Source organism: Theobroma cacao, chromosome 5 (genome assembly GCF_053813885.1).
Source record: "Theobroma cacao isolate CCN51 chromosome 5, ASM5381388v1, whole genome shotgun sequence".
In the NCBI taxonomy this organism is placed as follows: domain Eukaryota; kingdom Viridiplantae; phylum Streptophyta; class Magnoliopsida; order Malvales; family Malvaceae; genus Theobroma; species Theobroma cacao.
Genome location: NC_142643.1, coordinates 26543849 through 26615937, shown reverse-complemented (window position 1 = coordinate 26615937; position 72089 = coordinate 26543849). Strand labels below are relative to the sequence as shown.

General features: G+C 33.1%; 3 protein-coding genes and 1 long non-coding RNA gene across 5 annotated transcripts; 2 read left to right on the top strand and 2 right to left on the bottom strand.

Moving 5' to 3' along the window:
• Positions 1-23258: 23258 nt before the first annotated feature.
• Positions 23259-27614, bottom strand: LOC18598613 (Single-stranded nucleic acid binding R3H protein). 2 transcript variants are annotated; one of them, XM_007028201.3, is made up of 4 exons: positions 27284-27614; positions 24822-25444; positions 24244-24529; positions 23259-23508 (listed from the first exon to the last, which is right to left on the bottom strand). In XM_007028201.3, exons 2-4 carry the CDS (start codon positions 25430-25432, stop codon positions 23458-23460), a joined length of 948 nt encoding a protein of 315 aa, XP_007028263.1. In that variant the 5' UTR covers positions 25433-25444; positions 27284-27614; the 3' UTR covers positions 23259-23457. The 2 variants fall into 2 exon arrangements, with proteins under 2 accessions (XP_007028263.1, XP_007028262.1); XM_007028200.3 differs by having other exon boundaries at positions 24822-25440.
• A 7735-nt stretch (positions 27615-35349) lies between these two features.
• Positions 35350-38619, top strand: LOC18598612 (bZIP transcription factor 17-like). Its single transcript, XM_007028199.3, has 2 exons — positions 35350-37112; positions 37960-38619. Exons 1-2 carry the CDS (start codon positions 35477-35479, stop codon positions 38388-38390), a joined length of 2067 nt encoding a protein of 688 aa, XP_007028261.3. The 5' UTR covers positions 35350-35476; the 3' UTR covers positions 38391-38619.
• A 1810-nt stretch (positions 38620-40429) lies between these two features.
• On the top strand, positions 40430-42436 carry PPD6 (thylakoid lumenal protein (Mog1/PsbP/DUF1795-like photosystem II reaction center PsbP family protein)). Its single transcript, XM_007028198.3, has 3 exons — positions 40430-40824; positions 40932-41248; positions 42097-42436. The coding sequence occupies exons 1-3, from the start codon at positions 40506-40508 to the stop codon at positions 42265-42267; spliced, it is 807 nt and encodes a 268-aa protein (XP_007028260.3). The 5' UTR covers positions 40430-40505; the 3' UTR covers positions 42268-42436.
• A 701-nt stretch (positions 42437-43137) lies between these two features.
• On the bottom strand, positions 43138-44809 carry LOC148762515 (uncharacterized). The gene is made up of 3 exons (XR_016026280.1): positions 44753-44809; positions 44013-44098; positions 43138-43174 (listed from the first exon to the last, which is right to left on the bottom strand). It is a non-coding gene; the product is annotated as an uncharacterized LOC148762515 (long non-coding RNA).
• Between the last annotated feature and the right edge of the window lie 27280 nt (positions 44810-72089).

Genomic DNA, 72089 nt, shown 5'->3' with positions numbered 1-72089 from the left:
TATATGGGTATATGTATAACATAGAACTTAGTCTAGAAAACTATTCTTGGAGGAAACCGAATAACTTGAAAAGAGCTTAAGATGACTACTATGTGATTCTTAGTTGAATGTTAATTATTGTGATTGCTGCATGTTTAGGAACAGGTGGAACCCTAAGGAATTTGCTAAAGTAGAGTTGGGTTTATTAGTAGAAGTCGACTTTTCGAAGGTGAGTGAGTGCACCTTTTTAAGTATGTTATACAATAAAGTTAGCATCATTTATCGATTAGTGTTCATTGCATAATTTGAATGCTATGATGAAATTGATAAATTTGATTGGTTGTGCCCAAATGATTTTGACAAGGTTTTCAAATCTATTATGTAAGTAAATGTCTCTATTACATATTAATTTTCAACAAGGGGGACAAGCCCTTTTAAATGATTGTGTTCAAAAGTTCCATGATTACTCTGGTCTAAAGGCTAGTGTGGGCAACAAGACATCTCTGTAGAAAGTGAATGTGGATGATATGATGCCCATAAAATGTGAGAAATGTGAATATGGATGAGTAGGTCTCCATTATTTAAAGATTAATGTGAATGTCATGCTTTGCTCTTTGATGCTTGACCTTGATAGATCTTTTATGAATATTTAATTGTGTGATATGTTGATTAAAGCTCGATGTGGGGATAAGAATACCATAAGGTCAAGTTTGGTAAACGTACGATCTGCTTCCCTTGTAAAAGTCCAATGTAAGGGTAAGAATACCATAGTGTCAAGGTTGGTGAACATGCCATCATTTTCCCTTATGAATCCTGGTGTAGGGGAAGAATACCATAGGGTCAAGTTAGGTGAATGTACCACTTTTTCCTTCCTTAAGCCTGGTGTAGGGGTAAGAATATGTGACACCCGGTACCCTCGTATAGAAATCAATATGACCTTATCAATGAGACAAAGGGTCAATGGATGCTGATTTAAGTGCCAAAGGATGGAGATGGGTGAAAAGAGTATTTTAAGATAAAATATTTCGCACTCGAAGAAATAATAATATTTTTATCAAGAAAAAATTTGCAAGATAAAGGTGATTTGGATGTGAATCAGGGCAAAGTAAGATGTTTTGGAGCCCTAGAAGGCTAGTGGAAAATTTTAGAATAAAATAATATTTTATTAATAAAATAATATTAAAATATTAATATTTTATTCGATATCGAAATTTTTCATGAAGGAGAAATCTATGGTCAACCTAAGTGGGGGAGAAGAAGAATGAGGAAATTTTGGAGAAAAATAATGTTAATGGGGCCCGCATGTCTTTATTAAATAAAGATAATGTGGGTAAATAAATATTTAAATATTATGGAGATACCGCATTGAAGTGCAAACTTTATATTTTTCTTACACACATGTAAAGGAAGATAAATAGAAGAAAATTGAAATTAAAAGATTGTGGGAGGATGCAATTAAAAATGGTGAAAACCGTAGAGGGTAAAATAGTAATTTTACCATTAGTTTAGTCAAAGCTTCCAAAGGAAGCTTTGACTCTTATCTTCTTCTTCCATGATTGTTTTTATCCTCCCAAAAAGGTATCTTCTTCTTCTTTCATGCTTCCAATGCCATTTTCATGGTGGAGTGAAAAATTAAATTTTTCTCCATTTTCTTTTCCTTATTTTCTTTTTGTCCTTTTCTTTTCTTGCTCATTCCATCTCCTAACTTGTTGGACATCGAACTTGCTATCACGACCCAAATTTCGGGTCATGATCGGTGTATGGGCTCAATGGACATAGCCCACTCAGCCCAAGTAAGCCTATCTATATGACCTATTCATCATTCCATCAAAAGTTGCTAAAGTTATATTTCATAATTCCAATTCAAAATAATGCTAACCATTGCCATCTCGTAGTGGCATTTCCAATCAAATATACATATATTGTCTAAAATATATATCTTAATAATTTACATCGGGTTTGTCTATACACAACAAAAGGGGTACTCGACTTCCAACAGAGAGACTCGGGTGAAAGTTCAACTATTGGATGCCGAGATACCTACCAAGGAAACGAATCTACAAGGATACCTCAACCTAGTTACCGGCTGTCTCCTGATCTGAAAACATGAAGTTGAAAAAGGTGAATATAAACCCAGTGAGTGAACAAAGGAAGGGAACAAGCAATCAATAAGCGAAGTTAAGAAATCATAATGTACTTATTTTCAAAAACAATGCAATTTAGTTTAATTCTTATTAAAACCCCTTATTAAACCCTCAATTGGTTAATCGCTTGATGATGAAGGATCCATACATATCAAAGAATTTGGAGAGTGAAAGCTTTAATATCATTTAAGCAAGTCAAGTGAAACGACGGGTCCTCGTTGCAGCGGAAAGGCATTCTCACTGCAACGTAATTTGGGCTCAAATTATCAACTGGTCGAGGGTTTCTCAGCTGGCCGAGGGTTTCTCACTAAAACCCTTCATTTCAAACTTAATTAATTAATTCCTTGATGTTGGAAGTCTATGATCAACTATGGTGCTAAAGAAGTGGAAAATAGGGCAGCAACCAAACAAGGAAGCAAGCAAGACAGAATGTTTCTCACTGCAGCGAGAAGCTTCAGCAACTTTCTCACTGCAACGAGAATCGGGCCATTGTAACCCTCCAAACTTGAGAGTTTTTTGTTGCAGCAAGAATGAATCTTGCTGCAGCTAGAAATAGGACACCAACAATAATTTTCTATTCTCTCAGGAAAAGGCCATTTTTGCTGCAAAGACAAAATCAACTTGAAAATGCTTAGAAATTTCCAAGGTTAAACATGCAAGATTTCACATGTTTTGCAACCATATACCATACTCATGAAATTTCTATACCACACATATTTATATATATACATACATCATCAAGCATACCATCCCGTCACACTCAGCTCAATGTAATATCATCACCATGTGTGCACTCCCTACTCGCACACTTCAACATCATCACACAACATTATTCATCAATGCACAACACATATTCATATATATACATACCAACATAATATAAGAGCACATGGATTCATCCTTTTTACACATTTCACATTTTCACAACATCAAAACATTTTATCAAGGGCTTGTTCCCCGGCACACATTTTTAAGGAAAAGTTGGATAAAATCATTCAAATGTTTCACCCAAATACATCTACATTTCCCAAAGAAATTTTGAAATGCAAGTTCACTCACCGGTATTCGTTAAATCTTTACTTAACTCCAACTTCCTCTAATGGTCCAAATGGGGTGGTGGGGCTTCGTTGGAACCTATCATCACATTAGCATCACAATTAACTCAATTCACATAACTATAAATTCTAAAAGCTATCTCCTAACTAGCTTTCAATTGCCATTAAGTGGCTATTTATTTTCACTATCCCAATCACTCTAAAACGAATCAACAACCTCAACTACAAAACACTCACAAGTCTAATCACTAGCCATTCTCAACACTTAAAAATAAATTTTAATTCACTACTCACCTTGGTAGCTTTGTAAATTTGAAATTCTTTTCAGTAATTTTCAAGCTATTATAGAAGCTCCCTCTTTCTCTCTCTAAAACACCTAGCTAGTGAGAAAGATGATGGAAGTAAGACTTTTTAAGGGTTTTAAAGTGAGAAAGTGAAAGAGCACAAAGGTTCTATGAAATGGTGCACAAAAGCATGAAAATTGGAGCTAGTTTGAGAGAAGTTATAGAGGTTTCAAAACAAGCTTCCATGGGGGATGAAAGCAATGTGAGATGGGAGGGAGAAGAAGAAGAAGAAGCTGCTGGAAATTTGAGAAAAAGTTGCTGGAATATGATATTTATAGCTCAAGCTTATCCAATTCCACTTAAATTATGAAAATGCCCTTAACAAGTTGGCTTGCTCTAACCCAATCCTTTATGCAATTTTTTTACTCTTTTGACACTGGGACAAGATCCATAATAGTCTAAAAATACTCGAGTTCACGAAAACTTAAAAATTTTGACCCGAGATGAAAAATGACCATTTTGCCCCTACCTTGGAAATCATCATTATTTTTATTTCCTTCATCATTTTACCCTTATTTTCATCATTCATTTATGCCTTAGGCCTACTTAGGCCTTAATATTGTTTGAAAGCATACCTCTAGGGGCTCACTAAGGAAATGACGAAATTACCCCTAGTAGGTGATATCGCGTCTACTTCTTGCTAGAGTATATAAAGATCAAGGTCTCACACTTGTAACTTCTAACCCCAATTTTCAGCACATCTGAACCCTAGGAAAAAGAAAGAAAAATCTCTCTTCCTTTCTTTTGTTTTCTATTTCTACGCCACTTTCAACAATACTTGGATTTTTGGCTTCAAAGCTTCATTTTAAGGCTAAAAGGTATATATTTTCAACCCTTGAATTTTTGAATTTATGGGTTTGTAATTTTTAGACTTTGTTTTCTATGTTTCTTCAAATTTTCTTTCCTTGAAATTTGCTAAGTTTGGTTGATCTTTATACCTTCAAGCACCAACGTAACGAAACGTCAAACTTGAACAATTAGTTTAAAGGGTTTGTGAATTAGACTAGAATTCTAGGTTAAAAGTTGGGTTAGAGTGTAGATTGTATAGTGTATATTTATTAGAATTATTAAATTCAAATTATGACTTGATAGAGGTTGTTATGGCTTATTGGTACATAATGTTTTAACGGTATTTCGAGACTACTTGAATTGAGACTTTGTGGGCACTAGTTTTGTAAGGTGGCATTAAGGTTAGTAAACTTGCATTAAAATGTTTTGGAATAAATGATTATATGTTTGATTGAACCACTTGAAATATTTTACTGGTTTTTCTTTAAAATTTGCATGGGAACAAACCCTTGATAAAACGTTGTATGTTATGAATGTGTAATATGATGAATCCTTGTGCTCCTATATTATGTTGATATATATATATATATATATATATATGTTGTGTATTGATAGTTAATATTGTGCGATAATTATAACCGCGCATGTGCGATGTGGGGGTACACATACCGGTGACGATGGGGTGCAAGAGTGTGAATGATGATATTGCCTGTGCGCGATGTGAGGGTGCACACGATGGCATTAGTTGTGCGCAATGTGGGGGTGCACACAATGGTATTAGTTGTGCGCAATGTAGGGGTGCACACGATGACTCCAACTATGTGCGGTGTGGGAGTGCACATGAGCTGGGTAAGGCAGTGGTGGCATACGTGTATACATATATATATTTACTATATAGAGAGGTTGGAATTAATATGTGATTACATTGACTGTTGAAACTTGATTATTGTCAAATGTGTTTAATCTGACTTTCGTTGCAACAGGATTGGATTTTTATAACAGTGGAAATTCCCTTAATTTCATCTACCCAAAAATTTTGCTACAATGAAAATGCCTTCTCTCTACAACGAGAAACTCTAGGGTGGATGGCCTTAACCCTTGCTCTGGATTTCGCTGCAATGAAAATGCATTCTTGCTACAGAGAGAAACCCTCAGGTGGTTGGGTATAATGCCTGCCCGAATTTTTGCTACAATGAAAATGCATTCCCTCTGCAGCGAGAAACTCTCAGGTAGTTGGTTCAAAATTTTGCCCTGAAGTTCGCTGCAGCGAAAAGGCATTCTCGCTGCAACTTCCTATATGTTTTAAAATGAGTTGAAAAATAGCACCGCATCAGGTTTTGTTCATAATATACAAAATTGCATTGTTTTAGTTTTCAGGTTCGTAGATAATTGGATCTCAGGTAGAGGCGCTTCTTCCTATTCATCTTATGGTAGGTTTATCAAAACACTCCATGATAGTATCCACGCCAGAGTCACTCTACTGATAGTCAAGGTCTTTTGTATATGTATATGGTTATTTAAATGTAATTCATGAGATTTTTTGTAAACATTGTATGTTGGTTTGCATGATAATGTCGCCACAAGTTGGCATATGGTAATATTATTCTGTGAATGGTATTGTTCAGTTGCCATGATTTATCTTTGAAAGGAAATTAATTTTGAAAACAATGAATTAAGAACCTTAGAGGTAAAAGAGGGAGAGGTGGTATAATAAACAAGTTTCATAGAAAGGCTTGCTTGGGCCTAATGGGCCATGCCTATTGGGTCCTTGAGCCGATCATGGCCCAAGAATTGGGTTGTGACAAAATACCATAGGGATGAATAGGGCGAAGGTACCCATTCTCCCTTTGTCTTTGTTGATAGTATGTGTTGATATCTTAATCAAATAATGGATATTATGACACCTTTGATTGGTGACTCGATGATTATTTTTCTTATGTGGAAATGATGGTACGAATCATGATTGGATGATACATTCATGTTATGAATGAATGATGTTGAATACGTGAGTCCGAGAACTCCTTTCCGATTTCTCCTTACAAATGATTTGTAAGTTGAGCTTTATATATTATTGTCTCTTTATGCGATTGAGTTCCAAATGCATTTATGAAAATATTAAAATGAAATTATTTTCATTGAAAGGATTTATATGATTATCATGTGTTTTCCAAAGTATGGTTTATTACAAAAACTTTCCATTTTAGCTTGTCCCCTTCCTTGTATCCACTTACGGAGTCTTTATGAGTCACCTGTTATTTTCCCCTATTTTATTTTTCAGATCAGTAGCTTGCTTGGCTAGGCAACTTGTGGAGTAGTAGTCTAGTTCATTCATGGTAAGTGTGGTAGAGCCTTCTTTCCAACCTTTCAGTGTCATTACACTCCACAGTGTGCTAAGTTAAGTCTTTGAACTGTTATGTTGATAATGAAATGGTTATGTAAATAAATGTCAATATTTTCATACTTGTTTATGTTTCGGATATTATGTTGAGCCTCAAATATGGGTGTATATAGGTGATAAGACTATACTGAGCAAACCATAGCAATATAGGCATGGGACGCATGTTGGACTACGATTATTATAACTTTGTGAATATTTATATGAAATGTGATAAAAACCTCACTTTATGTTGAAAAGTTCCATAATTTGGTAATCTTGATGAAATATTTGCATATCCTTAAATGTGAATGGAAATTTATGTGAATGCGATGGATGACTAGCCCATGCATTAATGGTTTAGGCTTGCTTAGGCCTAGGTTCATACACCTGTCACAATACCTCCATAAAATAAGATGTGACAAGTAATATGATTGGACGATGATTTAAAGTTAAAGGAATTCTCTAAGTCACTTACTGAAAAGGCTTACACCTAGTATGTCAATCTCACTCTTGGTTTTATGCAATCATGCATTCAAATGTACAAGATGTTCGAGGAGAAGTTCTTATCTATCCAAGAAAAAGTTACTCTTATTGATTTGGGAAGAAAGCATCAAAATTTAAGGGAAGATCTCATGGAATACATCCCGTGCTTCACAGAAATGATGCTAGACATACGAGATTCCCATGGTGAGAAAAAGTTAGTGAAAGTTTGCATCCAAGGTATGTTCAATGAGTATAAGGTACATTTGGAAAATTTACCTCTTCCTACGTTTACAAGTTTGGTATAAGCAACATGCATGACCAATAATACGATTCTTAGACAAAAGGGAGCTAGTCGTTTTGAGAGGAAATTATTATAGTTTTGATTATGAAAAAATAATTAAATTTGCTTGAACATTTTTGAGTGATCCTTGACAAGTTCTTGATATTAGTTAACTCCTATACATATGTTTGTACATAGTTACAAGCTTAACTCTTAAAGTTATTGAACTATATCTATAAGCTTGTATGACTTAGGTGTATGAATGCTTATGATTCCAATTCATTAAAGTCTTATTTAAAGATTAAAGGAAAATCTAGATGCACTCATTAAAAGGGAGTTTTGAATATCTTTTTTAATGATGACAAAAAAGGAAATAAGGAAGACTAAGTCAATTAAAGTTTGACAGGTTTTCATGTTTAATTTATATGTGTGATGCTTAGTTATGGTTTTGTTAAATATTATGTGCTAGTTATTATGGATATTCAATATATCTTGCTTAGCTACTGTGGATATTGTATATCTTATTTAGCTATTGTGGATGTTATAAATATTTTATTGCAAATCTTTGAAGAAAACTAGATGCATTAACTAAAGGGGAGCAACACATTATGCATAAAGATTTTACGCATTCATATAGAGCATAGACATTTGACTCTTGATCTAGGAGTGTTTTGTCATCATTAAAAATAAGAGAGAGAAAATATTAACTCCATATGTTTTTGATGATAACAAAATATTCCCATTCATTGGTGTCAATTATACTATTTAAGTGTGTAGGAGAATGCTTAAATTCATTAATATATTTGGTATTTGAAAGCAGGTTAAGATGCTTGTTCAGTTGCAAGATTGGTTAATTGGTTAAACAAGCAAAGAATAGAGAGCTTTAATGAAGACAAATTAGTCTTAACCGATTAACACAAATCCTTAATCAATTAAAGCAATTATGGGCATTACATTAAGAACAAACAGAAAGGTCTTATCAGGTTAAGCGGGTGCGAGATGCAAAACAGAAGCCTTTTTATTGATTAAAGGAAAGGAGTCAACTAGTTTAAGGTCAAAGTTAAAGTGTCAAGAAGTGTCAAAATTCAAATTCAAAATATTGATGACCGTCCAAGGCACTAAACCAAGAGATTTAAAGTTGAAGAATTCTTAATTAGTTAGAGCCCATTTTAATTAGTTAAGGATGGATAGAGAAAAGCTTCAATCAGTTAAAAGGAGTATTAATATGGTGAAAGAAGGATGGTCAAAAGCAGTGCTTAAAGGTGCTTAAAAATAGAATGTTATTAATCAGTTAAAACTGTCGTTAATTGGTTAATACAGAGAAGCAGTGTGCAAGTTAGATAAGACTTAATCGGTTAAAGCTTGCCTTCAACCGGTTAATGAAGCACTCTCTGAACATTTGAATTTAAGCACAAAAAGACAAAATAATGGCCAAGGATGACTAGTTTCTGTCTCCAACGGCTAGAAGTGATTTTTCAAGTATTTAAAGTCTCTCCAACAGTCAAAAATGATATAGAGAAGCCACCTAAAGTGATTTTGAGCTTAGAAGACCAAAAACCTTCTCTTTACACTTGTATTTCACTCCTATCCTTTGAAAAAGTTTTTGAGCTTAACTTTGTACATCTTAGATCAACTAAGTGATCAATTGTACTTCATCTTTTCTATATTTCTTGTTTACTTAGAGTATGAGAGACACTATAAAGGGTAGATCAAGCTAGGGTCAGCTTGGTTGTTGTTGTAAGTTCTAACTTAACCTTAGAAAAGTTAGTTTTGGGTTTTGGTTGATTCCGTGAAAAACTATTGTTAAAGGTTGTGGCTAAGCTTGTGAAAAGCCATTGTAAATGCTTGGTGGAAGCTTGGGAATTCCACTGATTTTAGTGAATTGGTTTGAAAATCCTTGATTGGGAGATCAAGGTAGTGGATGTAGGTCAAAGGGATAGAACCACTATAAATCATTGTGTTTTGTCCACTTTTTTTTATTTTCTTCTTACTCTTAACACTTAAATCATTCCTTCAGCAAGTTTTAAACTTCCATTTTCAAATTCCCTTAATCAACTCTTTACTTGGAAAAAATTTTTGTGTCATTCCAAAAGTGCTATTCACCCCCTCTAATACACTCTTTGGGACCAATAAGGAGAAATACCCCAACAATAAACGAAATTCAAGGAGGAGACAGAGAAAGAAGAGACCATCGACCTCATCTATGTCCTAGAAGAGGCAACTTGAGGAGAAGACAAGAAGATGAGATTGATTCTTCACCACAATTCTCAATCCCACTAGACAGAGTGAAAGCACTTCTCCACGAATGGACAAGGGATGGACAAGTGAACTTATCCTACGTTTCATGACCACTAACAACAGGAGAAAAGTCCAATCTAAGGTATTGTGACTATCACCGTACAATTGGTCATTCACTTGTTGAATGTAGAAACCTATGCAAAATACTTTATAAAAAGGTGCAAGCATGAAGAATAATGGTTGGAAACAACAAGATCTAAAACAACCCATTTCCCACTCATCCATGAGATGTCTATGATTTTTTATTATTGATAATTTCATGCATTCAAATTTTGACATTTGCGCACTTGAGCATTTGACTCATTGGTTGGTGCATTATCCCCCTGCTTAAAGAGGGTTCGAATCCCCCCTCCCTCAATTAAAAAAAATTGACATTTGGAAAAACAAAAATTCATATTTCAGCTTCAAGCTTTATAAATCTTACTTTGGTTGTAATGTTCTTGTTGCACTTGGTTGCAAGCTTTATCACTCATTCTTTGACCATATAATTCATCACTCATATTTCAACTGCAAGCTTTAACGCTCAAACTGGGTTGTAATGATATTATGTTATTAGTTGCTAGCTTTATAGCTCACTTCTTGGCCATAGCTTGCTATTCTCAAATTTGCCGTAACTTTTATGCTTACTTATTTAAAGGGTTGAACTAATCTCTTTCACATCAAATTGAGATGTAACCTCCGCAATGTGAAGTTAAGTGTTCTTTTTTAGCCATGGATAGTAATACATGTGAAACATACATATATTTGCAAATAGTGAAATATGGAACCAAGTATTATACCAAAAAGCTAATCTTAGTTTACCAGTGGAGGAATAAAACCACAAAGAAAACAAAGCATTTACTACGGAAAACAAGTCTACAATGTCAGCAAAAGAAAAACAAGAACAATCTTGTTAAAAATGAAGTTATGTGGGCTAGATGATTTATTATTCTTAAAATTGAAAAAGTTGTCTAATCTTCTTTGCAACTCCATCTTCCAATCTCTCAATGAAGCCATTTGTGAATCGATCTCTTTTATCTTAGCCTCTATGCCAAGTTTGTCAACCCTTGTCATAATGTATTCTTAGGCCTTGGCTATACAAGAGTTAAGACATTTAATTTAGTAACTGGATTTGAGGACATCTTTCCATGCGGTGCACCATTTGCTTCAATTCCTCCAAAGAAATGTCTACCTATAGGGAGGAAGCAACCTCTAGAGCATTGCCCAATCCATCCATAATAGCTCTATCCAAGATTCTACTATGAAAAGGCCAAAATTTGCCTTTTATGTTGTGGATACATTCCAAAAGCTCCAACTGTTGCGGCAAGACTAGAATGCCATGAAAGTCTTCTAAATGAGTGCTAGAAGCATTGCAAGTTGTATTCAGAACACCTCCAAAAGAAGAAAAAGCATTGTGAGTTGTATTCAAAACACCCCAAAGAAAAGAAAAAGCATTGCAAGTTGATTCAAAACACCTCCAAGAAATGGTAAAGTATTGTGAGTAGTGTTTAGACCACCTCCAAGAGAAAAAGAAAAATTGCAAGTTGTATTTGGAACACCTACAAGAGAAGAAGAAGCATTGCGAGGAGTATTCTAGCTACCTTTAGGAGAAAAAGAAATGTTGTGAGTAACACTAAGGGTAACACCAACTCCAAAGTTGTTCTGAATGCTTTGAGTAACTCCCAAGGTTCCACCAAAAAGTACTTGCATTGTTATGTTGAATCATTCCAAAGCCAAAATCAAAATTCATGTTACCTCAAATGGCCTAAAGAACACTCCGATCAACTCTAATAGTGAGTCCCTATTAGCACCTAAACTCTCCTTTTCTCTAGAAAGTATGATGGTACGAAAGTCGTCTCACCCAACACAAAGAAATTTCAAAAGAATGCACACATCTTCAAGTGTAAAAGTAAACACTCCATAAGCAATAATCATAATATGCAAAAAGTTATAGGAGGAACTTCACCAGTTCTCCCTATTTGCATTTTCTTAAAAAAGAAGCTGTTGCAATACTCTTCCTCTTCTTTTTAAGAGTAGCCCTACCAGGCTCACCATAGTGGACTTTTGGTGTAAAACGAGTATTGGCGGTGAGATGAAAAAGCAAAATTCCTACAAGCACGAACGATAGACAACCAGATAAGTATTCATGCATTATCATTACTCACGCATTATCATTCCTAGTTGCACATTACGACTGTAATGTTTTGTCAAGCCAGACTCTACAATATGTTTATTATGCCATTCTTACATAAGAATGCATGTTTGCTTGCTTGGGTACCTTAAAAATCGTTAAAGGACGGTATTGTACCAAATGGTACAATTAAGTTGAATTAATCCTCGAACTAGTATAAATAGAGATTTTAAGATGAAATTGAGAATTTTAAAACCTCAGAATGACTTAAAATGGTGATTCGGAGTTCAAGGACCGATTTCGAGTCAAATTAGAATTTTCATGACCTAGGGGTAAAATGATCATTTTTGCCACCCGAGGTTAAAAATTGGAATGTTGGAAGACGTTTTTGATCAAGATTGACTATTTAGAACATAATTTGAGCTTGAGAAGTGAAGAATTTTAATTTCGGCATTTTTTCGAGCATAGGGGTAAAATGGTCATTTTGTCACCCAAGGGCAAAATTGTAATTTTACACCACCCAACACTTGTCCAGCACATCGATTTTACCCAATATTATCATGAATAATTGATAAAATTTAAGTGGTGGAGAGAGATTGCTTAACGGCTAAGTATGACACATGGACCAATGGAATGGTGACATGTGTCAAAATCTCATCCATTCATTATTTTGGCTTAAAAATCAGCATAAATCAGCCCATTTCTCATTCATATGGCTGGCCAAAGAAGAACAAAGGAATAAAAGAAAGAACAAGAACCCTAGGTGGAGGATTTCAAGAGAAAAAGTGTGGAAAATCAAGGAAAACAAGTGAAAAAGGTAGGATTTCTCAATTTAAACTTGAAATCTACTTTCCTTAAGCATTTCTCCTTATTTTTCATGGTTAAATTTCATGTTTTCATGGTGAATTCATGGCTAGCTGAATGGGTATGGAGAGAGAATGATGTTGGATTGATTTGATTTCAAGTTATGTTAGTGTTTTTAGTTAGTTTACCATGTCTAGAAGCAAAACAACAAGAAAAGAATTCATTTTCCCCATCACCCATCAATGGTCGAACCTACCTAGTATTGAGTGAGGATGAATTTAATTTTTTATTTTAAGATAATTGATTAGAAAATGATGAATTATGGTGTGGAAAAGTAGTAGGAAAAATCACAGTGTTAATGCACCATTATTGACCGAAAATTCTAAGAAGAAAAGTGAAGATTGTTTTGCCAAATTTTAGGTTATTTGACTTGTGTTTGGTGAATTAAGGTATTGAAAAAGAAATGGAGCAATTTGGAGCTAAATTGGACGCGTTGGCCAATTAATCGGGTGATAAGACGAATTAGGCCAATATTGGGTTTAGATGGTTACCCGTGCATTTTGCATTCCATATCATGCATTAGTAGTCTAAATTAGTTTAATTTCGATTTAGTACCAATGTAGTAAGTTTCTCAATTTTGTACTATGTTAAGGTGGTGAGTCCTCCGATAAAGGCAAGAAAATTGCATCCTAGGACCAGTAGTCAGAGTACTTCGAAACTCCGCACTCTAGACATTGTGAGTAACCTTACTATTGTCTTAATTATCTAAAGTGGTTTTTATCCGATTTTGTGAATTTCATGGAAAATGAATTAAATGATTAATTTTGGTTTTATAAACCAAATGTGATTTAATGAAATGATTTCATAAAATTGTTTTAAAATTGAATAATAGCTTTGAAAATAGGGTAATTAGAGACCATTTGATGTATTGTGAATTCATGGTTCTAATTGATTGGCTTATGACAATATTGGCATGAATGGCTGAATTGGTATTTGTGTTGAAATGTATAAACTGTTGTTTGCCTTGATAGGCTGGATAATGATAAATTGTCATGTCATGCTATTGAAATTTTATTGAATTGGTGGGATATTGATTAGCTTACTGCAGTGGGCGGGTTTTCGTGGACCAGCCTATTAGAGGGGCACGGTAAACCCCGTTATATCTTACCTCAGTATGAGAGGCGTAGGTGGATAACTCCTGAGGTTAACACTTTAGAGTTCACTTCATGCTAAACCACCACGTGACGGTGAACTCAATCAACGCCAAGGAACGATTATGTTTTCAAAATAAAAACATGATTTATGCGTACATAACTTTTTAACAGCCTTGGCGGACTCGGTTGGGATAGCCCTCGATCAAGGCATCCTTGATAACTGGGTATGAGAATGATATTGGCACGAGCCAAAGTTTTAAGAAATTCATAAGCCATGTTGATTACTCGATTTATATGAATTGATTTTATTTGGTTGAAACAAGTTGAAAGGTGATGAATTTCAGTATGTTAAACTATTTTATCTGTCTCCATTTACTTGGCTTTAGATATTTTAAATGGTATTTGTTTACTCACTAGGATTATATAATCTCACCACCCTTCTTTCCACCCCTTTCAGACTCAGGATAGTCGGTAGATAGCTCACTTTATTGCGGGCTACAGTTGAACTTGCATCCTCAAAAACTGTAAGTTTACTGCTTTTAATACTTTTGGTCGTTCGTGGGCCCACTTGTTACTGTAAATTAAATTAAATACTCTGACTTACTGTATTACAATATATATGAATTTATTTTGCTTTTACGCTGTAAAAATTATTTATGCAGTGTTCTAAAAATATTGTTTTATGAGAAAATTGAATATTTTATTCAATATTTTTATTTTATTCTAATAATCATATTTCATTTTAAATGAAGGTTTTAGATGTTTAAACTTATTTTTTATTATGAATTATGTGTTTTGTACTCGCATACTACATTTTTAGCAGATTTCGATATTTTTGAGGAAAAATGACCAAAATGCCCTTGTGAGAAAAAAAATTTTTTTATTGTTTTGATTTGGATATAGTTTAAAATCTTTTAGAACGTGATATTTGGCAACGGTTACTCACAGGGGAAATGACAAGCTAATATTAAAGCCTTGCGGGGTTCCGATTGACATTTCGGGTAATGAGTGTCGATCGAGACATCGCGGCGGTTCTCACGGGCTCGAAGGGAGTTCCGGGTCGTGACATGTTCCATGTTTATTTGTTTATCTTTATCTTTATGCCAAACAAAATAGTTAAGAAAATATAAATATCATTAAACATATACATAAAAAAACTGATGCTGCACAAAAAAAAAAAAACTACGCTAATATGGACATTTCAAGTGCATAATGCCCAAGTACGTTCCAAGTATGTAATACCCAAAGACATTCCCAAGTGCATAATCATCACGACCCAAATTCTGAGCCATGCCCAGTGCATGGGCGTAATGGACATAGCCCACTAAGCCTCAGCAAGCCTATCTATATGACCTGTTCAACATTCCATCAAAAGTTGCTAAAGTTATATCTCATAATTCCAATTCAAAATAATGCTAACCATTACCATCTCATAATGGCATTACCAATCAAAATATACATATATTGTCTAAAACATATATCTTAATAATTTACATCGAGTTTGTCTATACACAACAAAAGGGATACTCGACTTCCAACGGAGAGACTCGGGCGAAAGTTCAGCTATTGAATGCTGAGATACCTACCAAGGAAACGAATCTATGAGAACACCTCGACCTAGTTACCGGCTACCTCCTGATCTAAAAACATTAAGTTGAAAACGGTGAGTATAAACCCAGTGAGTGAACAAAGGAAGGGAACAAGCAAACGATAAGGAAAGTTTAAAGAAATCATGATGCATTTATTTTCAAAATAATGCAATTTAGTTTAGCTCTTATTTAAACCCCTCATTTAAACCCTTAATTAGTTAATCACTTGACGATAAAAGATCCATGCACAACAAAAGATTTGAAGAGTGAAAACTTTAATAGCATTCAAGCAAGTCAAGTGAAATGAGGGGTCCCACATTGCAGCGAGAATGAATTTTCGCTATAGCAAAATTTGGGTTCAAATTATCAATTGATCGAGGGTTTTTCAACTAGCCGAGGGTTTCTCACTAAAACCCCTCATTTCAAACTTGATTAAACAAATTCCTCAATGTTGAGAGTCCATGATCAACTATGGTGCTAAAGAAATGGAAAATGGGGCAGCAACCAAACAAGGTAGCAAGCAAAACAGAATGTTTCTCGCTGCAATGACAAAATCAACTTGAAAATACTTAACAATTTCCAAGGTTCAACATGCAAGATTTCACATACATTACAACCATATACCATATTCATGAACTTCCTATTACATAAACATATATATATATACATACATAACCACCAATACCACCACCACCTCACCCAACTCATGTGCAACCCCCACATCGCGCACATAGCTGGAGTCATCGTGTGCATCCCCCACATCGTGCACAACTAATACCACCATGTGCATCCCCCACATTGCGCATAGGCAATATCATCATCCACACTCCCACAACCATCATCACCAGCATGTGCTCCCCCACATCACGCACATGCTAGGTTATAATTACAACAATATTACTATTAATACATATCATATATATTTAGATATATATATATATATATCAACATAATGCAAGGCACATGGATTCATCACAGTCACATTCCACAATGCAAAACGTTTCATTCAAAAGCTTGTTCCCATACATATTTTAGAGAAAACAGATGAAATATTTTAGTGGATTTAATCAAACACATATATCCTAATCCCAAAATTTTTTAATGCAAGTTCACTCACCGGTATTTTTTAAATCTTTACTCAATTCTAACTTCCTTTAATGGTCCAAATAGGGCAGTGGAGCTTCGTTGGAACCTATCATCATAATAGCATCACAATTAACTCAATTCACATAAATATAGTTCTAGAAGCTATCTCCTAAATCATGTTTTGCTAGTTATTCCTAACTAGTTTCCAACTACCATTAAGTGGTTATCTATTTTCACTATTCTAATCACACTAAAATGAATAAATCACCTTAACTACAAAACACTCACAGATCTAACCACCAGTCATTCTCAACAACTAAAAATATCAAATCAATTTCAATACTCACCTTACTAGATTTGTAATTGGATTCCTCCTCAAGAATTCCCAAACTATTATAGAGAGTCTTTTGTTCTCTCTCTAAAACACCTAGCTAGTGAGAGAAAGTATTCGTTTAAGATTTTGGATGGTTTTTAAGGTGAAAGAGCAAAAGAGCATAAAAGGCTTGTGAAAAGGTGCACAAAAGCATGAAATTTGAGACTAACTTGAGAAAGTTATGGAAGCTTGAAAAGAACTCCCATGGAGGATGAAGAAACGTGATATGAAGAGAAAGATGGGAAGAATAAGCTGTTGGAAAAAAATGAAGAAGGCTGCTGGAGAGTAGATATTTATAGTTAAAGCTTATCTAATTTTTCATGCAATTACAATAATACCCTTAACAAGGCCACTTGTCTTCCTTTTTTTCTTGTGCAATCTTTTTACTCTTTTGACACTGGAAAAAGGTCCAAAATCTTTTAAAAAAGGTCTTTTAAGTAGCCCCCAATAGCCCTAGCTTCAAAAATCCCCTAAGCTTGTTATTTTTGGAAATTATGATAAGGGCCGCGACTCTAAATTTCCAACACCGCGGTGCTCAAATGTTCTGTCCAAATTTGTTCTTTTGGTGCAGTACTTTCACTTCGACAAAGATTTTGACCATCTTCCCATCAGAACTAGCAAAGTGGTAAACATCAAAGTTGTAGCCCTACCTCTTATCTTTCTAATGGTCTAAAAATCACATTATTTGGACTTTTGTAGTGGGAGATATGCTTGAAAAACCAAAACATATGTAAATAGAGCAACAGCCCATTATGCACTTTTCTTCACCAATTGAAATCATTTTTTAATCCTACTCCTATAACAACATAAAATAATTATAAGTAACATAAAAATAGCATCATTAGCTCAAATTAAACATTTAAACATAAGTTCTACCTCTAGTTACACATCTATGAAGGTTGAGGTTTCACAATAATGCATAGGGACATTCCAAGTGCATAACACCCAAAAACGTTTCAAGTGTGCAACGCCCAAGGATATTCCCAACTGCGTAAAACATAGGGAAATTCCCAAGTATGTAACACCTAAGAACGTTCCATGTATGTAACGCATAAGGGCGTTCCAAATGTGTAACACCCAGGGATGTTCCAAGTGTGCAACACCTAAGGCAGTCCTAAGTGCATAAAGCATAGGGACATTCCTAAGCGTGTAACTCCTAAGGACATTCCCAAGTGCATAACGCATAAGAACGTTCCAAGTGCGTAACGCCTAGGGACATTCCCAATGCGTGACACCTAGGGACATTCCTAAGTGCATAATGCATAGTGACGTTTCAAGTGCGTAATGTCTAAGGATGTTCCCAAGTGCGTAACACATAGGCACAAAACAATGTGTTCTAACATTGCTTCATTAGCTATTCTTTCTTTTAAAGAATATATATATATATATATATATATATATATATATATATATATATTCTTTAAAAGAAAGAATAGCTAATGAAGCAATGTTAGAACACATTGTTTTGTGCCAATTTTATATCTATATAAGTGTTGCCTTGCATTACTTATTCTATGTGCATGACTCAAACTATATCTTCTTATTTATGCATAAAAATTTCTTATAAAAATTCTTATGAAGGTTGCAAAATGTAAATGCCTAATTTTGGCTAACCATTATTTCTTTAAGTATTGTTTTACAATATAAGAACAATGTGGAACAACTATGTCACATAGGAAAGTGAAAGTAACTCAGAATAAGTGATAGGGTTCACTAAGTTATCTTCATATTTAGGATGTTTTAAAGAGTTTAGCTTGATGGCTCAGATATAGAGGTAGTTAAAAGAACTTCTTTTAACCTTTTTATTAAAGTTCATGTGCTTTACTCTTTCCTTCTTTCTTAAAAGTACATGTGACACACTATTAAGTGTCACTACTCCACTATCAAAAACTTATGGCCACTACCCAACTACATGCTCAATCTTTTAACATCCAATAAGTTGTTTTTTAACGTGTTCTTTTCATAAGACGTTTTTCTCATAGTGAATGTGTTCTTCCCATAACATGCATGTACTTCCATGATTGAACGTATTCTCCTAAAAGTACTCTCCTTTCACCAATTGCCACTCCTATTTAGCATGAATATGAGAGTTCAGAAAGGTGGGAGGTAATGAGAAGATAATAAAAAACTCAAGAGAGATTATGCTCAAAACTCTAGCAAAGCTCTCTCAAATATTTTCTCTATGTAGCCCTTTCCATCCATCATGTTTTGTCGCATTTTCTACCTTTTCTTATTCTTCAACACCTAACACGAAAGCACTTATACTTCAAGGACTACTCCATTCTTCCTCTCTATCACCTTTAGTGCATTCTGTTTTACTTATTGCAATGTGTCCTCTCTCTCTACCAAAAGAACCCCCTACAAGAAGAAAACTAAGAGCTCCCTAGCTAGCACTAGTTAATCAACATAGACTCTCCCCTTTATCCCTTGGAGATTTTCCCACCAATTATCATTGGAGGCTAAAGGCTTGAATAGCTTTTAGAGGTTTTGACAACCAAGGTTTTGAACTATGAGATTTTGAAATCCAAGGTTTGAGTAAATACCAATCTTATTACTTTTAGTTAGGTTATGTATGTTAAACAAACCAAAGTTGGATCTTGCTATGGGTAAAGATTTTTAAATTCTGTTGCATTTATGTCAATATGATTGCATGATTTTCCAACACCTGATTTATTCAAGTACTCGTGTCTCCACATTTTATCGATTTTCCCTAACTTTGCTAAACTTGGACCAAACAACCCTCATGTTCAAGCTCCTTATGCTCTTGTTTAAGTATTTTAATGGATATTTCCTGGTAATGCAAACTCAATTCAAAGCTATTAATGTGGGCATTAAGTGTGTCATTTTCTTTCCTAAACTAGCAATACTTGTCCTTCTCATCATGTAAATCAACTTGCAAGTACTCTTTGTCGTTTTCAAGTTCTTTGAGCTTAGTGGTCATTCATGAGATTGTCTAGCCTAACCACTCATACATTCTTTCCATTTATCACATTCTTCATCTAGCTTCAAAATCTTACTTTCTTGCCTATTTGTTTTATCTTTCAATTTCCCAATTTATTTACAAGGTCTACCATTTTCTTGCCTCAATTTAGCTTTCTCAACTTTGAGTTTCTTCCTCCAAATCTCCATTTCTAAAAGGAAATCTCTTGTTTTTAAGTCAACTGGGTAATCGGGTTTGCCTTCTTGTGGAAGCACAATGTCTTCGATCCCTCGTGCACACCACACAAGATACTCAAAGTGAGATGCACTTCCTTAGCTAACTCTGCGGGCTTGTTTCCATGCCTTAGCTATCTCTGCCACCATTTTTGATGTTCCAAGCTTGCCATAAGAAAACCCTAGTTCGTTACACTTGTGGTTCATTGGAATGAACTACTTGGATCTAAATTCCCTTCACATCATAATTGACGCATAACTAATGGCTTGCAAGGCCCCTAAAACCTATAGAGCAATAAAACTACAATCCATGGCTCATCTCCCCAACTATACAATAAAGATTCACAAGTCGTTCTCGACACTCTCCATACTACATGCTAACTCATAAGGTTTCATAAGGTTTCATAAGACTCCACACCCATTTTCCCTTTGGATTTCTGCTCAGGCCACTCACTTTTACAAAACTCCTTGATAGGGATGAAAGTAAAGGTATATGGTGCATGGAATGCACTTTTTCTACTTTCAAAGTGACTTTTGATCCAAATATACAACAATTGTGCACATCCGCAAATCATACCTCTCTATTCCATCGACAGTAATTTAGTGGTCTCAAGGTTGATTTTGTTCTCAACTTGCTCAAAGAATCAATAAAGACTACTTCAACATGCCCTAAGACTTCAAAAAATGACCATCCTGTAAATTACGAAGGCCATAACAGTTATCGCTTGTTCATCATTTAGGTGCTTTATAATAAACTCATGCAAGAAATTTCAAGGGATCACGTGCCCCCTTTCGTTTCACACATGGACCAACAACCTGAACATTCATCCCCATCATCTGACCGAGCTTCTTAAGATATCTTGTCTTTTCCCTCTGCAACAGATTTGAATCCAAGTCAGGGATGCATAATCAAGGCAGGGTTGAGTATTCTTTGATGGTTGGCACAATGTACACCCCTTTAAAAATGAAGGAGGTATAGGATGGTTTCCAAAATATAACTCTGATCAACTAGTTGTTTAAGTGTACTTGGAGGAGTAATGCTATATAAAAGTAAAGAAAATACATTTGATATTTTGTTATCTTCTTAATTACTCATAGATATTCTACGTTTTTATTGATTATTTTTACTTAAATAATATTTGAATGGTGAACATCGAAGAGATTTTATATTCTTATTATCTCTTAAAATTGCTTCGGTACGTTTTGATATTTGAAGGTGGGAGTGCTTTGGCTTGGGTGGTTATGCTGTTGTGATGGGGATCCGTTTCAGGTGCTTGGTGATGCTTCTTTACAAGTGCATTTCTGGTTTTAAGTGATGCACCAGAAAGCTTGAGTCGAATAGGTAGCTGTTGTACAGGGGAGTTTTTCTATCCCTGTGTCTTTGGATTCTTGATTAATGATGTGAATGAGTTGTGCAGGCTGTACAGGGACTTTCACTTTTGGCTGTGCATGGCTACATCATCTGACGGATTGTAAATGATGTTTTCGGGGGTTAGGTGGATGGGGCGTCTTTGTCCTCATTTCTGGGTGTCTTTTGGCTAAGTTAAAAGAAATGAAATGTTTTCAGCCATTCGAAACAAAATTATTATTTGTTGTATATATAAAATTACCGATGATGAGAAAAATTTTTCATTTGTTCATTATATTTCTAAATTATCATTTTAGATTTGTTATTATTATTAGTGATGTTAATGACATTTATCTAATTTGTGCATATATTAATTCTAATTGCATTGAACGGTTTTCATTAGAAATATTGTTTTATTATAATATTAAGAAGATTTAATCAATTTGGAATTCTTCTAATTATATCGAATGACTTGTATTAAAATATGTTAATATTATATATATATATATATATAAAAGTGCGGATGTTGAAAAACATTTTGATTGATTGATAAAAATATCCAATTTTCTCATTATATATTTAAAGTGTCATTTTAAAAATGTGTATTAATATTAATAAGATTTATCTAATTTGTAAATATATAAGAACTTTAACTGCATCAAATGACTTTCTTATATAAGTATTTTTATTATAAATACTAATAAGATTTATTTAATTTATAAATAAGATTTCTCATCTAGTGAATGACTTTCATTAAATTTGTTTTATTTGAATAGTATTGAGTAATTTATAAATTAATATTACAAAATTTCAGTTGCATGTGATTGAAACATTAATTGTTTTTTATATATAATTTTCTTTCAATTATAATTATATTCTATAGATAGACAATTAACTTTACACATTAGAAATATAAATGTTATTTAAAAATAAAACAAAAAAAAATAAGTATTCACGTGTGACACACATGACAATAAATAATAATAGTACCAAATTTAACTTCAAGTCAATCTTATGGATGCGGTTCAGGGCAATTTGGAATTGTGTTATTTAAGGTTCGATCATTTTAGTGGCAATAAATTCACACTTAATATGTGGAATTACTAAGGCATTAATCGTTAATGAAGTACGATTTGTAAATTTGATTGAATTCACAATGTTTAAAGCCCCAACTAATGACAATGTTAAATGAACTTGTAATTTTAAGTATTGCCAGAGACTAAATCTTTCGTGATATGATTATTGCTTAAAAGCTAAACTAAATTAAATTTTAGAAGTATTTTATTTCCTTAATTTCTGGAATTAGTGTTTTTAACAAATACATATCAGGTAATACCCGCATGAGTGGCTGCGGGGAAAATCACGCAAAAATGGTGAGCAGTCTTTGAAGGATTTTTCATTTTTTCGCCAAGCAGGTAGTTGATTATTATTATTCTCCAACCACGTAAAGTATACATTTGAATTTGATCCTCTACTCATCAAAATAATACATTCTGATCTTCCCTACCCTTTTTGTTATATGCTGCTGTTGATTTTATCCCTCCATCCATAATCACCATTAAATTGATGCTGTAGCTATTTTTGGTTCACATGGCGAGTTCTGCACCATTTTGGGGCTCACTGTAAAAAACTCACTTGATAGTTGACTGGCAGATTTTAAACCTCAAGTCAAGGGGGCAAATTTATTAAGCCTCAACATTTTCCCCTTTTTCTTTTTATTATTGTTTTTTATTAAACAAAACAAAGACAGACAAACAAAAGATATCCTCTAATTTAAGTTTAATAACATTCTAATCTTTTGTCATGCAAGCAGCGTAGGTCTAGTAAAAAGGCGAGAATGTTTTCCTCACAATATGACATCCACCAGTCGAGCAAGGAAAATAATAAACAAGTTGGCAAACAGAGTAAAAGCATCCTTGTTACACTCCTTAACTAAGATTGTAGTCCATTATAAAAAACCAAAGAAGCTAAATGAACGGGATACATGGTCTACGAGTGTCTTTAAACAATGAACCTAGAAATTCATCAACACTAAAACCCTAGCAGGTAGAGAAATTTGCATAATATAACTCAGTTAAGCACTGGTACCATTTAACGATTCTGCGAGTAATCAAAGCTCAGAGGTTGGTGACAAAATGGAGCCTGCCAAGAAGACAAAGAAAGCAATTCCCATATAATGTCAAAAATACACAAGTACAACAGAGTCTTCTAAAAATTATATACATCACTGTCACACTTACGAAAAGCACAACAACATTCCAGCAAAGGGTAAAACAGCAATACAGGCCAGACACATGGAAGAAATAGAAAACTATGGTTCCCTTGAGCCAACTGTAACAAGCAAAAGTCAAATTCACAAAGTTTGACTACCAAATCAGTTGACTTCCCTTTAGGACAAACAACGAAGCCAAAAACGAAAATCATGCAAAATGGAAGATAACACATACATACAGCCCCTCCAGAAAGAAAGCCTTGATCAACAATTCATTTAAAGACCAAAGCTGAACAACTTGACAATTCACCTTAAATTTTCAGGCCAATATCCATATTTACAAAGAAAACTACAAGTTGCTACTTGCCACAAAGAAGCAAATATGCAAATGGTCCATAGATTTTTATATATCAAATAAAAAGCAGATAGAGAGTTGAAAACAAGTCAGATTACAAAACCAATATATACCATCAAATGCTAAAGCTGAAAGCCTACAAATGCAACTTCTCATGACCATCTCATGCCAACTAATTGGAAAAAAGACGCAAAACCCAGCAGCATAGAAATCATGGTACAAGACAATCTAATATTTACTGAGGTATAACAGTAAACATATATGATTATCTTAATACTGGCATAATATAAAATAAGACATTGCAGCCTACCTGAAATACAGCATGTCTAAACTGATCATATGAATTTGAATACATCATTGTAGCACTTGGCCACTGCATATAAGCACCATCTCTAGAAGTTTGATTCAATCCCACAGCAGAAAAAGGGCTCACAGCTGGGCTTGCAGGAATGCCATAGCTGAGGGAAGCTTGAGTACTTGGAATCTGACCCAACTGAGGAAAAGCAGAATCATACTGAAGGAATGGAAGCTGAATCTTCTGCATATTGTAAGGAGCCAAGCCAAAGCTCTGGTTACATGGAATGCTTCTAACATACCTACATCAGCTCAGAGTAACTTAGTTTAGAATTAAGAATAAACCACCTTATGAGGACCAAATTATACTCTGTATTCCATGCCACTAAATATCATTCTTATTTCATTCCTTAAGTAGCATGTCCTTTATCACTATGATCATCATCAGTGATCTTAGATTTGCTCTTACAGGATAGGAGCCATTACAAACTTTTGGTTAATTAAAGAATTAGCAGAAATAACATTGTCCATGACACACAACAATCAACAACCTAGATAGCTCCAAATTCCTAAAATAATAGGTAGAAGACCTACCTTTGATAACTCCGGTCATAATCTGGGTCGGTACGATCCTTCTCTCTGTCTCTGAAAATGGCTACTCGACATGTACCATCACGGACAGTAATATTTTTCTCTGGATCAACAACAGAGTTCCGGCAATTTTCATTCTCATCTCTGATCAGAGATTCATTTTTTCCATCAACAGAAATCTGAGGTGAAGAATCATCAGAATCAGAACTGCTAGGGCTACTGAAAATACGTGCTCGAGCCCTGTCATACTCTTCCTTCCTCTCTTCCACACTTCTCACAGGACTTCTCTTGATACCAATTTGATTAGCTTCATTTAAAGATCCACTATTTGGCCTGGGCCTAATAGCAATTTTAATCTGCTCAGGTTTATCATTTTCTGAGTGTTTGGCTGGAACTTCAGACAAGCGGACAGCAGGGCATCTGATTTCACCTGTTCTCGTCACCATGATTCTGCTTCCCAGGCCATCTAAACCATTATCTTGAACCATAGTTATCAACCCATAGTGTTGAGCAACACGATGTGCTGCAAGCCTCAGGTAGGAAGTGGGAAAATGTTGGAACTCAAACTGATGCTGGTCAGATTGTTGCAAGAACCTCTGGATATCAAGTTCCATCCGCAGAACTAACTCCCAGAATGACCACAAAAGAGAGATAAAGAAAGTAAATATTCATGAAGAAAAGGTAAATTAAAGAAACATTAAATACAAACATTAGCACCACTGGAAAATAAGTATATGTCATGATACACCATTGTAGACACAAATGTGGTCCTTTTGTCTTTTCTTTGGTTCTTCTTTTCACATTCCATAAATATGGTTGATTTGACAAAGATAAAGGCACCATTTGTAAGATATAAATAAGAGGAAATTAAACCCTAAAACCCTCAAACTGAAAATTTCTTAGGCATTGTAATTTGAATTAAGTAGTTTCCGCCAGAAAAAGCAAAAAAAAAAAAAAAAGTAAATATCAATGTAAATACACTGATATGCATACAATGCCTATCCTTTATTGTGCATGCAATATCAGATTATTAATTTTACATCACTATATACTTAAATCACAAAAAATTAGCTACTTCAATTAATAGGCCTTAATTATATTTCCTAATAAGAAAATCTTACACGCTAAATACCAATGCTTAAATTACCAAATTAATACTCATAGTAATTAAGGGTACTCATGTTCAACATTTGCACCCAGGTCCACACAGCATACACCGCCACTAACATCCTTACAAGCTTAAATCTTGAGATATTTTCTAGCAGTAACCACAAGTATGTTAATCACAAAGAAATCCAACATTTTGAAACCTATTTCAAAGCTTGAAGGCAACCATTACACTGAAAGCCCCCAAAATTCTTCCAAAGATAATAAAAATTGAACTGTCATGAGAATCATGCAAAAATGCTACCTACCTCAAGCTGAAAAGCATGAGTGACAAATTTTTCTGCATATTTGATAACTTTATCAAATAGTAAATTGTGTTAAAAAATTATGCATATGCTTGTTCCAACAAATGCAAGGTTCTAAAACTTAACAATTATAAAGCCATAAAAATCAAGAATCATCTTATATAATCATGCTTTCTTGAGCTTGGTACACCCTCTGATGTCATTTCCAACAACCAGAACCGAATTTTCAAATCTCTCATGTCATATCTGAAAACTAGAGGGTTCATCAAGTTAAAATTGATTATTTTCAGCTGAATTATACCAACAAACACTACATAATACTACCATATTACAACATACAACACATCCTAGACCTCAGGAAGAATCTCTCAAGGCCCACATACAGACATTGAAAAAATCAGAGAGTACCTAACCAGAAACAATAGAACCCTTCCACATCAACAATCTCAGATCAAAGAATTATTTCAAACTAAAAGACACCATAAATCTTAATAATAAAAACAGCAAAACTGCAAACATTTTGGACAGTTAAAAAATACAAATAGCCATCATTTTAGTTAAACTGTATAAAGTGGATACATATGTGATGTTGGTCAAATTACAGGTACTATCAATGATTCAAGCGGATAATGTAAGAGAAATAAAAGATTTCACTAAAAATTTTTATAATTTAGAGAAACCAATTAAAAGCAAAAGCATTCATCCAACTTTGATTTAACTAAATACGGTTATGCATTTCCTCAAATTTTAAGCCCTCAGGGTTAAACAAAATAAAAAAGAAAATCTAACTTGTTTTTTGTTCTCCTCAATTTCTCAACACCCAACTAAACAATCATTGGAAAGAAAAACTCAGATCTGACAAAAAATCTAAACTGTTCACCAAAACCCTAACCCTAATTGACCCCAACCAAACCAAATCGAATCTGGAACCAATGCACATGAAAACCCTAAATTCAAAAAAAGATATATAAAAAAAAAACACTTCCGAAAACCCAATAATACAGAGATCCGACAAGAACACAAAATTGAGATTCAAGGCAAAAGAAAAATTACTAGTTAGACGATGACGAGGATTCTGAAGAGCCTCAACCAAGAAGGGATCAACGGCTGACTCTATGTCGTTGACAGCCATGGCGGCGGCTGTTATGGTCGTAGTCGGAGTCAAGTCCATGGTGATAAATTTTTCCCCTTTTATCCCTGGAGCAGAAACTTCTTTTTCTCTCCTCTCTCCCTTTTTGTTGCTTTTCTTCTTCTTCTTCTTCTTCTTGATGACGAACGAGTCGATCAATCAAGAAGAAGAGATTTCCTTCTAAGCATCTAGGAAAAGAGAGAGAGAAAGCTTTGGTCGTATTTCTCTCCAAAGAAGAAAGGAAGGCACACAAGCAAAATTTTCAGATTATATACCTAACTCAACCTCAACCCAACGCGAACCCCAACACGTGCAAATTGCAATGCATGGACAAGGAATATAATATTTTCGTTTTGCAATAAAAATTAAATTTTTAAGACCAAAATATCATGGCAGCAGCCAGCAGGCAGCAGGGAACGCAAGTTGTCAAACGGGCTGAATTGCAAGGGCTGGGCCCAGCCCCGACAAAGAGCCTCATTCTTGGGCTTGGCTCATGTCACAGCAACGAATCAATCATGCCTAGAGTTAATTTAAGGGTTGTGCTGGGCCAAGGTCTTCTAACTATTCCATTTCATGTGTCAAGATTTTAATTTAATTTCGTACGATTTTAAATTCTGAATTACATTATTCATTAAACTCAAATCAACTTCAAAACCAACAAAACTAATCAAAAACACAAGGTTTAAAAGCAACACAAAAACAATGAAAAAAAGAGAGAAAGAAGGGACAAGAACTTGAGAAAAATGAGTTTTTATTCTCAACTTAATGTGCTTTACAAATGAACATAATACAATATTTGTCGGCACAGTTACCCCAAATCTAGCTTACCTACAATTCAAATTTAAGAAAAATGGTTAAAATATTCAAATTTGAATGCTAATCCTATTTATTTTTAAATTTAAATTATATTAATATATCTATACTTTCAAAATGATGTTCAACTATTTCTACCCATTAGTGCACAAATGAGTTAGGCCTCTTGTTTGTTAAGCCCATCAACTAGCCTGTCTAGGTTGTTGGTCTTACTAGGTTGCTGGCCTGTTTGGGCCATTGGTTTGCTTGGATTACTAACCACTTAACTTGTGACATCCTCCTCTACTCAATCCAACAACATCCTCGTAGTCAAGACATGAACACATTTGTATTGTGAACTATCACATTGTGTGTCGTCTTCTCACCTGTTTTTGTTTCAAACGATCTCGCATGTCAGTTAAAATTTTACTATGCATATATAAGTATCGAATAAATAATATATAAGTAAGCAGAGTATCGATCCCATAAAGAATTGATCTAAAATTTTACTAAGTATTAAAATTAGAACAAATTAATCTTATCCAAATACTCAAAATTAATTGATTAACTAAAACTAATTAACTAAAATTTAGACTAACAAGAAAAATCAAAATAATAATAACTTGAGTAAATATCAAATCAAACAAGCTTAGGATTACAATATATCTCACTCTTCATCTAAATCTTACCTCTTTTCCTTAACTTATTTCAATGGGTTGAATTGCTAACCTAAAGTCCTAAATTATTTATGAGGGTCTCTTGACTCATCTTATAAAAATATATTTTTTAACCAAAATACTATATCCCTATGTGAATTGAAATTAAAACAAACTTATTAAGTTCATGCTCTAATCTGGCTACATATGGCTTATAGGTTTATCCTTATCCTATACGCAAATCAATTAATATGATCATATGCTATTCTAATTTTAGTCTACACTAAACTCCCTTTTCCAAGTTTGTTTAGGTTGCTAAATCAATTTAATTGGTAGTTAAGCAATTAAAAGCATTAAGAGCAAATTGGAATAACAGATTCAATTCCCATTAAAGATAAGTAAGAAATAGATTAAAAACTTAGATTACATGTGAGTTCAATTGCAATCCTAAAAAAAGAAAATTAGCTACTCATAATTGTAAAAAAAATAACATTATAATAATTTCTACCATTGAGAGTAACAAGAAAAATTAAAACCAAGGAAGAAAATAAAACAAATATTTGTCTTCTTGATCTCCAAGTTTTAATCTCAACTTCTAACTTCTTGAATCTCTAAAGGTTGTCTACCTTAATGTTTTTAGAAATATCATATTTATACTAATAAACTTAACCTATAGTTTCCTAAGTTGACCTATGATTTAATTGGGCTTAAAAGTGTAATGAGAGGCCTAAAAAATCAATTGTCAGTCTTTACAAAATTCCATTCCCAGCATAATGCATCTAGCCATTTTCTGATGGGATGTTCTCTATCTTCAAAACAGAACTGGGTAAAGTGATCTTCATGAAAGTTATAGCTATGTCTCTTATCTTTCCAATGGTCTAAGAATCACATCATTTGGAGTTTTGTAGCACGAGTTATGGCTAAAAAACTGAAGCATATGCAAATAGACTTTCGGGTCTTTTAACACCTTACTTTCTAAAATTAAGCCCAATCTCTTTTACTTCTTTGAAAAATATAAAAACTAATGAATAATAATCAAATTTAAAGAAATAAAAAAAATTAAAATAACTCACTTAAAAATAAACTAATTATAAAAATAACTAAAAATAAGTAAATTATAATTGAAAACTGAAGACTTAGCTAATATTTAATAACAAAATTAGACTAAAATAATTCTATAAGATAGAATTATCAGTATCACTGTCTTGGCACTCTTACCTTGCACACACTTCCCCCGCATGCGTTGTCTCCTTGGACATTTGTTGTGAGCTAGTCCACCATTGCCTCGATTCCTTAGCTTCATGATTGCTCAATTGGTCTAAATTGGTTCACGCCTATTCCTTGGGCTTAGTGGCCCTTTTAGCTCTTGATTGTGGCAATCCCGTCACCATTGATCTTGGTTTCTTTTGGACTTTACGACACTCAATTGTTATGTGTTGTTACTCTCCTTAGTGCAACATTATGTTGTACAAGCTTGGTTTGCTTTTAAAATCCCTAGGCAACGAATGGTGGCACTCCCACCTCTACATTGGCCATTATCTCGAGTTATTTTAACTACTCGGTGGGTCTTTTTTTTTCATATGCAACACTAGGCTCCCTAACTATAACTAGTCCTTAGGTTTTTCTACAATCAAATATTCTACGAAGGTTTCCACATTCAACAAACGTGTAACACCCCGTACTTTGGCATGGTAGTAAATATACCCTTAAGGGTATGATAAAGGTCAATTATGATTAAGTGAAGAGTTTTGTAATAGTAAAAGATGAAAGGAACATTTTAAAATAAAATAATATTTTTTTGAATAAAATAATATAAATATTGAATTGGTTTTATTACACGAAGACTGTGTGAATCATACAATTGATCTACGTGGGGAAAAGGAAGTAGAAGGTTTATATATATATATATAAAGATATGGTATCATATATAATATTCAAGGTGATGTATGGGTGACATAAATAAAGATATGGTATTATATAACACCCGAGAGCCTTAACAAAGCCCTGCCAAATTCTCCATTTTCATTCTTTATCCAAGTGGAGTTTAAAAGTTTTTTAAACATCTTAAAAAAAACTCATAACTCTCTTGAATACTTCAGCTACCTACGAGCCTCAAAAGTGCATCTCAATGATTTGTTTTGGTGATTCATAAGAGAAAAGGAAGATAGCTTAAAAAATATGTAATTTCTTTTGTAGCCAAGGGTTGTAATTATTCTAGAGAGGATTTGAGATGTTCATAATGAAAGCTTGGTAATGGAGATCAAGTTAAGGTAAGAGAATCATGATTTTTAACTTGAGAATGCTTTAAGTATGTGTTAATAACTATGGAAATGTTTGGTGGTAGCAAGGTTAGCATGGTTTGAGAGGAAAGGCACATGCATTCCGCACAATCCAAGGTATTTAAGAAATTACTTTGAAAAGGAGCTTAAAGGCTATTGGATTACCTTGGAGTTTTAAATAGTATTAAAGGGTAAGTATGTCCCTTTGTTTTTAGCTCTAATAGTGATGAGATTTTCTAGATATTAAGTTATTTGAATCATGTTTGCAGCATTTAAACAATGGTGATGCTAGTTTCTCTCAAAATTTGAGAACCACCTATGGAAATTAGAGCATTTTGATACATTTTTAAGAGATTTAAAGTACTAAAAATAAGGTAAGGATTTTTAGAATATAAATTGGGTATTAGTGTTATGATTTGAGTTTGATATTTTCTTTATGGTAGCAAATTAAATATGAAAATTTGGTGCATGTATATCCGAAAGTTTTCTAACGTAATTGGAGATAATTGAGTGTTATTGAGCTACATGAAGGAGTCTATAATAGTATTAAAGGTAAGCATAATATTCATGAGTAGAAATATGTTTAATATATTTTTCCTCGAATGAGTAGAATTTAATAAATGTATATAGATTTTTAAAAGAACAAATGAAGTAAATTTTAAATGTTTGTAGTTGTTGTCCGTATATTTAAATGATTAGTTTGAGACGAGTAATTACTAAAGCATGATATGTATTAATAGAAGCTGTTTAAATTGATGCCAATGGAGTTAAAAGAGGGATGGACCCAAACATATTATACTTTATATGTATACTTGAAATTGCCAATTTGCAGTTTTAAGGTAAGTCAAATAATACTTGATATGCTATAGGTGAATGTTTATTTAAAAATCAAATTGAATGTTTATTTGTGGTCCGTACACCAAATTGTATAAAAGCAATGGCATATACATGGGTATTTGTGCAAAAATAAAATGAGAAAAATTGAGATTATGAGATATAAAGCACGACTTATCGCACAAAGTTTTACCCAAAGATCTGATACTAAATATGAAGTGATATATTATTTATGGTGGATGTAATTACAATTCTATATTAACTAATCTGGCAATATATGAGAAGATTGAAATGCGTCTAATAAATGTAGGTACAACTTATTTATGTGGCTCATTTGACATCAACATCTATATGAAAATCCCTAAAGGATTTAAGTTACCTGAAACACAAAATTTGAATTCTCGATAAATTTATTCTATTAAATTAAATATATATATATATATATATATATATATATATATATATATATATGAATTAAGACAATTCAGACACATGTGGTATAATTACTTTAGAGAATATTTGTTGAAAGAAGACTATAAAAACAATCTTATATACCCATGTATTTTATAAAAAGATTTAGATATGAATTTGTCATAATGGTTGTTTATGTTGATAACTTGAATATTATTGAAACTCTAAAGAGTTATCAAAAGCCATGGATTACTTAAAGAGAGAATTTGAGATGAAAAACCTTGGAAAACAACGTTTTGTTTTGGTCTTCAGATTGAATACTTGACAAATAAAATTTTTGTCTATCAATTTAATTATATAGAAAAAGTGCTAAAATGATTTTATATAGACAAAGCACATCCCTTAAGTTCATCAATAGTTGTAAGGTCATTAAATGTGAAAAAAGAGTATTTTAACCTCGTAAAGATAATAAAGAACTTTTTGGTCTTGAGATACTATATCGTGGTACAATTGGAGCACTAATATATCTTGTTAGCAATACATGACCTGATATATCATTTGTTGTGCATTTATTAGCAAAATATAATTCTTATCTAACTCGAAGACATTAGAATGGAATTAATGTATACTTCGATATCTTCAAAGAACAATGGATATGGGCTTATATTATTCAAATGTATTAAAATCATATTTAATTGGTTATATAAATGCAGAATATTTATTTGATCTACATAAAGCTCGATCCCAGATAAGTTACTTGTTCACATATGGAGGTATAACTATTTCATGACGTTCTGTAAAACAAACTATAATTATTACCGCTTTTAACCATGCAGAGATTTTAGCAATTCATAAGATAAGTCGTGAATGTGTTTGGTTAAGATTTGTAACTCAACATATTCGAGAAACATGTGATTTATCAACTAAAAATGAAATTCCAACAATATTGTACAAGGATAATACTATTTGTATAGCACATAGTTAAAGGAAAGATATATTGAAGGCGATTGAACAAAATATACTTCGTCAAAATCCTTCTTCACTCATGATTTCTAAGAAATGGGTGATATCAGTATTCAACAAATTCAATCAAGTGACAATTTAGCAGATTAATTCACCAAAGCTCTTTTTGCTACAACGTTGAAAAGTTGGTACAAAAGATTGGAATGCATCATTTTAAAGATATCTATAATGTAGTCATTAAGGGAGTAAAATATGCAATGTACTCTTTTCCTTCATCAAGGTTTTTTCCACTAGGTTTTTCTTGATAAAGTTTTTAATAAGGCAGTATTTCAAAAGCTTATTTTTTAAAAAAATTATGTACTCTTTTTCCTTCACACAGTTTTTTTTTCATGAGGTTTTTTTTTGTAAGGTTTTAACAAGGCATATTCTTAATACAATAGACATTTAAGGAGAGTGTTGTGAACAAATGTGTAAATGTCTATTATGTTATGATCCAAGAAGTACAGACCAAGTCAAACAGCCAACAGTTAAGATACAAGAAATGTAATCTGATTTGAACTCTTAGATAAAATTAGATTAGGATTATGATTCAAGGAGTTGTTGACCTATAAATAAACCATTCACTTCATTTGTAAATACACATGTAAATAAGATTTTCTTGCCCCCTCTAAATATTTTCTCTTATATTTTTCTTATAATTATTCTTTTAATTATATTTCATAACAATTATTAAATTTAATATTTTTTCTTCTAATCGAAAAAGGAGGAATGAATGACTCTTTGAATAAAAAAATACATACATTTATTATTAAAAAAATATTTCAATTAATGCATACAATACATATTAAGTAATTTTTTTTAGTTGTATTTAAGGTTTTGAGATTCAAGAATTTTTCAACTCTTTGTAATCCTTGTGGTGTGTATTTGCACAACCCATCACGAAAATTTCAATGGATTTTATTTTTATATAACTCGTTATATTTAGCTTTTTAAGTAAGGATAGGGACATTTATTATAAAGTTAAATGCTTAAACGCAAGACTTTGACGTTAGAGCTATTGGCATTTCACTAATTTGAGCCAATAACAGAAGGGAAAGCATTATTTTGGTAAAGAAAATCGATAGCATATAGTCTATAAGATGATGGAGAGAATATAATAAGATAAAAATAAATATTGATAAAGTTAGCCGGCATTATTATCTGTCTTATGTTTTGTATAAGATAGAATAATTCTATCCTTAGTCCATTTTTTATACGTGCAAGAGAATGGAAGGGAGGGGGTGGGGGGGGTCAACGAATCAAATTACAAGGATTATAAATCTTCTTGCTGTTAAAGAAAATACAAAGACCAAAAGAGCCGGCACTTACTGCTTTGCCCTTGTATTGTTCCGATAGTTTTCATTTTTGTTTTCAACCATCAAGAGAGAGAGAAAAAAAAAAAGGAGGAAGAGGGGAGAGACAGGTAGCTAGTGTTGCGGGAGAAGTCTTTTAGGGCCCAATTGGACAATGATTTAATCAAATCGATCATTCAAGATTAGATACAACAAAGACATGACTAAATTTAATTAAATATAAAATCATTAAGTTTGATCTAATTATTTGATTTTTATATATGGTTTTAAAGGATTAAATTCGATTACATTATAATGTAATTTAAAAAAACTCTTGTGATCGATGATATTATTAACACTAATAGTAGTCAATTACAAGTAATAATAAAAATTCGATATTTGAATTAACATCTAACATAATAAAAATCATATAACTTATTATGATACAAAACATCCTTTTGACCACATCAATAGGCTTGATCTATTCCAAAGGAGATTGGATGGATGGAGCATGGTTGCCAACGTCTCTCTTTTCCTTTCTCTTCGAATTGAAAATATATATATATATATATGAAAGGTAAATAAGGGTAGAATTGTCATTGCCTATTCCTATCTCTGATGGTCGTTATCTCTAAATCTCCTCAGTGTATTGTCCCTTTTGGTAATTTCCCAAAAGAAAAGGCCGAGCCAAGACGTGGAAGGAAAGTCTTGGGACCCTTCCAGAGAGAAACGACCATTTAAAATCCCATTTTTAAAGACTAGAAAAAACCAAGTCTTCGGTCTTCATCCATCAACTCGTTCAAAAACCTCTGAATTCGCATTGCAAAGCCCCCCCGGAAAAGCAAAATCCAATGGCGGAAGCGCCGGCGGAAACTGTTATGGGCTCGGAACTGGAATCTCTGGCCATCCCACCGTTGGATCCGTTGTATCTCTCTACAGATCTAGGGTTTTCTCTCGACGACCACGACGATTTCCAAATCACCTTCGACGATTTCGACCAGTTCTGCTTTCCCTCCGATTCCGAACACTTGCTCATACCCGATTCTTCTACTACACCCGATTCCGATGTGGAAAGGTACCTTAATTCTTCCTCCCCGGAGCTGGGTAGTTGCAACGGCCCCGATTCTTCGGGTAATTCCCACTCTCCTCTCTCTTCTTCAGGGTCCGGAAATTGTGCTTCGGCCGTTTCCGAAGCCATGAATGCTACCTCCCCGGATTCTGAAAACATAGTCGATCAAAAGATTAGTGTTGAAGAAATTGGGAAAAGGCGAGTGTCTAAAAGAAAGAAAGACCGCGAAGAAACAGATTCCAGCAAGTGTAGAAGATCATCGTTAACCCCCAGTGTAAACAACTCTAACTCCAATTCTGATAATAATAATAATAATAATAATTCGAATGCGCCGAGCGAAGAGGAGGAGAAGAGGAGGGCGAGGCTCATGAGGAACAGAGAGAGTGCACAACTGTCAAGGCAGCGGAAGAAGCATTACGTGGAAGAGCTGGAGGATAAGGTTAGGACTATGCATTCTACTATTGCTGATTTAAATAATAAGATAGCTTATTTTATGGCTGAAAACGCTACCTTGAGACAGCAGTTAAGTACTGCCGGTGGTGGTGGTGGAGGCGGAGGTGCTGTAATGTGCCCTCCGCAGCCATTGCCTATGCCAATGTATCCACCGATGGCATACCCATGGGTGCCCTGTGCTCCGCCCTATGTGATGAAGCCGCCAGGGTCTCAGGTGCCATTGGTGCCTATTCCGAGGTTGAAACCACAGCAGCCACCAGTGCCTGCTTCCAAGGCTAAAAAGAATGAGAGCAAAACTAAGAAGGTTGCTAGCGTTAGTTTACTGGGTATGTTGTTTTTCATATTATTGTTTGGTGGGTTGGCCCCAATTGTGAACGACAGATATGATAATACGCCTGTTGGGTCTGGTTTTGTTGGTGATGGGTTTTATGAAGTGCATCGCGGGAGAGTTTTGAGAGTTGATGGTCATTTGAATGGGTCTAACAATAGTAGGGATGTAGCATTTTCTTATGGGAAGTTCGACCGTAGGAATAGAGTTCATGGTAGAGGATCAGAGTCTGGTGTTGAGCAGAAAGAGAAAGGGGCGCATAGTGTACCTGGTTATATGAGCAATGGTAGTGAGCCTCTCACTGCCTCCTTATATGTACCAAGAAATGATAAGCTTGTGAAAATTGATGGCAACTTGATAATTCATTCTGTTCTGGCCAGTGAGAAAGCCATGGCCTCTCATAAGGCTTCTCAAATAAAGAACGAGGAGACAGGTTTGGCGATCCCTAACAATTTCTCTCCAGCACTGGCAATTCCTGATGCCAGAGAGAATGGAGGAAAACGTTCCCGTGAATACAGAAACCCTGCAGAAAGACAGATGGCTCTTTCTTCAGGCAATGCTGATGCTTTGAAGGACCATTTCAAGTCAACTGTGGCGGATGGTAAGATGCAGCAGTGGTTCCGAGAAGGACTGGCAGGTAATTCTTTGCTATTACATTATCTAATTATGTACATAGGGTGCTTTTCTGGATGTGAATGTTCTATTATATTGGATAGCAATTTTTAACTTAGGTGTTGGTACTTGCTGGAAGCCAAATGAGGTGAAGAAATTTTTGCTTGGCCATTGTCCCAGTTTGGGGCTTAAAGTTAGGTAGCTTTACTCCAATCAGTATGGGTTGGCAATGATTAATATAGTTGTGGCACAAACATGGTCCTGATAGATAATTGTTTTTGTAATGTCATCCTTTTCTTGGCTCTACCATTTGCTGTGAGTAGTGTACTGAGTAGAATTTTGTTTCTTTCCGGTTCAAATGGTCTAGGTTTTTATTGTGGTTAGTAATTGTTACCAAACTTCCACCCCCACTGCCACCCCCACCCCTGTAAAAAGAAAAAGATAGGGGAAAAAAGTAAAAGAAATTAATGATAGTTGCTAGCTAACGTTTAATTATATTTTAATATTGTAGATTTAAATGTGAAGAGCAAATTAATGATGTTTCACAAGATTAAAAAAATAACACTCAATTATGTTCTGACAGCATTGGATTTAAAAATTTAGTTCATCATGTCTCTGTTATATAGGCATGATTCTAATGTAGAAACTTTCATCTTCAAGTTAGATAACTAGATAACCATGCTTCTGACTCATATTTGTTAATAACATACTAATGATGTCATTCAGAATATACTGCTGATTATTTAAGCCTGTGATATTTTTATCTTTTGTTGTCTTAAGATTGAAGTAAAATCTATTGCAAGAGGATGAACCCTGTTCTCATTGTATCTGTCATGTACTAAAAGACTGTTTTTTTGTCTTCCTTGTTGTAGGACCAATGCTAAGTTCTGGCATGTGCACTGAAGTATTCCAGTTTGATGTCTCTGCTGCCATTGTTCCTGCTTCCTCAGTTACCAATGTTTCTGCAGAACATCATCAGAATGCTACTCGGCATAACAAGGGAAGAAACAGAAGGATTCTCCATGGTCATCCTGTTCCCCTCTCTAGATCTGATGTAAACATAACTGAACAGCATGTTGGAAGAAATTCTCCAAAGGAAAATTTTAAAGGTAACAAAACTGCCTCTTCTATGGTAGTTTCTGTGCTTTTTGATCCCAGAGAGGCTGGTGATGGGGACATCGATGACATGATTGCACCAAAGCCGCTTTCTCGGATCTTTGTTGTTGTGCTTGTGGATAGTGTCAAGTATGTTACCTACTCCTGCATGCTTCCGCTGCCTGGTCTTCATCTGATGACTGCTTGAGGATAAAAGCTGGTTGCTGTTGTAAGAAAGAAGCTCACAACTTTGGCTTCTAGTGTTTTTTGTGTATATGATAGACTAATTATCATCTATGTCAGCTAGGAACAACTTTTATTACATTTTAACCTCTCTGTGTACTTTGGATTGCCTTCAATAGGCTTAACTTTTGCTACACCGTGACAAACTGTGGTACTAAACTACATATGCTAATATAAGCTCAGATTTAGAACCATACCATAATGCCATCTGTAATGTATGCTCATATTTAATGCCATACCTTCCTCTTTAGTTCTTTTAATGGTGAGCCATATCATACTCTCCCTTTGATTTTTTTTATTCAATTTTTTGGATGTATCAAAAAGGAAATTCTTTTATATTTTATATTATAAATTTATTTTTCATAATTTTTTTTAAAAAAATTTCGCATTATTAAACAACATCTATATTATAAAAAAAATTTTAAAATTTCAATATAAAATATGTTAAAAGTCAAAGTTTCTGTTTTAATTTTTTTGTGACTGGAAAAGTGAAACATTTTTGTTTAATAATCGAAAAAAATTTAATTTTTTTATGTAAAATATTATATTAAAAATTTAATATTTTTTTGTTGTTTGGATAACTTTTTGAAAAGGCTTTCTGTTATTTAGATATTGTGAAGAAAATATTTTTTATTACAAAAATATTAATATTTATCGATTATGCAAGGTATTTTAGAATTTTTTTAATATTAAAATATTATAGGATATTTAATTTTTTATTAATTTATTTTTATCATATAGTTCTGTAATATTGGTTAGTTTGGTAAGAGAAGAAATCATGAACCGGAAATTAAAAGAAATGAGAGATTTTCATGTGTGAAAAACTTATTTTTTATTTTACATAAAATTTTTCTTTAATTGATCATAATTATTTTACATTATATTAAAGATCATAATATCTTGGTAAAAATAATTACAATGATATATGATCCAAATAATTGAATAAAAATAACTAATGATGTTGTCTTTGAAAAAAGAATAATAAACAAAGAAATGAAAAAAAGGAGAAAAGATAATTATACTTTATTGCTTTGTGCAATTGATCTCACAAGAAGTTCCTAATATTTTTCAAGTGAGATTGATTTCAAAGAGAAGAGAAGCTAGATGGAGTGCAAGATATTTTACCTTTGCATTGATAAAAGTGTTTTTCTTATTCCAAACAGGGGAAAAAGCTGAAAAGCTTTTTGAAATAACATTTTAACATCTTTATAAATACTGGATCATATAAATCATTAATGTCATTGTGTTAGTTGAACATTGTTAAACAAAATGATATAAAAAGTGGCTTAAATACAAAATGATACAAACTCAACTAAGATTGTTAAATCATTAAGTTAATGTATTCCCTTCTTCAAAAAGTGAGTTCAAATCACTCTTCTCCCAAAATATATAAAAAAAAAAAATCGATGTTTATCTCAATTTTAATGTTTATTTCAACTGATTATATTTTAATTATCATTGTTAAAGTAACGACCCAAACTCTTCTTCCAAACTCCAATCCGAATTGACCCAAACTCTACAAAGTTGGACCCAATACAATCTACACCCTAAACAAATCGAATCCAAAAATCATGTTAAAATAAAGACATCTTACATTATATATAAAATGATTTGATATTATTTTTCTTAATTGAAGAAAAGGGGATTTGAATTTAGAAAATTATGTATAAACTAATGAGTTAAATACTCGAATGTGATTTGATACTCGTTTATCTTTGAAAATGTCCAAACTCAAAGTGATCCAATCCCAAAAATGATTGAAACAGAAAAATCTTAACAAAATTGTAAGGATATTAGTATTAAGTTTTTCATTAGTTTAAAAAGTACTACTCTTGCGGTGCCGATGTCACGAAGAAATGCCTTTTCATAAAAAATAAAAAATAAAAAATACTGCTCTATGGCTAGCATTGAAGAAGTTACTAGTAAATAAATTGGTGGCATTAGGGCTATTAATCGCTAGTACTAGTGCATGGGGCACGATTTTCCTTATCGACAAGGACCAAACCAGATAAGATCGGGGAGCACAATATATCCATCACACCCTCCAATTTTCTGTTTCCTCCCTCAAAAACACAACAGCATGGCCTCTGCTACACTAACTCTTCTATCTCCCCTCTTCCCAAATTCTCTGAACTCTTCCCTCAAACTTAGAATCTCAACAGTGCCAAGAAATGGAAGTTCTACGTTAATGCAAGAAAACCTGAAATTCGATGAGAAAGTAAGTCTGAGGAGAGAAGTGTTGAAAGGACTCGCAATGTTGCCGCTGCTGGTGTTGGGAGCAGCTCCCGTTTCAGAAGCAAGAGAGGTGGAGGTGGGGTCTTATCTTCCTCCATCTCCCACCGACCCTTCTTTTGTTGTCTTCAAGGCCTCCCCCAAAGACACCCCAGCTCTACGTGCAGGTAATTGATATCAAGCTTCACCGCTCCAGGTTTGTTAATTGTAATTCTAACTGCTGGTTTAGTTTGTATGTGCTAATAATACTTGAAATTTAGTTAATTTGTCGCAGGAAATGTGCAGCCCTACCAGTTCCTCATTCCGCCAAGTTGGAAACAAAGTCGCGTGGCCAACATATTATCAGGCAATTACTGCCAGCCTAAGTGTGCAGAGCCTTGGGTTGAAGTGAAATTTGAAGACGAGAAGCAGGGAAAAGTGCAAGTGGTGGCATCTCCTTTGATACGTCTAACCAACAAGCCAAATGCATCAATTGAAGAAATTGGGAGCCCCGAGAAGGTGATCGCCTCTCTTGGTCCTTTTGTCACTGGAAATTCCTATGATCCTGATGAACTCCTGGAAACATCTGTTGAAAAACGTGGCGACCAGACGGTAGGTGCAAACAATCCTTTTCTCTAGCCCTTCTTCTCATTGCTAGTATATATTACTAATTTCACTACTTCTTATACTTCAATGGCTGGTACAAGGGAAACGGAAAGAGAAAGAAACATGGAGTGGAATAAATTAGTCTTTACCTGCTCATCTTTAGTTAGGGAAAAGATAAATAAAATGAGACTAAATTACACTACGCTCTCTTAGGTTTGAAACTATACTGTTTTGATTCTTACAGTTTAAAACGTAATCTGTTGGTCATATACTTTTCTCCGCTGTTTATTTTCACTCCTTTCCTTCCCTTTTCTTCCTAGTGGATGCAATGTCAATGTTTGAACATGAATCATTCAATTAAAATGAAGAAAGAACATGAGGCGTTCAAGTTGAAAATTCGAATCAAACTACTGGGTTGATTTATTGAAAGCATATGACTTCTTGGGAAGTCTTGTTTGGACATTTGACTCATTGGTTGATGTATCATTATTGTCTAGAGAGTAGAGAGTAGGGCTCCAATCCCCTTCTTCAATTAAAAAAAAAAAAAAATCAAAAGTTCAAAAAATCTAAAATAAGAATTTTGAGAGAGGATTTCAATGAGCTACAGAGGAGTTGAAATAGTATAGACAACGGTAAAGAGAGATAGATTAAACAAAAAGGTAGCCAAATTATATAGAGATATTACTAAAGCAAAGAGGCACAAATTAGGTTCAGGGATATTGTAACCATGGTTCCTTCATTCAAACTAATGCTTTATGCATGTAGATAGAAGGTTCAGGGTAATGCCCACTTCTGCTTTTGTTTCTTCTTGTTAAAACCCGTCTTCTCATTTTAAGCTTGGGGGGTTTTTGCAGTACTACAAGTATGTTCTTGAGACACCATTTGCTCTGACGGGTTCCCACAACCTTGCAAAGGCAACGGCAAAAGGAAGCACTGTTGTATTGTTTGTGGCTAGTGCAACTGATAAACAGTGGCCGACATCCCAGAAAACTCTGAAAGCCATGCTTGATTCATTTGAAGTCTAGCTCTCTGTTAGATATGTAGAAAGCAAAAACACATGTTAAATTATCATTCTCTTCTTCTTCTTCCTCTCTCAAATCATTCTGTTTATATTTGATTCACATTTATCAAATTGCAAAGTGGTAGAGGATGATACACACTGCTCTAAACCTCAATAAACCGAAGCTTTTTTCACCCTGTGCAGTGTATGACACATCTATACGGCTTTGTGGTTGATACAAGTTTCCAAGGGGAGGCTTCTTTTCATTTGAAGAGAACATTCCAAGGGTTACAACTTTAACTTTGAGTTTGTCACGACCCGAAACCTCCCTCAGACCCATGACAATCGCCGCGACGTCCCGATTGACACTCATTATCTGGAATGCCAATCGGAACCCCGCAAGGCTTATATATCAGTTTCTTTCCTTTCCTGTGAGCAATCATTGTTAAATATCGATTTTTTAGAGAATATATACTATTTTAGATCAAGAACAATCAAAATAAAATTTTCGCCACACAGGGGTATTTTGGTCATTTTTTTCTCAAAAATTTCGAAACTGGCTAAAACGTAATATACAAGTACAAAACACATAATTCATATTCAAAATGAGTTTAAAAGTCTAAAATTTTCATTTAAAACGAAATTACGGTTATTTAAATATAATAAGAAAATAAAAGAAATATTAAGAAAAATATTCTATTTTCTTATAAAACAATATTTATAGAGTTATACGTGAATAATTTTTATAACGTAAAAGCTAAATAAATTTATACATACTGAAATACAGTAAGCCAAAATATTTAATTTAATTTACAATAACAAGAGGGCCTCCGAATAAACAAAAGTAAAGAGGACTGTGAACCTACGGTTTGGAAAATGCAGATCCAATGGTAGTCCTTGATGAGATCAGCTATCTACAGTCTATACTGAACCTGAAATGGGTGGAAAGGAGGGTGGTGAGATTATAAAATTTCAATGAGTAAACAGACATTATTATAAATATCTAAAGGTGAGTAAAATGAAGGCAAGTTTAAACAACAAATTTCAACCCATTTCATAATGTTTCCAATTTATTTCTTAAACTATAAAATATTTGTAATTTACCAAAACAATTGTTAAGGCTTATGTCTTTTATTAAAACAAGGCTCAAGCCAAAATTGATCCTCGGGGATACCTTGACCGAGGCATATAACCGAGTCCGCCAAGGGTGTTAAAATATTCATACGTGAAACACATTTTTATTTTTAAAACCAGCCGTTCCTTGGCGTTGACCGAGTTACACATTCACGTGGGGGTTCGACGTGAAGTGAGCTCAATACTACCCCGGGAGTTACTCTCATCGCCTCTACAACTGGAGTAACTATATAACTGGGTTTACCGTGCCCCTCTAATAGGCAGTCCACGAAAACCCGTCACTGCAGTGACTAACCCACAAATTTTAATAAAATTTCGACAGTATAACGTGGCTTTTATTTATTTATCCAGCCTGCATAGTAAAAACAACTTACATAAATTTTCTAATGCATTCACAAAATATAGCCACATATACTCATTTCTCATAAGCCATTCCTAGGAGAATATATATTTTTCAAGTCAATTTGTAACCTCCAATTACTCAATTTCATAATCAATACAATATATTTTTATTTGTCACATTTATTCCTAAAACATCAAAAATTCCGTTTTAATCTCGTTCTCATTTCATAAAATACATAAAGGGCATTTAAAAATAAACTCTAGATAATTTACAATAATAATAAGTTTACTCACCGTTTGTACAAATCAAAAGCTTTCTAAGCGCCCCGATCACTACTCGTCGGGTACGACTTCTTTGCCTTTTCCGGAAGGCTCTCCTCCTAGACACATTACAAAAATTTACACAATTCATCACATTGATGCTAAATCACTATATAATTAACTTCAATCTTATACTAATGCACGGTATGAAATGCAATAGCCTAAAACGGCTTAAACGCGGTATTAACCTATTTTTGGCACTTTGCTCGATAAATTGCTAACGCGCTCCATTTTAGCTCTAAATCATCCCATTCTCTCTCCAACATTTCTAACCATTAAATATCAGCCAATAACCTTCTAAAAACAACAAAATCAGCTCACTCCCTTCCTTGGAAAATTCGGCCAAAAATGGGACATTAACTCGGTTAATTTTCTACTTTGTTTTTCTATCACGTTTAATCGTTTTTCATCATTTTCTCTTCATTTCCCTTAGAATAAAATCAATTCATCATCATTGTACAGCATTGAGCATCCAGCCAAAGAGTGGGTATTGTGAAAATTTAATGATTTCTTGCCCAATTTAATTTCTAAACACATTTAACTAACTAAAACTATCAATTTAACTAAAAATCAAAACCTAAAAATTTCAATTTCTCTCCCCTAGAATTTCGTCTAGACCTTGATATCACTTTTTGATCTCTCTCCTCAAGCATGCTAAATGGAAATAAAGGCATAGGAAAGGTATAAATCAAGCTAAAATCGAAAAATCTTACCGTTAGACGCGTAAATGGTCGAAAACCGTGAATTTCCCTTTGAATTTTCTTGTTTCTCTTTGGTTTTTCTTTTTTTCTTCCTTTCCTCTCTATTTCCTCTCTTGTTCTTCCTTATGGCCGGCCAGCACTTAAAATGGGGTTTAAATGGGCTGACTTTTCATTAAAATAATATTATTTCATTAAAAAAATGCCACGTGTCACTTTCCCATTGGCCCATTTTTAAAATTTCATCCATTTGTTTCCAAATTTTCACCATACACTTGTCTCACATATCCATAGCTTAGATAAAATTCTCAGACTTATCCAAAGTCTCGGTGGAGTAATTTTTGAAATTTACACTTTTACCCCCGTAAAAGTGAAAAATTACATTTTTGCCAAAAAACTGAAAAATTGCCCATAGACATATTTTTCATCCCTTATACTCATACCATTCTCCAATTTGTCAAATTTGATCTAAATTCTCTCAAAATCTCAAATTTTGTCCGTGGTTGGTAAAATTACGATTTTACCCCTACACTCCAGAAATCACCAGAATTAAACTTTTTCACTTCCTATCATTAAATTATACTCCAAATAGTTAATCTTGGTCAAAAATTTCACTCCATGATCAAATTATTATCTTAGGTGGCAAAATGACGATTTTGCCATTGAATATCAAAATTTCCAATTTTACCCCAAATTAACCCTTGAACTCTGAACAATCATTTTTTAGTCATTTATTGACTATAAAATATTAAATTTCATCCTACAATTCCTATTTGAACTAGTTCGAGGTTAAATCAACTCAAGTGTACCATTAGGTACAATACCGAGTTTCGTCTATTCTTAGGTACTTTTCCTAGCATAATAACATACTACTCAGTGCATGTATGTCATGACATGTGTTTATAGGGTCAGGTTTTACAGAGTTTCAAGATCTTAGGCTTAAAATTTTAAAGTAGAAGGTGTGGAGAATTATCTCTTTATTGTGTCAACCGCAAAGCAAAATATTTCTATATATATATATATATATATATAACATTCAGAATAAAAATTGTGATGGAAACACCAAATTCAAATACAATAATATGGAATTGCATAATAAAATGTAAGCTATTTTTGACGAGTAGAGAATATTCAAAATATTTCAAACGTTATAATTCATAATAAATGAGTTGTATAAAAAATAAAAGTGTAAGACCAAATTTTGCATATTGATTTTGGAATAAATAAAGGGATAATTTGGATTTACAAATAAAAATAAAATGAGAACTATAGTTGAGATAAGCTTTAAAAGAGATAAGTGAATCTGGTTAGATTTTTTACTTATTTCATTTTGACTCATGTTTTACATTTTATTTTTGATTTATCTCAATAATTATCTCCAAAATGATAAAAATAATTGATTTTTTGTAATGAATGTTTTTATGAATATCCATTTATATTATGCATATCTAAATTTGGATGTAAATTAGATTGGATGAAGATTGGAATTTAATCCATCTATCTAATATCTTAGTATTATCTTCATCTTGTAAATTCAATCTAGATAAAGGATTATTAACTTATAAATAGGCCCCTTCACTTTATTTGTAATTACACTTGAATAAGATCTTCTTACTCCATCTAAATACTTTCTTTTATATTTCTCTATAGTTGCTCTCTTAAGATTTATTTCATAATACGTTATCAGTACAATCCTTTGATCTCTCAAGTTTTGAAATTATTTTTCATCATCTCCAAGCTTTAAAAGGATTTACAAAAGAGGAAGAGGAGAGCATGAAAGCTCCTGATCTAGTGACAGGTTGTGTCCCATACAATGCCTATCCACTAGCAGATAGGTTGCAATTTTTAAGAAAAAAAAAGCTTTAAAAGGATTTAATTTCTAGTTGTAACAAATTAGGTAAATGACTTGTTATTTTTTTAATATTTTCATTCCCTAAAAATCAACCACAATATAAATTTTGCTATCGTATAATATATATATATATATATGTATATCTAGATTTGGATGTAAATTAGATTAAATGAATATTAAGATTTAATCCATCTATCTAGTCTCTTAGTATTATCTTCATCTTGTAAATTCAATCTAGATAAGGGGTTATTAACCTATAAATAGGCCTCTTCACTTCATTTGTAAATACACTTGAATAAGATTTTCTTGCTTCCTCTAAATACTTTCTCTCCTTCTAAGTACTTTCTTTTATCTTTCTCTATAGTTGTTTTTTTATATTTATTTCATAATATCATTATTTGGAGATAATTAATGAATTTTTCCTTCAATATACACCGTTTATCTCACCATCTTAACCATTTGTTCACTTAGCTCTAGCTATACTTGCATCCCACTATTATTCATTTCACCCCACCTTAAGCAATTTTCTTCTTCCTCTCTCTTGTGCTCTCTTCTCCACTCAATGCACTAGAGCCCTTGTCGTTCGATGATAGTTAGGCAAGTGTCTTGGTTTAGACTCAAGTTCACTTTAGGCTAGAAAGTAGAGACCAAGCCCTAATCTAGAAAGTCCAAAAGAGCCTAGACTAGCTCAGAAGTTCTAAAAGGTTTAGATGAGCCCAAAAAATCCAAATGACCCTGAAAGGTCTAAACTGGCCCAAATGATGTTAGGACAAGTTTGTAACAAGATTGCAATAGCTATGAAAATTTAAATTTTTTTCCATCATCACCATAATACTTTGGTTTGTTCAACATAGAAAACTCAAACTACAAGAAAGAATATAGTAATACCTTTGAACTTTTTGATTCTACTTCAATATAGTTCGAAACCCTAAAAGCTAAAATCTCCAAGCACCAAGAGCAATGATTGTCCCAACCCATAAGTTGCCTAAATGTCTAGCTTATAATGGTGATCCATAACAATGGCTAGTGAGAAAATTTTTGAGGGAAGGGAGTGTATAGAGATACATTATGTTCTTTTAAGCATGTCATTTTAGTAAAATGCTTTCTTTATCTTTATGTTTATAATTGTCATCATTAACTAATGAGATTAATGTTGGGAAAGACCATGCAATCATAACTAGTGAGAATGATGCTAATTAGGTACAAACCAGATATGTTATTTATTCATCAACAAAACTACAGACAATTAAGACTAGAATGGTTCAGATATTGTGGGGAAAAGGTATAATTAGTAGAAAAGCAGTGTGTTCAACAAGAAGATTGGGGTTTTCATATGCATATGGAGAGAGGAATTTTTTGAGTTGTCTGAATGTATTGAGAATATATATTTTATTTTCTTAGTAAGAAAGGTTAGAAAAATGGGTAGAGTATGTGGGTTCGTAATGTCTACGCTTTTAATGAGGAAACAACAAAAACACTGTGTGTGTAACACCCCTTAATTGTTGATGTAAACTAAGAATGATTTATGAAATATGTGGAGTCTTGAGGACATTGATAATAGGATATGTATGCCTAGTGTTTAAGAGTGTATATATTGACACTTAGGCAAATTTGAAGAAATATGTGATGAATCCCATAATTTAAGGTTTTAATCTAAGTTTGATGTTGTGTTTGTGGATTTATATGTGTATGTGATTAAGTTAAATGAACAATTTGAGGTGTGATATTAACAAGGAATGATTTTGGGGTGTTAAACCTAAATTTTTAGAAGTTTTGAAAGCTTAGAACTACCTACAGGGGTGAAAGTATAAATACATACCTTAATGTATCGATACATTCTTGGTAAGATGAACAACAAAGGCCCCAGGAAGCATAGTCTATTGATACCTTTGAGAATGTATTGATAGATTTGGCTAAAGATGAACATGTATCGATACATTGTCTAAATGTATCAATACATTTGAAGTAGAAAACACTCAGGGCCTTTTTGCCCGAAATGTATTGATACATTGCCCCAATATATCTATACATTCATTTGAAATTAGGGCAAATGTATCGATATATGAGAGAGGAAAAACAAAAATAAAAAGGGATTTTGGGCCAAATCACCCAACCCTTTCTCTCAACTTTTTCTTTCTCTTTTTCTCTCTAGAAACCCGAAACCCTAAAGCCCCAAATGGATTTTTTAAGTAATTTGAAGCTATTTGGAGCTTAAGAAACCATTATGGAGGTAAGATTTAATGTTTTTACTGATTATTTTTCAATTTAATTTATTAATAACTTCGAATCTAACTTTTCTCCAAATTTGGTATGCTTCCCTTTTTGGCTTAGATTGAGTAATTTGAGAGCTAAGACTCGTGCAATCTAACTTCCAAGGTACAGGTTTAGCTCATTAATGAAGAATTTAAGCTTGAATAGTTGGAGTGCTAAGATTTAGTTAATTGTATGAAAAATTGGCATTTTTCAAAGGCTAGGAATAATTAACCTTTTGATGTTCTGATGTGTTTGAAGGGGGAAATTGAGTTAATCGACTCATTGGCAAGCTAGACAATGATTGGAGGCTAAGGATCGGAGCTTGGTTAGGAATGCCTCTTATTGTCACTATGAGTGGGATTTAAGCTAAATGCATGTGATGCATAACGCACTATAAGTGAGTTGCATTAGTACTAGATTTTGTACATAGGCCTAGATGAATGAACCTAGGCTAGAGAACAATATATGTGTATATGTATATATGTGAATTTTGTGTGATTGTACTGTGATGTGAGCCACATAGGTAGCCTATGTTGTGTAAGCTTGAACTAAGAGGCTTGTAGGCAATGTTGAACCCCTATAAGTGGATTACCCTAAGTGATTGGTATGTCAAGGCAATTTGATTGCATGAGGCCTTGGATACTTAGAGGAACCTAGAATTTAATCGAGGTTAAGACGATTAAAGCGTGATATATGTGAATTGAGGTTTGATACAAAAAATGTGAATGATAAAGGCATAATGGTCTTAATTGTGGATTCGTACCTCTGTCTGAGGGATAAATTTTGGACATTGATTTGATTTGTGGATGAGTGGAGTTCGATGCCTTGTGACTATGTTCGTGCCTCAAGGACGACGGTAAGCAGGGGTGGTATTTGATATCTAGCTTGTGATTCTCATCTGCAGTATACAATGCCATCGATTGGGAGATTACTATGATTGATGATTGTGATGCAACTTGCGTGAGAATACTCTGGGTGATGCCGACCATTGGGAGATTTCTTTGGTTGATGACTTTAACGTTTCACTAACTACTTCGGTGTTAAGCGTGATTTGTTTTTTTGTCAACGACTTTGGCCCTGTGCGTGCCTTGATTTTTCGCTGACTAGCCACCGAGCGTAATTTGATTATGTCCAAGGAAGAACCACTCATTGATTTGATTCGTGTATGGCGTGAGATAGCCGTGAGAGGCTTAGATAAAGGTGATATGATTTTGATGTGATACTCTAGCGACTAATGTATGCCATGGAGAATGATTTGAATAACTTTGATCGGCTTCAAAGGTGAGCCTAACGATATGTGAGATGATTTTTGGAGACATTGAGGATGATGATATGCCTTCATATTGGAGATTTAGGGATAATGATATGCCTTATATTTGGATATGTTTGCTATAACATTTAGTTGCACAGAAAGTGCATATAATTTGTATATCTATTTTATATAAACATATATGATTTTGTTTATCTGCATCACTCACTGAGTATTACAGTACTCATCCATTTATACACCATATGCAGATAAATAGGCCACAAAGGAGCATGCCAAAAATGATCTGTAGACAGACCGATTTTGGCATCCAGTAGGTCTTCCATTTTGGTCACTCCGTTGAGTCTGTCAACACCTTCTGTTGTGGATAATGTGTCTAGGCATTGAGTGCCATGTCATGTTGTGTATCAAGGGTTAATATGTATGAACCCGTTTGGATGGCCAACATATGGCTATATAAATATTTGTATGGAAATAAAGCCAAAGATGTTGTATTTGACTCGAATTTATTATGAATATTTGATGATCGAATATCTTGGCTTATGTATGTTTAAATATGAACTCTGAGGATTAGTCGGGTCTAGTGGGCTTGCTTGCTGGGCTCATGCACCGGTCATGGCCCTTTGGTTTGGGTTGTGATGTGTGGGAAGAGTTGTTAGGGATCATGGGTAGTAAGGATGCGTTGTGGTGCCTAAGTGGAGATTTTAACAATATACGATATGAGCATGAAAAAACAAGTAAAGGGGAGATTGGTAGATTTGTAATAGCTTTTAAGGAATTTATTGATGAATTGGCATTGGTGGATCTGCCGCTTACTAGAGCCAAATTTATATGGTGTGGAAATTGTGGCAGATGGGTGTTTAGTCATCTTGATAGATTTTTATTAAAGATGGACTAGATGGATTACTTTTTGAATATTATCCAACAATGTCTTTCGAGTCCTTTTTCATATCATAACCCGATGATTTTGAGGTCTAAAAAAGTTGATTGGGGTCCAAAGCCTTTTATGATCTTCAATTATTAGATGGATGAGAAAAGCCTCAAAGAGGTGGTCAACAAGCATGAGGAATGTGATGGTCAGGAATAACGAACAAATAAAGGGATTTGGGACAAACTTAAAGGTCTGAAAACAAAAATCAAAGAATGGAAATCTCAAGTTGTTGGCAATACACAACAACAAATTTAGTGTCTTGAGGAAGAAATCCAAGTTTTGCAAACTCAGTGTCACGAAAGGGACTGAATCAAAGTTGCCAGGAACAATTAGTGAAAAAAGGTTGACGTTTGGGCTCTTTATTAGAAAAAAGAAAGAGAATGGTTACAAAAGTCGAGAATTAAATAGGTTAAAGAAGGAGATAAAAATATGAGGTACTTCCACACAATGGCCTGTACAAGAAAAAGAATCAATCACATTGAGAAAATTACAAGTGAGGGAGGAAATTTTATTGATCCCATAAGCATCAAGGAGGAAGTGGTTAAACACTTTGAGAATCTGTACAAGGAGAAAGTGGTTGTTAAGTTGGTGGACATGGATTGGCAGCTCAACAAACTAAAGAGTCCACACGCATGTTGGAAAGACCTTTTAAGAAAAAGGAAATCTAAGAAACAATTCAAGGTTGCTATGGGAATAAAACACTAGGGATAAACTGTTATAATCTGAATTTTTTTAAAAAAAATGGAAAGTAGTGAAAAAAGACGTGATGAGGTTTATTGCGGAGTTCTTTAGAAAAGATCGGTTAAATAGGGGGGCTAACGCATCTTTTACCACTTTAATTCCAAAGGTTCCAAACCCTTCGGCACTAGGAGAGTACAGACTAATTAGTTTTGTTGGTAACTTGTATAGAATTATTGCAAAATTGTTAGCCAATAAATTGAAAAATGTTATTGGTGAGATTTTCGAGAAAAATCAGTTTTCCTTCATTCAAGGTAGGCAAATTTTGGATTGCTTGCTCATCGCAAATGAAGTCATTGACTAGTTGAGGAAAACAAAGTTAAGGTGCTTATTCTCAAAGTGGACTCTAAAAAGGCTTTCGATAGCGTCAACTGGAAATTTCTCGATCTCATCATGACTAAAATGGGATTCGGTGAGAAATGGAAAGGGTGGATCAAAGAATGCATTTCCATAGCTTCAATTTCGGTCTTAGTCAATGGTTTGCCTACAAGGCAATTTAAATTGATGAGAAGCTTAAGGCAAGGCTGCTCGTTATCTCCTTTTCTTTTCAACATGGTGGTCAAGGCTTTAAGTTGCAAGCTAAATGTAACGACCCTTCCTCGATCGCTACCGACGTCCGAGACCTCTGAGAGATCCCATCAAGTCCCGAACAAGCCTTCCAAAATTTCTGAGACATTCATTAAATATGCTCTCATGTACGTATACGATTAATAATAACAATGATTCTACTACTAATATTCCATTTCACATAATAACAATTAAATGTCAACCATAAAGTTTTCAACAATACATATTCGTGAATTAACAATACTTGTAGCATTTAGAAATTTTATATAACTCGACCCTAAACAGCGGAGCGACTCGAAGCGGGCTAAGAGATACCTTTATCTACTTTGCGGTGGACCGTATGTATCGATGATTATACGTTAGACTGATCCCTATTTGCAAAAAAAGGAAATAAGAGGGGTGTGAGTCTCATAGACTCAGTGATCATCATCGACCGCGTGAGCAGGCGAGAAAGGGAAACAAACATAAAGGTGGAATGTTTATAAATCCAAAAGTAAGTGTAAAAAACACACTCCATTAAACTAAGAGATTTTAATTTTATACCTTGCAAGTCTTAAAAGAAATAAATCACCAATAAACAAATATAAAACGGTTGTATTTATGGTACTAGAAAATCTTTCAACTTCGATATCCAGTCAACAATAAATCCAATGGCAAGTGCAAAATGCAAAGTCTCAAACATAAAAATACGAAATAACCGATCACCAATGAATATGTAAATTTTACTTGCCATTCAATAGTAAATTTCAAGTGTTAATGCCATGCATTGTATAATAAAAATCCACCAGTAAGCATCATCTTGGGGTAGGTTTAGTATAGCCCTTAGGCTTACTCTCTCAAACATCATATCTACTAGTGGGAACTGCCTACGCCACCATATATAAATAGGGGCTTCAGGTCCCCCTTTACCTACTCATGGAAACTGCCCACGCCATCCAATATGAATCAGAGCTTCAGGTCCCCCTTTACCTACTCGTGGGAACTACCCACGCCACCCAATATGAATCAAGGCTTCAGGTCCCCTTTTACCAACTCGTGGGAACTACCCACGCCACCCAATATAAATCGAGGCTTCAGGTCTCCCTTTTTAAATCAAATATCAATAATCGATAATTACTACTTTATACACAAAGACCACACTTCACCTGGTGTGGTAACAGGTCCTACCCAGCATATCTCAATCATGTTCAAATGAAAATCATTACAATTTAATGCATTTGCAAAACATAATAGTTTGTAAACAATATAATCACAAATCAGTGTTGTGCATATTTTATCTCAAAGCATGGTATATTTACCAAATCAGCATGCTAAGTGAAATAAATAATATATCATCAAATTCTATGAATCAATATAAAGGCCATTGGCCTAAACATTACACAAGCTTGGAAGATATGATTTTGAGGCGAAAAGCCAGTCAAAGGTTTGTTTCCCCGAAATTAAAAGCATGTAGATATATATTTATATATATTATAAAAAAACAGATTTAAAATCCTTGACACAAACACAAACAACCTAAGGCTTTCTACCAACTCATATTGTCCACAATTTTGTCAACTATCAAGTGTAACATATATAATATGTTACAGGAACATAGTTTTGAAATTTAACACCCACTCACCTCTCAATAGCAGGACGCTACTTCACTATTGATTCATGCGTATATCTAGTTATTTATTCTTTCTTTCCCGTTTCTTCCTCTTTCTCATTCGACACCGTCGCTGTTCCTTTTCTTTTTCTTCTTTTTTTTTTCTTTCTTCTTCTTTCCCTTTCCTTCTTCTCCTCGACGTCGTTGCTCTCTCTCTCTTTCTTCTTCTTTTTCTTTCTTCTTCTTTCCCTCTTTTTCTTCTCATCGATGCCGCTGTTCCCTCTCTCTTTCTTTTTCTTTTTCTTTCATCTTCATTCCTTCTCATTCTTCTCCTCGATGTCGCTGCTTCTTCTCTCTTTTTCTTTCTTTTTCTTTTTCTTCTTTCTTTTTTTTTCTTTTTTTTTCAATTTTTTTCTTGTATTTTCTCTCTTTTTCCTTTGCTTTTTGCTGGCTTGACTTTTTTTTTCTTCTTTCTCCTTTCTTCCTTGTCCCTTTTTGGTCGCCCTTTCTTTTTTTTTTCTTTCTTTTCTCTTCTTTTTTGTCTTTTTCCTTCTTTTTTTCTCTTCACATGCCGACTCATACCTTTTCTTTAAATGAGAGGGGTGTTACAGTCTCCCCCACTTAAAAACAAATTCATCCTCGAATTACATCAACATAAAGACACTTAACGATACATTTAACCTTTAAATAAATATGGATATTCTGCTTGTATTTCCTCTCCTGGTTCCCAAGTCGCCTCCTCTACCGAGTGGTTTTGCCATAATATTTTCACTGAGGCGATGTCTTTAGAACGAAGCCTTTTTACTTGGTAGTCCAATATAGCTACAAGTTGCTCTTGGTACTTCAACCCATCTTCCAACAGTATCATATCATGTTGTATCACATGTGAAGGGTCTTGAACATATTTTCTGAGCATGGATACATGAAACACTAGATTAATCCCTTCAAAATCCGGTGGTAATGCCAATCGATAGGCAACAGTTCCTATATGTTCTAGCATTTCAAACAAGCCAATATATCAAGGACTGAGTTTGCCTTTCTTGCCAAATCTTCGTACTCCTTTACATGGTGACACTTTTAGAAACAGATGATCACCTACTCCGAACTCTAGGGGCCTGCGTCTACTGTCGACATACAACTTTTGTCTACTTTGAGCGGCCAACATTCATTCTCGAATTATTTGTATTCCTTCTACTGCTGCTTATAACATCTCCGTCCCCAACAATTTCCTTTCTCTAACTTCCAACCACCCAATGGGTGACCTACACTTCCACCCATACAGTGCCTCAAACGATGCCATCTTGATACTCGTCTGGTAACTGTTATTGTATGTAAATTCTGCCAAAGGCAAATATAAGTTCCAAAAAACTCCAAAATTCAACACGATTGCTCTTAACATATCTTCCAATATTTGGATTGTGTGCTCAGATTGACCATCTGTCTGAGGGTGATATGTTGTACTAAAGTCTAGTCGAGTCCCTAATTCATCTTGTAACCTCCCCAAAATCGACTAGTAAATTGTGGTCCCCTGTTTGACACAATGGTCATCGGTATGCCATGGAGTCTAACAATTTCATTAAAGTAAATTCGAGCATATTGTGCCGCCCTAAACTTTGTCTTGATCGGGAGAAAATGTGCTGACTTAGTCAACCGATCTATAATTACCCATATGGAATCGTATCCTCCTATGACTCGGGGCAAGCTTGTAACGAAGTCCATGGCTATATGTTCCCATTTCCATTCTAATACTGGTAATGGTTGTAATAATCTTGAAGGTCTTTGATGCTCTGCCTTCACTTGTTGGCACACCAAACATCTCGAAACATATTCCCCTACATCCTTCTTCAATCCTTGCCACCAATATACGGATCTTAAATCATGATACATCTTGGTGGCTCCCGGATGTACTACATAAGTAGCAACGTGTGCTTCCTCTAAGATTTCTTCCCTTAATCCATCCAAGTTCGGCACATAGATTCGAGATCCGTGTCTCAATAATCCATCAGACCCAAAATCAAACTCAGAAACTTGCTCACCCACACTCCCTAAAATCGTCATTACAACTGTATCTCTAGCTTGAGCATCTCGAATTCGATGTATTAGTATTGGTCGAACCCTAAAATGTGCCAATAGTGCATCTGATCCACTGAACTCAAATTTAACTCCCATATTACCCAGATCTTATAATTCTTGCACTATCGATCTTCTTGCCACTGCAATGTATGCCATACTGTCCATTGACTTTCAACTTAATGCATCAGCTACGACATTCGCCATGCCGGGATGATAGAGTATCGTACAATCATAGTCTTTCAACAATTCCATCCATCTGCGTTGCCTTAATTTAGATCTCACTGTTGAAATATATACTTCAAACTTTTGTTATCCATATATATTTCATATGTTTCCCCATACAAATAATGCCTCCATATTTTTAAGGCAAACACGATTGTTATCATCTCCAAATCGTGTGTAGGATAATTTTGTTCATGCCTCTTAAGTTGTCTTGAGGCATAAGCGATGACTCTACCATGCTACATCAATACATATCCTAATCCAACCCTTGAAGCATCGCAATAAACAGTGTAGACCCTAGACCCATATGGCAAACTTAATATGGGTGCAGAAGTCAAACAAGCTTTTAATGTTTGGAAACTATGTTCACAAGCCTCTGACTATTCAAATTTTACCCCCTTTTCCTTTATCCCTCATGACATTTCTAGTTGGTGCGGTAGCAAAATCAGGTCGTATTGAGCCATGAGCCATCTCCTGGTTATGTCAATAGGTAGGGCAATCCCTTTTCACATGACCAATTCCCCCACACTCATAATAGAACGTCGTCGTCTGGTTACATGGCCCTGTGTCAATCTGACCACAAAAAGTGCAGAAAGGACCCCACTGACCACTCTGTCTAGGATTTGAATTAGTCACCCACTACTCATAGCCCGTTTGTAATTAATCCCACTAAAATCACTACTACATGGGGGACTACAAAAATGAAAATTTCTTTTTTGATTTGGTGGACTAAAGAATGCTGACCCTCTTAGTAAGTGACCATCCCTTCGACCTTGTTGGCCAACTATATTAACATCTTTACCCCTACTTGGGTCTCTATATCTAGAAGATCCTTCACCTCAATTTTTTTTACTCCTCTCGCTTTCCACCCCAACCTCTTTACGACCTGCCTCAATCTTTCTAGCGGCATCAACTACTTCAAGATAGGATGTAAATCTCTAAGAGACTAAAATTCTGTATATTGGCCCATGTAACCCCTTAATGAACCTCTTGATCATCTCCCTTTCAATCTGAACCAAATATGGGGCATATCTCGATAACTAAGTAAACTGGATGTCATAATCTGACATTGTCATCCTAGGCGCCTACATTAAAGTTTCAAACTCTTGTGTCTTAGCATCTCTCACGCTTTCAGGTAGAAATCTGTCCATGAAAGCCTGTGTGAATTCTTCCCAAGTAAGTGGAGCGGAACCGGGAGGTTTACAACGCTTGAGCGTAGCGAAGCATATCTGTGCTACCTCCGTCAATCTAAAGCCTGTCAACTCAACTGTCCGGTGACTAGAACAACCCAATGCAGTAAAAATTTTATCCATCTCATCTAAAAATACTTGTGGGTCCTCTGTTGATTTAGCACCAGAAAATGAAGGGGGTTTCAATTTCATAAAATCACGTAGAGTCACCATGACATTTCCCTGATCTATTTCCTCATAAGGTTGATAATCTGAATCTTCAAAACTAGAACCCATTGTTTCATTTGGTTAATACTCTCCCTATCTCCTAAACTCTGTAAACTCTTGAGTTAACCCTCGCAATCCAATTGCTATCTCCTCTACGGTGGTAATGGGTACCTCAGGATAATCACCTCCCGTATCCCCAGAACTGGTACCGACTCTCCTCTCATTGGAACTTTGACTGCTTTGAGGCCCGACGATTCAACCTCTGGGTCCACCTCTCCCATTGCTCTTAGAGAAAGATGCACGTGGTTCCTCTGTAGTGTCATTTGGGGCATTAATCTCTCTCATTCCTCTTAAGGCGGCTCGCGTCTTAGGCGGTATCTCGGTACCTAGACAGCAATAAACACCCTTCAAATAACTAATAAAAAATATTAATAAATGTGGCTTACTAAGATTAGGGAGTTCGTGTAGTCTCCCATCCATAATCCATGCTGCAGTCATGAACCATGGATAAAACTTTACATTACCCCTAACACTCCACTAACAACACAAGAAATCTTAGGACTTTTCTAAACCTAAGGCTCTGATACCAATATTGTAACGATCCCTCATCGATCGCTACTGGCGTCTGAGACCTCTAGGAGATCCCGCAAGTCCCGAACAAGCCTTCCAAAATTTTCGAGACATTCATTAAATATGCTCTCTTGTACGTATGCGATTAATAATAACAATGATTACACTACTGATATTCCATTTCACATAATAATAATTAAGTGTCAACCACAAAGTTTTCAACAATACATATTTGTGAATTAACAATACTTGTAGCATTTAGAAATTTTATATAACTAGACCTTAGACAGCGGAGCGACTCGGAGCGGGCTAAGAGATGCCTTTACCTACTCTACGGTAGACCGTATGTACCGATGATTATACATTAGACTGATCCCTATCTACAAAAAGAGGAAACAAGAGGGGTGTGAGTCTCATAGACTCAGTGATCATCATCGACCCCGTGAACAAGCGAGGAGGGGAAACAAACATAAAGGTGGAATGTTTATAAATCTAAGAGTAAGCGTAGAAAACACACTCCATTAAACTGAGAGATTTTAATTTTATACCTTGCAAGTCTTAAAAGGAATAAATCACCAATAAACAAATATAAAACGGTTGTATTTATGGTACTAGAAAATCTTTCAACTTCAATATCCAGTCAACAATAAATCCAATGACAAGTGTAAAATGAAAAGTCTCAAACATAAAAATACAAAATAACCGATCACCAATGAATATGTAAATTTCACTTGCCATTCAATAGTAAATTTCAAGTGTTAATGCCACGCATTGTATAATAAAAATCCACAAGTGAGCATTATCCTTGGGTAGGTTTAGTATAGCCCTTAAGCTTACTCTCTTAGACATCATCATCTACTCGTGGGAATTGCCTACACCACCATATATAAATCGGGGCTTCAGGTCTCCCTTTACCTACTCGTGGGAACTGTCCACACCACCCAATATGAATCAGAGCTTCAGGTTCCCCTTTACCTACTCGTGGGAACTACCCATGCCACCTAATATGAATAGGGGCTTCATATCCCCCATTCCTTACTCGTGGGAACTACTCACATCACCCAATATGAATTGGGGCTTTAGGTCTCTCTTTTCCTACTTGTGGGAACTATCCACACCACCCAATATAAATCGAGGCTTCAAGTCCCCCTTTTTAAATCAAATATCAATAATCAATAATTACTACTTTGTGCACAAAGATCACACTTGACCTGGTGTGGTAATAGGTCCTACCCAGCATATCTCAATCACATTCAAAGAAAATCATTGCAATTTAATGCATTTGCAAAACATAATAGTTTGTAAACAATATAATCACAAATCAGTGTTGTGCATATTTTAACTCAAAGCATGGTATATTTACCAAATCAGCATGCTAAGTGAAATAAATAATTTATCATCAAATTCTATAAATCAATACAAAGGCCATTGGCCTAAACATTACACAAGCTTACAAAGTATGATTTTAAGGCGAAAAGCCAGTCAAAGGTTTGTTTTCCCGTAATTAAAAGCATGTAGATATATATTTATACATATTATAAAAAAATGTATTTAAAATCCTTGTCACAAACATAAAAACCCTAAGGCTTTCTATCAACTCATACTGTCTACAATTTCGTCAACTATCAAGTGTAACATATATAATATGTTATAGGGATATAGTTTTGAAATTTAGCACTCACTCACCTCTCAATAGTAGGACGCTACTTCGCTATTGGTTCATGCATATATCTAGCTATTCCTTCTTTCTTTCCCGTTTCTTCCTCTTTCTGCTTCGGCACCGTCGCTGCTCCCTCCTTTTTTTCTTTTTTTTTCTTTCTTCTTCCTTCCTTCTCTTTCTTCTCCTTGACATCGCTGCTTCCTCTCTCTTTCTTCTTCTTTTTCTTTCTTCTTCCTTCCCTCTCTTTCTTCTCCTCGACGCTGATGCTCCTTCATTCTTTCTTCTTCTTTTTCTTTCTTTTTCCTTCCCTCTCCTTCTTCTCCTTGACGTTGCTGCTCCCTCTCTCTTTCTTATTCTTTTTCTCTTTCTTCTTTCTTTTTTTTTCTTTCTTCTTTCTTTTTCTTTCTTTCTTCTTTCTTTTTCTTTCTTGTCTTTTCTCTCTTTTTCTTTCCCTTTTTGTCGGCTTGATTTTTCTTTTTTCTTTCTTATCTCTCTTTTCTTCCTTGTCTTTTTTTTGCCAGCCCCCATTTTCTTCTTCTTGCTTTTCTTTTCTCTTTTGTCTTTTTCCTTCTTTTTTTCTCTTCACATGTCGGCCCCTACCTTTTCTTTAAATGAGAAGGGTGTTACACTAAGGAAAGCTAGGGAAAAGATATGATCAAAGGTGTGATTGTCGGCAAAAATGGGCTATCAATTTCACATCTTCAGTATGTGAACGACACCATTTTTTTTGTGAGTCGAAGTTGGACTATTTATTGGTGCTAAAAAGAATACTTTGATGCTTCCAAGGTGTGTTCGGCTTTAAAATCAACTTCTCAAAAAGCCACTTGATTAGAATTAAAGTTACGTAGAATGTTATGGGTAGTTCGCCTAAGAAAATTGCCTATTAGATTGGGAAAATTCCCACTACATACTTAAAACTCGCTTTGGGCGTTGATCATAATTTGTCAAACTTTTAGAAACTAGTTATTGAAAAAGTAAGTTCAGAATTATGAGGGCACAAGGCCAACACTCTATCGCTGGGTGGGGGAATCACACTTCTAAGGTTAGTGTTGACGAGTTTGCCAATCTCTTATATGTACCTTTCCTAAATCCCAATTAAGTTGAGAAATGAATTCGAAAAAATTCAACAAAGTTTTCTTTGGGGGGCGTGAAGTTGAAAAAAAGTACACTATGCGAGTTAGGATAAAGTTTGCAACTATAAAAAATGCAAAGGTATTGGCATCATCGATCTAGAGGTCAAAAATCATGACTTAATAAATGGATATGGAGGGTCGAAAGTGAGAAAAATAGCTTATGGAAGAAAGTCTTTATGGAGAAAATTGAAAGTGATCCTTTTTTGCTATTGCCTAACATGAGTGTAAATAGGAGTACTTCTACCCTTTGGAAAAAAAATTATAAGCCCTTTATTTCTTACTAACAAATATTTCTTGCAGGTGTCGTTTAACCTTGGTTTTGTAGTGGGAAATGGCGAGAATGTATTGTTTTGGCAAGATGAATGGATAGAAGGTGTCATTTTAGCTCAAGTCATCCCTTTAGATATTTTCCCTCGTAGCGAACAAAGAAGGCAAAATAGCTTAATATGGGAGCTAGGAAGATGAGAACTGGTCATTGAATATCCAGTTGAGGCAACAGCTTTTTGACTAGGTGGTTGAGCAATGGAACCACATGAGAGATTCACTTTGCGATTTTCAACTAAGCAAAAAGTTAAAGGATGAGTTAGTGTGGAAAAAAGAAATGAATGGAATTTACACTACAAAATCTTTCTCTAAATCAATCGTCGCTCCTAAGGATAAAATTGATGGGATTTGGAAGCAAGTGTGGGCAAATTTGGCATCACGTACAGTTGAAACATTTGTGTGGCAACTTCTCTATGGCAAGATAGTAGTGAAAGAAAAACTCGCAAAAATAGGAGTGCTTAATATTAACTCGCTGCAATGTGTTCTTTGTAACAATTATAGGGAGACATGCAACCACCTTTTTGTTACTTGTTCAGAGACATGGAAAGTATAGGCAAGTTGGTGCAAAGTCTCAAGCTATCAAAGGGCTTGCCCAAAGGATGTTAGATAATTTTTTGAGGCATGGAATGGCTACCAACAAAGTGAAAGGGACTACAAGGTATGAAAAATAGCCTACTTTGTAATTATTTGGTCTATATGGAAAATGGACTACAAGGGACTATAAAAAATATATTATTTTTTATTATTAATAACTTATAATTTATTAGCATTTTATATTAAACTTAATATTATTTTAAATTATTTAAGTAATATTAATTTAATTTATGATTTCATCATGAAAATGGTAATGAATATTATTTGCTATATATGGACACTATTTACCTACTTAATATCAATGTCAAAAACAAAAAATTTGTTTTTGAAAACAATGAAAGAAATCTTTGCTTCTAAAAATTTTGAAAATTTGGTATTCCTTCTCCCAATCATTTTTACTGTATTTTTTACATAAAAAACTGAAAATTAAAAAAAATTGTTGTCAAACAATACCTTAGTAAAAGCATTTTATTTTAATACAAAAATTAAATTTCTGTTTTATTATTTATAAAATTAAACTTTTAACATTAATTTATAGCAAACACTATTTTATATCTATATTTAAATACTTTTTTAATTCATTTGCTTTAAACAAAATTGTAACATTCAAAGAAGTAAATAACACAGCTTTCAAATTTTTTGTTTTTCATTTTTTAAATGTCAAGTTTTTAAATTATGATTGACCTTATAAGCCATAAATTAATTAGTGAATGACATAAATTAATTAGTAATAATTAATCAACATATATATAAATATTTTGTATCACCTACAGATTTTTGTTTTTTTGAGGATTTATCTTTTGATATAATCTAATGAATATTTATTTGTTTTTATAGTATCAAGAATCAAAATTAGAGATGTATCAAGTTAATGAAATTGATTAAATTTGAAATGATCTGTTTAAACCTTAATTAAAAATCAACTAACTGAATACGAACAAATGTAGCAAAAAGTTTTCAATTGGAAAATTAAGCATGTATGGCGTGAAAGAAATGAGGTGACGGATCAATTAGCCAAGCAAGGTATTTCAAGGCAATTGGATTTTATTCTACTCAACCTTGGTGAGCCTGATGCACATATTAGTACAAATGTGATAGATATATAGCTACTAGTTTCTGCGTGACACGGTTTGTTGTGTTGTCTTGAAGTTTATAGTAGTGATTAGTGATGGATCAGGATTGTAAATATCTATTGAGTTTAATTATCTTGAATAAAGTCCTTACTAGAATTGTTTGGTTTGATTGGAAGAGAGTTTTAAGTCTGAGTGGATCAATGATGTTTATGATTGAATTTGACATAGGTAGTAAGGAAATACTTTAAAGACTAATAATATGTTTGGTTGGGGGAATGGAATAGCCATTCCCTTTTTATTCTTAATTCTTTTTTAACAGTTTATTTGGTTGGAAGGAATGCTCATTCCTTGGAATGGCCATTCAAGGAGATGAGGGACTAGCCAATACCAAGGCCTCCCTTGGTATTGGCTATTCCAGGAGGCAAGGAATAAGTAAAAATATTATTGGATAAAAATATCCTTCATTAATTTAAAAAATCACCGTACTATATAAAACACAATTTGTTCATTTGTTACAATTTCTTTCTCTCGCTAACCAACTACCTCTCTCCTTTTCTCACTAAATTAAAATAAATTTAAAATTTAAAAATAAAAAAGAAAAAATTAAAATAAATTTTAAAAAAATTAAGTTTTAATTATAAATTATAAAAAGTTAATATTTTAAACTTAAAAATTAAATTAAAATTTTAATTATAAATTTTTTATATTTTAATATTTTAAAAATAAAGAAAAAAATAATAAAATTAATGCTTTAATTATAAAATATTTTAATTTAAAATTAAATATTATAATAAATGCTATTTATGTCATTTATTACTTATTCCTTAGTTATTTCTAAAACTATTCCTGCCAATCAAATATTAGAATAATTCATAATAGCAATTCTTATCCTATTCTACCCACATGAACTAAATTATATAATAGTTATTCATCCCTTATTCTAATCCTATAAAATAGTTATTTCAATCCCACTCGATTCCTTATTGCGTACCAAACACACCCTAAATGTTTAATTTAAGGCTAAAACTTTTGGGTTTTTGTCGATTTAGGGCAAAACATTTTAATTGTAATAATCGAAGGCTAAACGTTTTCGATTTCTTACAATTAAAGGCTAAGGTGGGAGGTGTATAACGCGTATAGGACATACACATGATGTAGATGCTGACTTGGAAGGGTAAGATACAAAAGGGTAGTTTTGTTAAAAAGTCTTTTTTATCAAGTCAAAATGATATAAATTATGACGTAGCATGTAACAACTTTTTCATTATGGTATGTAATAATTAAATTTTTCAACATGGCTGTGTAATAACTAAATCTTCAACATGACGTGTAATAATTACATTTTTCAACATGACATGTAATAACTAAATTTTCAACATAGCATGTAATAACTACATTTTCAATACGACTTTTAGTTGCGTGTGATACACACTCCATCTATCTGTCAACTTAACTTTTAATTATAAGGAATCAAAAATGTTTGATCCTTAATTATTACAATTGAAATGTTTGATCCTTTTGAAAAAGTACCTAAACATTTAGCTCCAATTTAAGCATTTAATTTACTTTACATGGTTATGAGATGTGAACGGTTACCTCTTGGTCTTGGACAAAAAATTGCAGATTGAAAAGTTGTTATAGTCTGACTACATTAGTGATAATTGGTAATTGTAAAGCAGAGATGGCTGGAGTACAACTAATTGGTGTTACAATCTTTTAATTGTATTGTAGGATGGGTTAGATATCCAATTAGGGTCGGCCCTTTGGGTAAAGCCACCCAAGCAAAGACTTTAGGCCCCCAATTCTTATAATTTTATAATATAATTTACTATATTAAAAATATATAAAAATAAAAAAATAAAAAATAATTAATATAATTACTTGTTTTCTCATTTTCTTAATTATGTATCTAATAAATCTCAATTTTCTATCACTTTCTAATTTCTAAAATCATATATTATTTTCAATTAACTAACGGTCATGTGTCTTTAATCATCTCTAACAATTATTTTTTTCTCACTTACTTCTCCTATATGTAAAACTAACATATTTAATGATTTCTAACAACTATCTTTTCTCTTATATGTAAAACTAATTATTTATTTTTCAATGTATATTATCTACTTTTAAATTCTTCTTTTTTTCATTTGCTTTTTCTTCTTTCTTCCTTTAACTTCAATTTTCCTCTAAAGAAATCTTCATAAAGTCGTGAACTTCATTTATGGTTTGCAATAAGCATTCAACAATTAGGTACTATTATTTAATATTTACAGATTTTTTTTAATTTTTAATTTATATTATATTGTTATATTATCTTTATTTTATATGATAGTTAATTTATTTGAATTAAAATTTTGATTGTTGATTTTGTATTAGTCATTTAAAAAATATAAAAATTTTACATTTCAAAAAGCTAAAAGAATAAAAATTTAATAATTTTTTAATTTCAATAAAAGAATGTCTCATTGAATATTTTGCTTTAAGCCTTTAAATTTATTGAACCGCTCCTATATCTAATATCTTTAAATTGAATTTTTTTTAGTATTTTAAAATTATTTTTTACATTTATTTTTTCATGTAATTCATAATATTTAAAGTTATTTTGACATTGATATCAAGCAATAAAATTACCTACTTTTTTTAAAAAAAGAAAAAAACTAATTGAATACGAACAATGCAAACTCAAAAGCGATCCGTACAACTACCCGACCCAGTCACTCAGGTGACGGTTCAAAAAGCTTACAGAACCGTCTGGTTTGGCAGGCCGCTGAAGTCATAATGAGCGGGCGCATGAAAGCGGTTGGGTCATGAAACCATCATATTATAAAGCGACGAAAATGTTAGGTCACCCGAAAAAGTGCTTTCTTTTTAGTGAGAGATGGACCGCCAACATCCCAAGCCGAAGCTTTCACTCTCTCACCAACCCACCACTGACCCAGCGTGGGTCCCCCTCCATTCCAATATCTCACCAACCGTCAAGCAAAACCAACTAGTGCATCTCAGCCCTCGATTTCAGTTTCAAGTAGTATATTACATACCACCCATTTCATAAATAAAATAATTATTTTTATATTTGATGCCTGTCTTTATGCATTAATCAAATATTGTTATTTTATTAATAAAATAAATTTAAAAATTAAGAATTCTCAAAAATAAAATCTCATAATTTTTAAAAATATTTTAAACTTTTACTTTTACTCATTTATGAGGTAAGATTACACGTTAATATTACATTATCTTTTATTTATATTCAATATTTTTTGGCATGTCACATTTTCTTTCAAGTACACTACCTTTCTCACAATTTGTCAAACTCAGTAAATTCAACTAATTTGTATATTTTAACAAATTCTATTAAATAATCAAATACTTGATTGTTTTTGTATGTCAAGATAAATTTTTTTGTTACTAGTGTATCTAATAAATTTTTTAAACTAGTAATAAATGTATGTAATATGAAAGAAAAAAATATTAAAACTCTATAATACAATGTTTTCTTGTCATTCACGTGGTAGAACAAAGCTATAAGAAAATTTATGAATAATTTATATATTAGAATTTAAAAATTTTTTATTTATTTTTCCTTCAAAATTTTATACTTCAAAAATATTTATGTTTAAACATTATAAAAAAAAAAGAGTATTTACATGCAACACGTGTGACAACAAAGACTATTAATGTAACATTATTTCTACAAATAAAAAATCATTTCAAATATAATAAAAATAAATTTAATTTCAATACTTCTATTTATTATTACAGTTCAGCATTTAATAAGTTTGTGAACCTTACAATAAAAAATCTGAATAATAAAAAAATAACCAACGTGTTATATCATGTGCAGGTGCAACATAAATAATGCAGAAAAGAAGTGATATTCTTCCCAAAGATGGTCAAAGAAAAATGGTCAAAGATCTGGTCATTGAAGAGGCTAGAGATCTCCATACCCACAAATGGGCAGTTTTTTGACCTATAAAAGAAAATATGTTTTAAATATAATGATTTTATAACCTTATAGATTATCATTAGTTCCATTAATTATTTTTTATAAATTTAAACATATGTAATATAAAAATAGATTAAACATTGAATTAAATACTTCTTTTTTAATATAATTACTTCTTATAATTAGGTTAATTATTTATTACAAATAAAACTATAATTTAATTGTAGATAAAAATAAAACAATTAGTTCAAGTTTCGAAATGAAATCATTTCTCTTCCCATGAAGTTACAACTACAAAATTTCAATTACAAGTAAATAAAACAATTAAGTAAACAAACTAGCATAAACTTAGACTGAACCCCCATTTGATAAGATTTGAATCTGAGATCTAAGGGTAAAAACCTCCTCCTCGCCATTGAGACAAGGTTTCATTATCATTTCATAAAATTAAGATAATATTAATTAGCTATTATTATAATTTAAAGTAGACAATAGTTAATCAATTTGTTTTAATTTTAACAATAATTATTATTATAATTTCTAAGGTTAAGATTAGGTGGATTAATTATTAATTATAAATTATAAATTTAAATATATTGTAGAAGAAAATTGAAAATTAAATGGAATCAAAATTAAAAAGCACAAACATACGTATATTTAGAATGTGTTAATTTGAGATATTTTATTATATATCAATATTTATTTTTGTCATTTTTATTTTTTTATCAAATTTTGGTCAAGAAATTATGAAATGAAATTATTTTGTAATGGAAAACTTTCCAATATGTTAATAAAGTTCAAATTTCAAAAAGGAAAAAGAAAAACAGGTTATGAAATGAATATACTGAATCAATTCAACATCATTTGCCAAATGAGAGAAATCATTACTTAATTTATGAAAACGATCACATGAAATTAAATAAAATCAAAAATGATTTGAAATTGGTTCAAATCAATCCGAATTTGAACTAGATTATATCTAAAATGACTCAAATCTGAAATTATTTAGACACGAAGATAACTTAGATCGAATTTCCAAATCTAAAGTGATTCAAACTCGAAACAACCAAAGTAACTTAGCCCAAGCCTACTTGTTTACTAGCTCCACACCCAGGAAGAAGGAAGAAAGGACTTCCGATAGCAAATCAAGCGAGAGGAATAAGTCAAGAAGCCGGGTCACCTATTTTCGGGCATGTAAGTTTGATTTGCCTTAACCTCATGCCTCTTGGGGATTCTATTGAGAAAACGGAATGGTTGACCTTGGTAATAACTGGCAGGGGGTATTTTTTAAAAAATATAGAAATAAAAACCTAATTAATTAATCAAACATCTAACATTAAAATTTAGAATATTTGACTTAATGGCTAGCACATAAATCCAGAGAGAAGAAGTCAACAATTTTATCTTGGGGGTTGAGATAAAAATAATATATTAGAATAGTGAGGGGTGGCCTTTCTTTAAAATAAAATAAATATTAAATTCAAGTGAAATAAAAATGTAATTCCATAGAAAAGTATAAGTTCTTTTATAAATTTCTTTTGATTTTTATGGAATTATATGAAATTCTTTTGATCAAAATAAGAATATTATATGAATTTCAAACAATATAACTTATACGGCACATAGTAAATAAATTAGTCTATATATTTATATATATAAAAGCACCAATCTGTGTTTAAAAATATTAATTGATGAAAAAAGACATCTTTGCTTATTTTATTTATAGATTGACATTTTAAGAATAGCTTTTTTTGATTTAATTTTTAAGAACAATAATAAATTATTAATAACAAGATTTATCTTTGTATAGACAAACATTCTAATTTCATTGAATTACTCTCATTAGAAAATAGTTCACTTGGTTCTAAATTCTTTCTTCTTTATATTTCTAAATTGTAGCCATATTAAATAATTGTATTTATATACACTTAAAAAAATAAACATTTTTTCGAACATAATAAAAGATTTCAACTCTTAATTAATTTTAAAGGATGCTAGGTAATAAATAAGGGAAAGAAAAAGGTCAAATTATGTGTGCAATTAATATTTTTGTGTGCAAAATCATGGATTCTTTCCTATCCATTTTAAGTTCACTAGAGGGAAGAATGCTCCAAGGAAAATGGTCTCGTCTATTAACAATGCTATGATCAACAATCAAACTACTGAACAGGAAGAAACTGATGGTACCTTGCCTCATTAGTCTTTCACAAAGCTTCAATATTAGAAACTCATGATGCTTATCAATGAGGATCATACTGATGCTAATGATAAACCACCCCCTTCGACCAACATCGGTATGAATGTTCAACAACTCAAGCCTTCAATTCTAAATTATTCATCTATGGCAGGTATGATAGCTAGACCTTCTTGTTTTAACTCACTTCATGGCCTATATGATGAATCATCATATGACAACATATCTAAAATTGATCCTAATCGTCGGATAATTGATTTAGGTGCTATTGATTATATATATATATAGCATTCAATTTGAAACTTTTCCTTTCATCCATGCCAGTTAAGAATGCATTTGTTCATATGCCTAATGATATTAGAGCAATAGTCACACATATTGGTTTAGTTATGTTACTAACTAATTTGATTTTGCATAATGTTCTGTATGTTCCAAGTTTTAGGTTTAATTTGATTTCAATTAGTAAACTAACTGAATCAAAGTCACATCATTTCATTTTTTTTTTTTTTTTGATATGAGGTGTGTAATTCAGGACATCAAGTCATGGAAGATGAGTAGTCTTGTTAAGTTGAAAGTTAGACTATATACTTTACAAAGCAAAGCTGTTGATTTTGTAGTGACAAAACTACCCATGATGTTCTTACTTGTTCTTTTCCTAATAATAATGTTTTTAAATAAAGTGTTTTTCATTCTTCTGATTAAATACCATTGTTTGTAATTTGTTTGGCTCAGCTTTTTTTTCAACTTATCCACTTCTTAAAAATAAAAGTCAAGTCAAACAAGATTTTGAAAAGCTCTTAAAAAATAACTTTTTTTAAAGAACAAAATCTAAAAAAAGAGCTTTAGGAAAAACTCCACATATAAGCTTTTGATGTGTGCATCGAATGCATATATTTAATGGAAGATTAAATACCTAATTAGTCTAAGTTAGACTAGATTTAGGATCGAATTTAGGTATTTTTATTTATTTTATTACTTTAAGTTTAATTTATGTTTAAATGTTTATTTTAAGTTATTTATATTTAATTTTTATGTTTTTGTAAGAGTAGAATCAAAAATAATTTCAATTGGTGAATAAAGATGCATAATGGACTGGTGTTTTGTTTGCATATGTTTCGATTTTTCAAGCATATCTCCCACTACAAAAGTCCAAATGACATGAATCTTAGATCATTAGAAAGCTAAGAGGTAGGGCTACAACTTTAATATTTACCACTTTACCACTTTGCTCAGTTCTGATCGGAAAGTGGTCAAAATCTTTGTCGAAGCAAAAATACTGCACTAGAAAAACAAAATTGAGTAGAACCTTTGAGAGCCGCATCTCTGGAAAATCAGATCCGCGATGCTCACCGTATTTTCCAAAAATAACAAGCTTACGAGATTTTGGAAGCTAGGGCTTTTGGATGCTATTTAAGGGGCCTTTTTTAGAGGTTTCTAGGAGGAGGCAGCAAGCTTTTTCTCTAGAGAAAAACAGCCAAAAATAAAGCAAGAAAGCAATAGAATTGGAGGGAGAATCAATATCACAAAGCTTCAACTATTAGTTTTCTCTCTCTACTTTTTTGTTTCTCTTCTTTTCTTTGACTTGGATTAATGGCTAATTTTTCTTGGATGAAGTTTTTATTAGATATTATGAACTAAACTATTTTCTAAGATTGCAATTGAACTCACATGTAATCTAAATTTTTAATCTCTTTCTTACTTATCTTTAATGGAATTTGAATTATTTATTCCAATTTGTTCTTATGCTTTTAGTTGCTTGCCCACCTATTAAATTGATCTAGGAACCTAAACAAACTTAGGAAAGGGAGTTTAGTATAGACTAAAATTAGGATAGTATATGATCATATTAATTGATTTGCATATAGAATAGAGATATACCTATAGGTCATATGTAGCCAGATTAGAATCTAAACTTAATGAATCTATTTTAATTTCAATTTACATAGGGATATAGTGTTTCGGTTAAAATTGATATTTTTATAAGATGAGTTGAGAGACCATTATAAATAATTGAGGACTCTACATTAGCAATTTAACCCATTAAAATAAGTTAAAGAAAAGAGGTAAAATTTAAATGAAGTGTGAGGGATATTGTAATCCTATGCTTATTTGATATGTTGTTTACCCAATTATCTTGTTACTTTAATTTTTAATTAAATTAGTTTTAGTTGAGTAGTTTTTAGTTTAATTAGAATTCAGATTTTAATTATTTAAATAAAACTAAATTATTCTAATTTTAGTACTTAGTAAAATTTTAAATCAATTTTTTGTGGGATCGATACTCTGCTTGCTTATATACTGTCTATTCAATACGTATACTTCTATAGTAGAATTTTAACTGACAGCTTTCTCTTCTCTTTTTTTAAAAACAAGTAAGCTTTTTAGGAATTTTTTTTTTATTTCAAAACTATCCTCATCTTTTAAAAATAATCTCAACATTACCCTCTCAAAAAGTATTTCCTTTCTTAATCGATCTTCCTCTCATTTTCATCTCTATGCAAATTACCTCTCTTCAACGTAAATCGCAATCTCCTTCTCGCCTACTTATAAAAAAGCATTGGATGATAGTTATATAACTAGAGTTCGCAACCAAATAGTTATTTTATTGATGGAAAATAGAAATCGATAATTTATGAGTTATTTATAAATTATATATTACTTATAAATTATTTGTGAAACTTTTTTATGATTTATTATTAATTATGAATTTTATGTTATATAAAAATGCTTTTTATATTTTCAAAATTTTGTTTTAAATAGATAAAAAATAAAGTTAACTTTTTTCCATTGTAAACAAAAAAATTCGTGATTAATAGAAAGTTATTTATTAAATGCCCTTTAAGGTAATTTTAACAAAAATTAGAACTTATATGAGTTGTTTTGTCAAAAAGCTTATCTATAAAAAGAGCTTATAAAAGTAAATTTACCAAACAACTTTACCTTAATTTTAAAAGTTATTATTTTTTATAA

Excerpts from the sequence above, each read along its gene's own strand:
- PPD6 (XM_007028198.3), top strand. The coding sequence starts at position 40,506 with ATGGCCTCTGCTACACTAACTCTTCTATCTCCCCTCTTCCCAAATTCT. Across the intron at positions 40,825-40,931 it reads CACCCCAGCTCTACGTGCAG|GAAATGTGCAGCCCTACCAG; the intron begins GTAATTGATATC and ends AATTTGTCGCAG. Across the intron at positions 41,249-42,096 it reads AAAAACGTGGCGACCAGACG|TACTACAAGTATGTTCTTGA; the intron begins GTAGGTGCAAAC and ends GGGTTTTTGCAG.
- LOC18598612 (XM_007028199.3), top strand. The coding sequence starts at position 35,477 with ATGGCGGAAGCGCCGGCGGAAACTGTTATGGGCTCGGAACTGGAATCT. Across the intron at positions 37,113-37,959 it reads GTTCCGAGAAGGACTGGCAG|GACCAATGCTAAGTTCTGGC; the intron begins GTAATTCTTTGC and ends TCCTTGTTGTAG.
- LOC18598613 (XM_007028200.3), bottom strand. The coding sequence starts at position 27,401 with ATGGACTTGACTCCGACTACGACCATAACAGCCGCCGCCATGGCTGTC. Across the intron at positions 25,441-27,283 it reads TCCTCGTCATCGTCTAACTA|TTCTGCGGATGGAACTTGAT; the intron begins GTAATTTTTCTT and ends TCTGGGAGTTAG. Across the intron at positions 23,509-24,243 it reads TTAGACATGCTGTATTTCAG|GCTCCATTTTGTCACCAACC; the intron begins GTAGGCTGCAAT and ends TCTTCTTGGCAG.